Source organism: Peromyscus eremicus, chromosome 1 (assembly GCF_949786415.1).
Source record: "Peromyscus eremicus chromosome 1, PerEre_H2_v1, whole genome shotgun sequence".
Taxonomy (NCBI): Eukaryota; Metazoa; Chordata; class Mammalia; order Rodentia; family Cricetidae; genus Peromyscus; species Peromyscus eremicus.
Genome location: NC_081416.1, coordinates 154,741,162 through 154,803,458, shown reverse-complemented (window position 1 = coordinate 154,803,458; position 62,297 = coordinate 154,741,162). Strand labels below are relative to the sequence as shown.

General features: G+C 44.4%; 1 protein-coding gene across 2 annotated transcripts; it reads right to left on the bottom strand.

Annotated features, from left to right (window-relative positions):
• Nucleotides 1–1,669: 1,669 nt before the first annotated feature.
• Znf507 (zinc finger protein 507) lies at nt 1,670–40,741 on the bottom strand. Of its 2 annotated transcripts, none has more exons than XM_059274789.1 (7): nt 40,521–40,741; nt 39,117–39,209; nt 31,593–33,700; nt 30,710–30,824; nt 26,812–26,926; nt 13,814–13,948; nt 1,670–1,974 (listed from the first exon to the last, which is right to left on the bottom strand). In XM_059274789.1, exons 3-7 carry the CDS (start codon nt 33,696–33,698, stop codon nt 1,971–1,973), a joined length of 2,475 nt encoding a protein of 824 aa, XP_059130772.1. In that variant the 5' UTR covers nt 33,699–33,700; nt 39,117–39,209; nt 40,521–40,741; the 3' UTR covers nt 1,670–1,970. The 2 variants fall into 2 exon arrangements, with proteins under 2 accessions (XP_059130772.1, XP_059130767.1); XM_059274784.1 differs by lacking the exon at nt 1,670–1,974 and adding an exon at nt 13,286–13,704 and having other exon boundaries at nt 40,521–40,739.
• Between the last annotated feature and the right edge of the window lie 21,556 nt (nt 40,742–62,297).

The window sequence follows — 62,297 nt, the reverse complement described above, 5'->3', positions numbered from 1 at the left end:
ATTGGCCAGTAGCTAGCAGGAAGTATAGGCAGGACAAGGAGAGAGGAGAATTCTGGGAAGTGGAAGGCTGAGTCGGAGAGACGCTTCCAGCCTCCACCATGACAAGCGAGATGTAAGGTACCAGTAAGCCATGAGCCATGTGGCAACTTATAGACTAATAGAAATGGGTTAATTTAAGATATAGGAACAGTTAGCAAGAAGCCTGTCATGGCCATACAGTTTGTAAGCAATATAAGCATCTGTGTGTTTATTTTATAAGTGGGCTGCGGGACTGCCCGGGTTTGGCAGGAGCTGGAGAAAACTCCAGCTACAGTCTCACTATGGAGCCCTGCCTGGCCTAGAACTCTCTATGTAGAACAGGCTAGCCTCAAACTAACAGAATGTATTTATACACACTCTTTAATAACTTCATCTCTAAACCCAGATGTGCGGGAACCTTGCTCACTCTCAGTACAGCTTTTGGTGGATTGGACACATTTGTTTCCCCCACCCCATGCTTCAGATGCAACTCATAGCTGCTGTCCCATCAACACTATCCGTTCCTCCCTGGCGCCTGTCACAAAGAAAAAATTTCAGTTCTCAGATGGGACTTGAGATGGTTCAGTGCTTAAGAGCATGTCCTGTCTTCCAGAGATCCTGAGCTTAATTCCCAGGATCCACATCAGGTGGCCCACATCTGCCTGTTATTCTAGCTCCAGGGAATCCTACCGGCACCTGTGTGTGTGTGCCTCTTTGTTGGCCTCTGTGTGTACACCCATGAGTGTGTGCGCCTGTGCGTGTGTGTGTGTGTGTGTGTGTGTGTGTGTGTGTGTGTGTGTGCACACAAACAAAAGGTTCTCAGACAAAATGAAAGGACCAAGCAGATGCCATAACAGGTTGCTCAGTCTTCTCTCAGAGATCAGGCCTCAATTTCAGTTTCATGAGACTTGAGCAAGCAGTTTCTGGGAGGGTCATGAACAAAAGTCCTTGCAGTAGCTCCCTTTCTGCACGTACTCTGATTGCTCAAGGTTCAGTCGATTGTTTACTGTCTGGGACCCCCCACCAAACTTAGAGCTACACGCATGAGTCAAGGACAGAGCCTGGGCCACTGAGTCAGCCCCCACAGTCACTATGTGCTAGGCCAGCCAGCCTCCATGGCAGCTCAAGGGCAAAGCCTGGGACTTGCCCTAAAATGGGTAACTGTAACTCCCAACTAACCCTAGCCAATTAAAAGTTACTAACATGATTGCCACTGACATAAACCAATCCTGAGCCTGTTCCTATGTATTCTGTAGACCCCAAGCTCCCTTTGCTTTAAAAACCCTGCCCCATTGCTACTCAGGGTCTCTCCTGCTCTGCTGCTGCGTCAGACAGACGTAGAGTCTCGGTTAAGTAATAATAGTAAAAAGACTTTGCTTTTGCATCGGATTTGGTCTCTTGGTGGTCTTTGGGAAACTCTGGATGTTTAGCATTTGCAGACTGACCACTGGGTTGCCCCAGGTTGGCATAGATGTTGGTGTTCTTAGCTGTACAGTGCTACTGGAACTTTAACGCCTGGAATTCTCTGTGAACCAGGTTAGTCTCAAACTCTGCCTACTTCTGCCTCCTGAGTGCTAGAGTTAAAGGCATAATCTACCACATATGGCTTATTTTTGGATGAAAATGAAGGATTAATTTTATTTTGATGTGCCTCTTTGTGTGTGTGTGTGCAGTTGCCTGTAGAGAAGGCATCAGATCCCCTGGAGGTGGCGTAACAGGCAGGTGCTGGGATCCAAACTCAGGTCCACTGGAAGATCAGCAAAGGTCTTAACCACTGACCCATACCTTCAGCCCTAGTTTTTGGGATTTTGAGACAGGGTCTTGCTATGCAGCTCAGACTGGCCTTGAATTCTTGATCCTTTTGCTTCGTCTTCCCAAGTTGGGGGAATCACAATTGTGTGCCCCCAACTCCTGTCTCCATTGGCTTCTTCTGCATACCTTTTTGTAGAATCTTAGCTGCAGGGAGCAGAAATAAACCCAACTTAAGATTTCAATCACATTCCGCTATACTTTCTCTCACGAGCCTGAAATAAAAATTTCTAACACCTTTTGTGATTGGATACACTGAATTTAAATAGGACTGCAGCTATAAACAAAAAGAGCAAGCTGTGGATTGATGTGTCTATTTCAGTGAGCTGCAGCCATGTTATTTCTGAATGTGGAGACTAAAATTAATAAAATGACAAGGAGAAAAAGCCCAAAATTTGGAGACATGTCCTGTAGTGATAGGTCTTTAAATAACACCAGCAGGTGTTAATAAAAGATCTGAAAAAGTGAGTAACATGCTTTTTTTATTTGTATTTATTTAGAGACAAGTTTGCATTGTATCCCAGGCTAGCCCCCACTCACAATGCAGTGGAGACTGAGCTTGACCTCCTGATCCTCTTGCCTCTACCTCCCAAGCGTTGGAATAACAGCTGTGCACCACGATGCCCAGTATGTTTTATTTTGGCAAGGGTTTTTCCAGGTCACTGTGTACACACTTAATAGGTAAGAATTTTATTTAGTTTTTTTTGTGACTTGAGCTTTGAGCCTGGGGTTTTCCATATACCAGACAGGAGCTCTGCCATCTCAACAGCCCTAAGATAACATTTTTATTATTAATTTTCCTTATTTATTTTTATTCTGAGGCTGGAATGTAGGGCCTTATGCACACTGCATACATTGTCTACCACTGAGCCACACCCCATCTGTAGTACCAATTTAAAACTGTTTGGTACTGATGCCAATGGCAATGACATGGATATTTATAAGTACTTTGTTTTAATGAAGGGCAGAGCTGAAAAGTAATGCTCATATCAGAACTGAAATGAAGATGTTTAGTTCTGTTCAATGTCAGTGGGCTGTCACCTCAGATCAAACTGTTTTCCCTGGACTAGTTAGGCCTGAGCTCACAAGGATTCCACACTTTCTGATCTGTGCAAATAAAACTATCGACTATCGACTTAATCTGAAGAGTTCATGTCGCTGAATGTTACTGTAGAGGTACCCATCATATACTCAATTTTGCAAACTGTTATAGAATGGCACCTTGCTCTATGTAGTCAGCAACCCAACTAGTATAAATTTGGTTAAGTGGTACACAAAAAGACCACATCTGATGACTTCATTATAAAGCATGGCATTTCATTATATCGTTTTATAATAGATATCTAAAATCAGACTTTTTAATTTGAAGACCTACTGTAATCTTTAGCAAGGTAAATAGTTCAAAGTGATTGCCTGTTATTAAAAATAACACTCATTAAGCTGGTATAATTTTACCTATACTTTATGGATCAAGAGATAAACCTAGATACTAAATGTAGTAAGGTACTGCCAGGAAAATGGGCTTACAGCCTCTAAGACAGTATGCAAACTGGGGTCTGTTGCTCATGCTGGATCCTGGGATCTACACCCTTTTTACCTAAGCAAGCTGTTGCTTAGTGACGACCATGAACACACTGGTCAGGGCTGGAGAGCTGGTTCAGGGGTTAAGAATGTCCCCTGCCCTTCCAGGGCACCCACCTGTGCTGCTCACAACTGCCTGGAACTCCAGCTCTTGGAAACCTAATGCCCTCTTCTGGCCTCTGTGGGAACTGTATCCATGTGTCATAGATACACTCATAAATAAAAATAAATCCCTAAAAATAACAACAAGCCTGGAGACACAAGACTTGTCTGATGCTTTATTGAGCCAGCAGTGTTCTCACTTGACATTCTGGATGGTTGACCTGAAAGAAACCTCTGACTTGTCCTCAGCCCTTTTACAGCAACGACAAAGCCGAGGCCCTCAGCACCAATGGACCTGGCTAAAGATGGTTCCCTTTGCTGTAGCATAGCTCAGACTCCAGCTAGTGGTCAGCCTGCTCCAGTGACTTTACTAAGCTCATCCCACACCGTGGTGGCAGAGGCAGGCTCTGTGACCAAGTCACTACTGAAGGGCCCACAGCACTGAAGAGGAAGCCTGGAAAGTGACTCAGACAATGGTAAGGCTGACAGGAGGAACCCCAGAGCAAATTGTTTGGCTTTACATGCCTATCAACGGAAGTATTGACTATAGAGTTTTGAAAAGGTAGATAATGAAGATGACAGAGGGGCCAGTGAGATGGCTTAGTGGGTGAAGGCATGTGCTGTGGCAGCCTGGCGACCTGAGTGTGAGCCCAGGAAAGCACATAAGGATGGAAGGAGAGAACCCACTCTGTTTTCTTCTGACCTACACAGACATGCTGTGACACACACATGCCCCACTCACACAGGACAACTGAAAAGGAAGAAATACAATCCAGCTCTGAACACCTCTATGAACACAGCTTTCTTTACAATGTATTTCGATTTCTGGTAGCTGTAGAGCCCAGATTTCAGCACTGTTTCAGAGCCCTTTACATTGTGTGAATATATGTCACTGTGATTGGTTTAATAAAGAAGCTGGCTGGTCAACAGTTGGACAGGATAAGGCTAAGCAGGAGAACCAGACTAAGAACACTGGGAAGAAGGGCAGAGTCAGAAGAGTTGCCAGGAGATGCAGAGGGAGCAAGACATGCTGGAGGGCAGGTGAAGTCACGAACCACATGGCAATACATAGACTAATAGAAATGGGTTAATTAAAGTTGTAAGAGCTAGTTAGTAACAAGCCTGAGCTTTCAGCGAAGTATTTATAATTAATAGTAAGTCTCTGAATGGATATTTGGGAAATGGCTGGCAGAAGAGAGCCGATCGTGGTCCTGATGGAAAGTCTGACTACACAGTAGCTGTATCAGAGAGTAAAAATGTCAGCTTTGTGAGTCATACACTATATCACCCAAACACAGTAACACAGTTTCAGAAAATAGTTGATAAAAAAGTTCAAAACATTGAAATGAGGATGTGGCTGAGATCCAATAAAACTTTATTTATGGCTGGGCGGTGGTGGTGCACGCCTTTAATCCCAGCCCTCGGGAGGCAGAGCCAGGCGGATCTTTGTGAGTTCGAGGCCAGCCTGGACTACCAAGTGAGTTCCAGGAAAGGTGCAAAGCTACACAGAGAAACCCTGTCTCGGAAAAAACAAAACAAAACAAAACAAAACAACAACAACAAAAACAAAAAACAAAAAACAAAAAAAAAACCCAAAAAACTTTATTTATGGAATCAAGTGGTAAGCTGGACTTGAAATGGAGGCCACAGTTTGCTAACCTCTCATCTATACCAGCACTACCCAAGGGAAACCAAATGTAAACCATACATGTGATTTAAGATTTAGTAACCACATTAACATGTGTTGTGATTTGGATATAAGTGGCTGCAAAGGTGCATGTGCTAGGTTTGGCTATGAGCTTTTGGTAATTGATAGTAACCCAACTATGGATTCACCATTTGATGCTACTATCAGGAGGTGGGGAATGGCTGGAGGAAGCAACTCCTAGCTATGCCCTGGGTAAGTCTATCTTGTTGCCTGCCTGTCTCACCCCTCTGCTTTCTGGCTACCATGAGCTGTGAAGTCTGAGGTGACCACCATGATGTCCTGCCTTCCTGCAGTGTGACAGCAAGAGACAGATGATCTTAGACAGAAGCCTCAGGACCTGTGGGCCAAATCAACCTTTCTAAGGTTTTTTTTTTTTTTTTTTTTTTTTTAAGTTTTGTTCTGTTTTTGGTTTTCCAAGACAGGATTTCTCTGTGTAGTCTTGACTGTCCTGGGACTCTCTATAGACCAGGCTGGCCTTGAACTTATTAAGACCTACCTGTGCTGTGGGATGGCCCATTTGTACGCTGTGAATGTGTGTTGCTCTCATTAGTTGATAATAAAACTGTTTTGGCCTATGGCAAGGCAGCATAAGGTTAGGCGGAAAAACCAAACTAAGGAGGGGAAGAAGGGTGGAGTCAGGGCAGATGGGAGCCAGCTGCCCAAGAAGCAAGATGTCAGAGAACCAGTAAGCCACAGGCTATGTGGCAATGCATAGATTAATAGAAATGGGTGAATTTAAATCTAAGAGCTAGTTAGTAATAAGCCTGAGCCACCGGCTAAGCATTTATACTTAATATAAGTTTCTGTGTGTTTACTTGGGACCAGAAGGTTAAGACAGAGGAACTCTCTGCCAGGAATTTGGGTACATGTGGGACAAAAAGCTCTGCCTCTGACTACATATGGCGTCCAATGTGGGGCAGCTCCAGCCACATAAAATCTGAGAGGTTAAGTTTGTGTCTCTCATGTGGGCCTAGGTACAGAGATGTATACCCTGGCTGGTGGGGTGCATGCTTGAGCTACAACGTGGCAGATTCCTGCCATGGTACACAGAGGTGTTTCCCAGCTGTGCAGTGCACTGCAGGGCAGGTTTAGTTTTTGCTCATACAGACAAAAAGGGTTAAAGATACACAGTAAGAACAGATTCAGATGAAAAAAAAAAACTCTAAATGGGTTACAATGTGTTTAAAAATACACATAGGCTTGGGAAAGAGAGAATGAAAAGGGTAGAAACAATTATAGAGTTAAAAAAATTAAAAGTAAGAAGGAAATAGAGTAATAAAAATATAAGCCATGTAAAGATGAAAATACAGAGTCTGGATTCTAAATTTTAATATGTTGTCTTTATACTTTTTGACTGTTAATGAGCAAATAATAACTACTAAGAGAACTTGGATTATGGAAACTGTTATATTAAACCAACCTATATATTTTAAAAATACTTTGACTCCAAAATTTAAAAAGATATGTTCCTTTGAGGGGAGAAGTTGTGGTTTTATTTCCACAGGAAATGAGAGGCTATGGATTCATTCTGGGTTAAGGAAAATCAGACCCCCTGAAATCCTAACTATTAACATGGGGAAATAAATCTAAATTAAATACAAGATACGTAACATATATTTTACCTGCTCAAACATAAAACAAAAAATTATCTTTGGCTGGCTTGTGTACAATGCACAGTTTATACTTGTATTAATACAGATATGTATATTACCTTTAAAAGTTTATATATTTTCAGAATAAGGGGACCAGACACCAATAAAAACAGATGATTCAGGTGATCCAGCATCCAAAACAACTTCAAGGCTGCTGAGATGATCCAGCCCCAAGGAATTCTCCAGCCAAGACTTAACAATTATCCTAAATATCTCAGAATTCCCAAAAGGTTACCAGTGCCCCCAATCAGCAGGAAGTAGACTAGAGAACTATGTCCACATTCCCAAAAAAAAATAATTATAGATGTTTGTCCTTGTTTAAAGGGTTGGTTATAAATTGTTATTGGTCATAGTCAATCTCTTTCTAAAGAAGAAAGGGGAATATGATAAAAAATGATGGGGAAAAGGGTAGATTATTATGATAAAAAAAGTAGATTATCGAACCTACTTTAATCCAAAAAACAACAGTTAATCTGTAGCTACAGTTTTCCTGCCTGGCCCACAGTCAGGGCAAATCTCTCTCACCTGCCAGTCCTACAGCCGCTCAGACCCAACCAAGTAACACAGAGACTTATATTGCTTACAAACTGTATGGCTGTACCAGGCTTCTTGCTAACTGTTCTTACAGCTTAAATTAATCCATTTCTATAAATCTATACCTTGCCACGTGGCTCGTGGCTTACCGGCATCTTCACATGCTGCTTGTCCTGGTGGCGGCTGGCAGTGTCTCTCTGACTCAGCCTTCCACTTCCCAACTTTATTCTCCTCCTTGTCCTGCCTATACTTCCTGCCTGGCCACTGGCCAATCAGTGATTTATTTATTGACCAATCAGCAACACACTTGACATACAGACCATCCCACAGCATTAATCTCAAAATATTTTATACTGGTATGGATTTTAGTTTACTGATATTTAGAGTCATTTTTTATTATACTGTATATATATTTCTACTCTTGCTTAAGATATTATGTTTAAGCAGCTCATTTAAAAATGTAATGTATAATTAAAAAATACAGATTAATAGTTATTTATAATAGTCAAACTTACAGTCATGTTAGTTAGGTTTTCTAGGTATACAGAGATATATTTCAGATAGATAGGTAATCTTCAAACACTTCAAAGATCTACAGAATATATTTAAAATTTTTTAATAACTTAGACTTTTTCTTGACAGTGAGACCTGTCTGCTCCTGGCAGCATCAATTACTTCAAAGAAGATGATGGGCACTGAAGAAACTCTATATGGAATTTGTTTTGTTTATGGCTAAAGCTAGCCATGGGGGCAAAGAAACAGCCCTTGCCTCAATTACTGACAGTTACTGTCCAAACTGGACCAGAAGAGTGCAAGAAAGGCAACTGCCAAACTTTGCCAAGACAAGGTAGGACAGTCCTTCAACATTTCCTGCTTCTAAAAAAAGTCTATCAGATATGCTAGGCCTGTAGGCCAGAATGGAATGCCCCAACATTGCAGAGGAACACTGGGTGACTGTTCAGGCAGTGAGACATCTCTGTCATTAGGTAACAATGCATCCTTCTGGAGTCTTTGATGAAGTTGAAGACTACTAGATAGTTATAGTTATAATCATAGTTTTCCTTAGTTATGATAGAAGGTAAATTAAATATAAAACTTTAGATTCACCAAGATAGATAATTGAGTGTTTTCTCACACAAATAGACTAGATATTGTAACTATAATTCTTGCTGGATAACTGTTTTGTTACATGTAATTTTACTATGTTAAAGTTAAAACCTTCATTTTTTGATTAGACAGAAAGGGAGAAATGCTGTGGGATGGTCCTTCTGTAAGCTGTGAATGTGTGTTGCTCTCATTGGTTGATAATAAAGCTGTTTAGGCCTATGGCAAGGCAGGATAAGGATAGGCAGAAAACCAAACTAAGGAGGGGAAGAAGGGCAGACTCAGGGCAGATGGGAGCCAGCTGCCCAAGGAGCAAAATGCCAAAGAACTGTTAAGCCACAGGCCATGTAGCAATGCATAGATTAATAGAAATGGGTGAATATAAGAGCTAGTTAGTAATAAGTCTGAGCCACTGGTCAAGGATTTATACTTAATATAAGTTTCTGTGTGTTTATTTAGGACCGGGAGGTTGAGACAGAGAAACTCTTGTCAGGAATTTTGGTACAGGTGGGACTACTTGCCTGTCTCTGCCTCCTGCTGGGATTAAATGTGTGTGCTACCACTGCCCAAGTTGTTTTTTTAAAGGTATTCTGCCACAGCAATGAAAAGCTAACACAAAGTGAAAATGACTTTACCATGGCTTATTTAATTCAATATAGCCCAAATATTTTAACACAGTCAATATATAAAACCTTTGAGATACTGTCCATTTCTTTTCATATTAAATCTTTGCAACTGTTGTTTTTTTACACTTTGTGCACAAGTCCCAACTCTAGTGCTCAGTAGTGACATGACTATGGCTGTCATGTGGGACCCTGTGATCTGGACCTAGGTCCCCCATGCTGTGATCTCTACAACTAACTTGTCAATGCATTATTGAGACTTGGTCCTTGAAAAGTAGAAGACAGGACCACATCAACCTACAGAGCACAGGACAAGGGGGTATAGCTATCAAGGAGAGTGTTTTGGTTTTCATTGCCTCTAGCTGGGAAGGTCTGGTATTCTAGGGCACAAACTGTACTGTAGTTAGGTGAAGCACCCCTGGCCTCTGCAATGAATCTGATATCAAAAGATTATTTGGTGATAGACCACAAAAGGATCAAAGTATGAGCCCAACCTTGATGGGCCTTCACTGGCCTTTAGTAGAGTTCTAACTACAAAAGATCAGTACTGAAAGCATTTCTGTGTCTGACGCCAAAGATAAAGAACTGTTTAACAAGGAAGAAGGCCCAGAGCCTTTAAGTGATGCTTGTGAAATATAGCAACTACAAGCCAGTGATAGTTCAGGGAGTTGACAGAGCTGATTAGTAAACCCCAAGCACCTCTTGGGGAGCTGTCAATGATTCAAACACAAGTTTCTAAATCAATAAACCCGACACAAGAATGGATGTGTGCTGTTAATGAAACTTAGAAACAGGTGTTTTTAACAAAAAAATTTATTACCAAAATACAATATTTAAGTCAATACATGACAAACTCCTGTAAAGCAAAATAAATTATTCTAATTTTGCACAGTCCTTCTGAAGGTAAGGAAGTGCCTGGTGGCCGGCTGCACTCTTCTGCACAGGTGGCTTTAAGGCTTGCAGCTCCATGTGCAACATAACATGACCAAATGCCAATCGTCCAGTTTTAATGACAGTGTCAGAAATCAACTGTTGCTTTTTTACATCGTATTCCAGAAGTTTCTCTACTTTGGCTACAGAAGCAAAGCCATAGTGTTACACAATACTTATTTCTTTAAAAAAATACAGATCCTTATGCTCATGAACGTCAAACTCAAGTTTCTATTAAATATATTTATAGACTATTACTTTGAGCACCTTGCTGTACAATTAAAAAAAAGATTAAATAAGTGTTTATGAAACTAGAAACAGAGTCTGCTCATCTTTTGTCAAGCCAAGTACGCTGGGGAGGTGTGATGTAAACATGATGCTCACGTTTGCTTTGTGAGGAAAAAAGCAGAACATGTACAAAGCCATCAGTGGTTACCATAACAGGACTGAAAAGTCCAGGGCAAAAGCTTCAGGTGGTATTGCTGCTTGATGTGCTCTAGACACAGAAAATAGAGTAAGCATGTGGCTGACAGGTCAGTGGGGGCACCTGCCAGATTCCTATGGTCACAGCAAGACGATAAAGCCCTAAAATAATAGTTATAAAGATCACAACCGTCACCTTTCCATCTCATGTTTACTGAGTCCAGTAAATGTCTTTAAAGCAGAATTCCCTGTCCAATCATAGAACTGCAGGTGGTCAGCGCAGAAGATAGACAACAGGGTTCCCATGCCAAAGCGTACAGCAGTAGTCAGTATACTCCTGTGGCCAGTGACCCTGACTGTGTCTCCCCCAACAATGACAACCACACACGCATGCTTCTGTTATTATGAAACTTGCTTCTTGGTAGAGACTGGTTAAGGCTTGCTGCAAATGTTAGCAGGTGTGCAGTGTACCAGGCACTCTGTCCCTCATCCAGGCCAAAGAGCTCATAGGAACAGATGACAGTGTGGAGGCTTTGAACTTTTGGGTTAATTTTCCCCCATGGGGTGGAGGAAATTTTAAACTCATGATCACAATCATGTAAAGATTAGGAGGCATCATTTTAAGAGCCATACTGCTGGAATGGTGGGATGTTTTGGGTATTTACTATTTTTTAAACAAGTCTAGAAAATTAAAGCCACAGAAAATTCACTGAAGGCTAATACTGTTTAGACTAAAGCACAATGAAAAATAGATCTAGTGTGTGTAGCAGTGGGTGACAAAAATGGAAACATGGAAATTATTTGCATTTGGCATTAAATATAAATGTTTTAATTGTGAAAATATGAGAAAATTTATTTAAATCCACAGAGTGAATTTAGGGGAATCTAATTAGTATCAATAAATTAATTTTTTATTAAAATCCGTGTATCAGGAATGAATTAACTTTCACAAATAAATTAAGCCTACCTTGGCCAGGTGTGGTGGCACTTGTCTTTAATCCCAGCACTAGGGAAGCTGAGGCAAGTGGATCTCTTCAGTTCAAGGCCAGCCTGGTCTTCATAGTGAGTTCCAAGTCAGTCAAGGCTACACAGAAAGGCCCTGTTTAAAACAACGACAACAAAAAAGGCTACCTAAAATCAAATGGAAGAGTGACAAAGTTTTATCCAATTTTCTCTAGTGTCATCAAATGAGTGGGGGGAAAAGATAAAGCAAATCACAAAGTGTTTCCACATACTGGCCCCTGCAACAGTTCTCAGTGCCCTGGGAAAGCCAGGAACTCATTTCCTGGTCACTTGAACTTTGGGAACAAATGCTGTAAAAATCTTGTCAACACAAATGGACCCTTTCCTTCCAGGAGCTGTCTCTCACCTCTAAGTGTGTAAACAATACCAACATTAACAGCAATGCAGAATCTGCTTTAATGCAACAGTATGTAAGTGATCAGAAATACAAAAAATGGCAACACCCTGTTCGCCTCAGCCTCCGAAATAATGACATGAAACATGTGACTAATGAGGTCACATCTGCATGGTGTAAACTTTAGCACAAATGTGCTGCGAGTTTTCAGTATGTCTTGCATGCTAACAAATGGACTCCTTTAGAAATAGACTATAGTCACTTGCCAATGGTGTTTCTGACAAGAAATTGCTTTTGGTTTTCTTGTGGCAAGATGTACATTAGAGAAGAGTTCAGCTGCTGAGCCACATCCTCAAGTCTCCCAAACTCTGTTCCTTATAGACTTTATTTTTTATTAGTGTTTTGCCTGAATGTATGACTGTATACCACAGGTATACCTGGTACCTGAGGGTGGCCAGAGGGTACCAGATCCCCCAGAACTAGAATTACAGATGGTTGTGAGCTTACTGGGAATCAAACCTGGATCCTGTAGAAGAACAGCCAGTCTCTTAACTGCTGAGCCATCTTTCTAGTCCTTTTTGCAATTATTATTTGGTTTATTTTTTTGAGGCAGGATCTCACTTTGATGCCTTGGCTAGCCTGGAATTTGCTATTTGACCAGGTTAGCCTCAAACTCAGAACCCAGCTGTCTCAAGTTTTACTGTCCTTCAGTCATTCTGTATTGTTCTGTTACACCACTAAACTCTAAGAAGGAAAAGCTCAACAGCTGACTTTCAGCTCTTATTCTCCAAGTGATCTCTCTTTTAACCCCAGGTGTGGATTAGAGCCTGTCCACCACACCCGGCCGCCCCAAAGCATTTCTATGGCCCGGTGACGCAGACAATGTTGGTCCTCTGCTGCTTAAGGAGGCGGTCAGGTAACTGCTGCTGCTGGAGGAGGAGTGGGCTCACTGTGTTCACATCGCAGAGAACCTCTTTGAAGCCACCCATTTCTGTGAACCTGAGATTTGGTTGAGTCTTGTGGGGAGTCACTATAAATTTGAAACAATAATTTACTTCCCAAATGTGATTTGTGATCCCTCTTCCGTCTTTTTTAGGGAGTAAAGGGCCATCCCCTACACCAAGTCTGTGATAAACTCTTATTCACAAGGAAACGATGTATAAAGCCTATTCCACAGCCCGCTGCCCACTGGAGACAGTGGGAACCACCTTCTCCCATTTGCCACTTTCCCTAGCAGAGCCCTGGCCATTGTAGAGCTGGCAAGTGTGGCTCTGCAGGTCCTTCTCAATTCATTTGCTCGCACCTCATTGTGAGCCATGGTAAGCTTTTAATAATCAACACTTGACACTAAGAAGGGCTGACAGGCTCACACAGGGTCACAGCTCTATTTCCCCACTCAAGCACTCAAATACCAGTCACAACACCTGCTTCCCTGTGTCTAGTGATGGCACTAAGGTTGACCGGCAGTTCGGAGGGTCCCTCCCACATGCTCTCAGCTAGTTGGTGTTCAGGGCTGTGCTGTGGTCCTTGTTCAGGATGATGCTGACAATCTCCCCCTCATGTTCTTTCATGTGATCCAGGAGGCTTTCCTTGCTGGTCGACTCGAAGCCACAGATGCAGCAGCAGAAGAGCAGCACGCAGTACTCAGTGCCTGGTGCAGCCAAGCTGCAGCTCCTTCCTGAGATGTCAGAGTTGCTGCCTGTGGGGCTCAGTTTCTCAAGCTCGCTGGCATCTAGGACTTCACTGGGCAGCTGGGAAGTCAGCTCCGAGGATGACACCAAGTCTTCTGGACTGCCTGTGGTAGGGTCAGCTCTCTCTCCACTGCTGGTTAAGAATGTTTTCCCAGGGGATTTGCCCAGGACTCTTATAAAAACAGAACACAGCAAACTTTCAGTGGGTTGTGCTGTAGGATAGGAGATGACCCCTAGCCTTGCTCTGTAGCTAGCAATCAGTGAGGGCTGGGATGGCATACCTGCTGCTTTGTGAGATTGCATCATTGATGGCCTTGTTAACTTGCTCATAGTTGTAGTTCTGGTCACTCGCATGCTTCCACATGTGTGACTTCAAGGAAGGGGGGTGGCTGCACACATACCCACACAAGGAGCACCTGGAAGACAGGTTCCAGGGAAGTTACAACCATCTCACAACACTACTGAAAATTCACGATGGTTTTATGTGAGAGCCACCTTTCCTGGATAAGTGTCTCTCTTCACAGCAATTGGGGACCACCACAGAAAATCACAACTGGACACATTTACATCACAGCTCCTGCATCTATGGCTCAGGGAACATCACCGAAGAGAAGGAAAAAAGACTGTAAGAGCCAAAATCCCAGAAGTCTGCTGTAAAACAGTCTCTCTGAGAAATGGCTGCATAAACAAGACTGGAACAAAGGCAATATCAATGGTCTGGTTTACACTGAAGGGGAGAATTCCACAGGACCCCACGCCTAGACAAAGAACTACAGGCAACTAATGGCTGCCGAGAGGGAGAGTTAGCCTCTCCCAGCAATGAGCCTCCTTATACTGGTTGTCCAATGCAGGATGGTCAGGCCTGTAATCACACACACAAACAAAAACAGGTTCAGTAAGTTGTATCTATCTATGCTTGTGAATATATATACATGTAACAATGATTATCAAAGAAAACAGGCTATCAAGTTGAATGTTGGAGGACATCGGAGGTGTGAGGGAGGATGTTTGGGAGAGACTAAAGGGAAGAAAGGCAGGAGGGAAAGTGATGTTATGCTATTTAAATAAAAAACATTAAAAGCACATTTTAAAAACTCACAATGGTTTTAACTGTAACCCCCTAAGTGTTCTCAGTTGAACCACCATTCACAGAACTTGAATTTTCACTGGTCCTAAGGCACACACAGACTTCACAGGGTACTAGAAAGAAGTATAAACAACAAGAAAGAAAAACAAGGGAAAGAGATGTTAACACCAGCACCAGGGGACCCAATGCCCCTTTCTGACCTTCATGGGCACTGCATACATGTGGGTCACATAAAATAAATACATCTAGAGAAAAGCTGAGTTGGAGAGATGGTTCAGTCAGTAAAGTGCCTTCCACAAATAAGTGAGCTACCACATGGGTGCTGGGAATAGAACCCTGGTCCTCTGGAAGTGCAGCCAGTGCTTTTAAATGCTGACCCATCTTTCCAGCCCCAAATTCTGTTGTAAGTAAATCTGAGTATCTTGCATTAGTGTGATCTGTTACAACTCTGCAGTTTGAAGTTGTACTCATCGTTTGTCTAATTCTGCTTAGAATTAGAAACACACAGCTTTGTGCATCCTATTGCAGTGTCTTGCTGAGGAGCCCCACTGTCCTCACAGTCCTCTGTGCTCTGCCTATTCACCTTGACTCCTAGCAACCACCAACCCACCCTGTTTTCAGAGACAGGGTCTCTAACTGGTCTGGAACTCACCAAGCATGCTGGGCTACTGGCCAGCTACTAGCCCCAGGAAGCCAGCAGTCTCTGCGCCCGCCCAGCACTGGGATTAACAAGCACTACCATGTCTTTTCAGGTCTTCCTTCTGTGAGTTCTGGACCTGTCATGCAGATCACCATGCTTGCTCAGGAGCACTCTACTGATTGAGAAATCTCACTTGCTTGCTTCTAGCTTTTGCTACTATTAATAAAGCATCTGTATGCATGTTTTCTGGGGAATAAGAGCTTTTATTTTGTAGGAAAACACCTCAGTGTATAATTTCCAGCTTATATTGTACAAGTATGATCTTTTTGGACGATATAAATGTGCTCAATCACAAGCCTAACAAAGCAGATCTCTCAACTCTTCCCTATACCCATGAGAAAGGGCTGGCAAACAGTTAACTTTTATCCTAACTGATTCCAACTTACTTTTAAGATAGCAAGTGGCACTTTTTCATTACATATCCTAAGGACCACTGACCTTGAGAAACACTAGCCCACTTGCCAGCAATAAAAACCTAATATATTCTCCCTGTGTAGTCTGGGCTACCTTTGAAATTAGCCTCCTGCTTCAGCCTGAATTTAGGATCACAACATATGTCACCACACCTGACAAGGCTAAGGCAACTCTTTTCCCCAACAAAACTTTTATGTATATGGATGTTATGTCTGCATGTACATCTGTGCACTATATGCATGTAGTGTCCTCACAGGGAAGAAGGGGGTAATGGATCTCCTGGAACTGGAGTTACAGGTGGTTGTGAGCTGCCATGTGGTACTGGGAGCTGAACCTGGGTCCTCTGGAAGAGCAGCTAGTGCTCATAACCCCTGAGCCTTCTCTCCAGCCCCATGACTAGGCAACTCTTAACAGAACTTCCAAAAACTAGAAACCTGAAAGGACGCTGAAGCTCACTAATAATCCAAGAAATCCAGCAGAGTCATATGAGATAAAAGACAGTGTGCTTATGATGTAGTGTAGAAGAGTCTCCATGATGTGGAGAGATGGAAACGCACCAGTTGTATGTAAGGGTGAACACAATGAAGAGCATTTGCACACATCCTGGGCTTTTCCCTACAGGCTCTCCAGCACATGTTCACAGTGTTCACTATGGCTGTGAACAGCAAAAAGGATGTAGCTTACAACTACTGCTTTCCCACCAGAACACAGAAACAAACTGGTTTATTTTTACATACTGGAACATGATAGAGGAACACCACCAACCAACCAAAAACTATATTTATTCCTCACAAACCAATGTCAACATTGGTCCATAAAAAGGAAAACCAGCAAGAAAGGTTTTTAGTACATTTAAAAATATTCCTTGTAAAATGTATTTTATTTGTTTTATGTATGAGTGTGTGCTTGCTTGTGTGGAAGTCAGAAGACAACTTTTGGGAGTTAGCTCTTTCCTCCTTTAAGTGTATATATGTACAAATATATACACACATAGTAATGCAAGCCTATAAACCCAGCAACTCAGGAGGCTGAGGCAGGAGAACTGTAAGTTTAAGGTTACACAGTAAGAACCCATACCTCAAAAATGCAGAAAAACAAAACAAAACAAAAGCAAAAAAAAAAAAAAAACCCAAAGAAAGAAAAAGAAAAGATTCTCCTAATTATACATACGAAGATAAGTTTAAAACATGACTTATGTGCAGAGTGTGACTTGAACCAACGGAAAAGCCCATCTTGTAAAACTGTTAATATTTTCTAAATCAATTTAGAAGTTTAACATGATCTTAATGTAACAGAGTAATTGAAGAGAAAACCAGAAAGGCTAATTACAAAACTCATGTGTATCTATATATTATTCATTCAAAATGGTAAGAAATAGCTACTAAACAGAAACATTTAATTCTTCTTTTTGTTTTAAATTGCACTCTCTTATTGTGTGATGTGTGTTCAAGACTGGAGGCCAGACAGAGCTTCCAGGAGTCAGTCCTCTCCCCTTCCCTGTGGGTTCCAGGAACTGAACTCAGGTCATCAGGCTTGGCTGCAAGTGCCTTTACTCACTGAGTCGTCTCGCTGGCCCCGAACTCTACTTCTTAACTACCCATCCTCCTGCAAAATTTGTTTAATTTTCACATTCAGCTAAAGAAATGTTTTATTTTGAAACTCATCATGGGAAAGTGGTATGAATGCAATTCACAAAATGATAAACATAGCAGGTAGTCCCTGCTGAAGAATAATACCACCACACCCTGGGAGGGAGCCTCGTCTCCCAGATCTCAAGCCTGTCTTCCCCAAAGGGGACATCAATTTTCTGATGTTTTTATTATATCACTTGCTTTACTTCTTGGTTTTATACCCATGCACCCCTCCATCCTATCTGATGTATCACTCTGTGGCCCACTCCTTGGGCTTTTGCTCCCTCTGAGATTCATCCACATGGATGGTGTATAGCTTATTTAGCTTACGAGGTGCCTGCTTCTACTCTTGATTTTTACTCTTGCAGTTTGGAATTTCTTTGAAAGAAACTGCAGGTGTAAAACTTCTAAGGTGGACGTTAACCTGTACCCAGAGCTACAATAATCTGTTCTGAGTGTTTTCTCACTAAAATCATGTATTTCAATGGGTGTGACATTCGACCCTAGGGAAGTTACTCCAGCAGCACTGTCGAGCCGTTTTGTTCTGTTATGTCAAGTGCCATAATAGATACCTAAATAAAAAATTCATAAAAAAATCAAACATGTCCCCCATCATTCTTTTGGGGAGTCTATTTCCTCCTGTAATTCATAAGAAGAAAAAGGGAAAACTCCACCTCTACACCTAAGACACAGGACTCCTGAGACTGTGTGTGGGCCCCATCTTCTTGGCATCCCTCACCTTTCCTGAAGTGTGGAGCACAGCACTTAAAATAAAAATTTTTAAATGATTTACTTATTTTATATGTATGGGTGTTTTGCCTGTATATATGTCTGTGTGTCATGTGTGTACTTGATGCCTGTGGAGGTCAGAAGAGAGCCTCACACTTTCTGGAACTGGCGTTACAGACAATTCTGTGGTGATGGGAATCAACTTGGGTCCTCTGGGAGAGCAGTCAGTGCTCTTACCCACTGAGGTATCACTCAAGCCTGGGGCATAGCACTCTGAAGGCACTTTCAGCATTTATAGTGTCAGGGATAAACCAGGAATGATGACATAGATGCTTTTTAAATTAATAGATACTTATGTAGGGAGGGAATCACGTTATTTTAGATATAAATGTCCAAATAACTTTTGGAGGTCTGTGAAGGACAAACACATTCAAAGAGTTTTGGGGGAAGAGGGGCATGGTGGTGCATGCCTTTAATCCCAGCACTCGAGAGGGAGAGGCAGGTGTATCTCTGTGAGTTGGAGGCTAGCCTGGTCTACAGAGTGAATTCCAGGACATCCAGGGCTACACAGAGAAACCCTGTCTTGAAGAAACAAAACAAACAAACAGAACAACAACAAATAAAGATTAAAAAAAAAAACTTTCTGTGAAATCTCATAAGCAGAAACGCTCTTTAGTGACTCACACAGAGCACTCCACTTGCTCAGCTGAGAGCACCCCCTGTGTTCTCAATCTCTTTACAAAGTTCTCCACCCTTCTCTACTGAGCAGACACATCTGTAAGCTGTTCTGCTTCCTAATGAAGCCAGGATTCCAGGAACCCTTTCCTGACCTACAACAAGGACACTAACAACAGTGGATACTATGACGGGAGTCCCTGTGAAGACAATGGGGACACACTGAGGAGGTTCAACAGGAAACAATGCCCACTTGATCAGAGGGGACCTCAGCTTCAGGAAGGAGATCTGAATGCCATTCACACATCCTTCTTAGAATGTGTTTCCTTAGCTGAATCTCTACATTTCCCATAGCTTAAAAAGTGAGCTGGCAAGATGGCTCAGTGGGTCAAGGTGCTTGCTGCACAAGCCTGGTAACCTGGTTTCAAACCCCTGGGACCCACATAAAGTTGGAAGGAAAAAGTCAGCTTCACAAAATTGTCCTTGCCGACATTCTTGTTCCCATATACATACTTCACACTCACACTCATAATAAATTGTAAACTGAGAATGAATCACTGTTATGCTTTATTCTTTACATTTACTTACTTGTTTGTTTATTGAGAGAGAGACAGACAGAGAGGGGGAGGGATGGGGGAGAGAATATGAATATGCAAGCAGGGATGTGCATCTCATGGCACAGGTGCAAAGAACAACCTGTGGAGTTGGTTCTCTTCTTCCACTATGTGGTTCTGGGGCTCACACTTAGGTCATCAGGCTTTGCCCACTGCATGTCTGAAGTATGAGCTGCCCCTACTGACAGCACTGCTGTATACAGCAGGAGTAGGGCCACAGGGGTGGGGCTCAAGGGTTCCAACCTGGCCCAAGTTCTGGCAAGCTCTCTGCTTCCTGGTCCAGAGGTATGAGCAAGCCAACTCCTGTGCCTGCCTTTGAGGTCAGAAGCTGCTCCTATCACCATGGATTCTACCATGCCACCCCACCACCAAATGACAGCCAGACAGAGCCTCTCCCTAAGTTGGTTCTACCAGGTGTTTCAATTCAGCAACTAAGAAAGTAGTGACTACAATCATGGCACAGCACTACCCTGACTACTTCACTGTGCTCACCTTCTTCACCAACAAGTACCTTCCACGGTCACATGCTCTGCTGAGTCAGACTGAAGAGCTGACCCTATTTCAATCTGATCCAAATCCATCAAGTTCCCAGAGAAGGGAGAAAGGACAATGTGTGTTTTAAAACAGACTAATAGAGCACATCTACTCACCATACTAAGAGGGCAGCAACAGCCTACCTCCATCTAGGAGAACATCCCCTGGGAGCACAGGGTGGAAGCACCCAGACAGTAGCAGCCTGGGCACACCTGCCCTGACTTCAGCTGCCACCAATCTACTGTTTCTTTAGTGGAGCTGCCTGTTGACACTGTGACAGAGCCATGAGCACTTCCACTATGCATATCTGTCAAGGCAAAACCATCCCTGTGACATGAGAAGACAAGCAAACAGTCTAATAGTCAACTGCTGGCCAGTCTTGACAACCCGTGAGTAAGCCACTGCTGCCTCAAAGCTCTGGAATGACAGAACTAACACTTTCTATGATGATCAGAACACCCCGTCCATAACTGCACAGAACACCAACGTTGTCATCAAAAGAAAGCCAATGAGGAGACTTAGGGCTTCTCATGTCTTGACTAACAATAGGTCAGAATTACTCTACAGGCTCTGCATCACGACTTTATCATTATAAGGCAGTTAACACAGCTGCAGGCAGGTGCTGCTTGAAACAACTACTTCCCTGGCCTGGGCCTTTCTTTGGTTAGCCTCCAAAGTTAACTGCTGTGAGAGAGCCAGATGGAAGCTAGGAGAAGCTGAATATCTTATGATATATTAGGGAGGCTGAATATGTTTTTAACATGCTAAACATCTCAATAGAAATATTGCAACCAAGTTTGCATTACTACATACAATTCATTTTCTATGCATTTGCTGTTGTTACTTTTTAGGTAGTGTCTTTCTGTGTAGCTCTGGTTGTTGTGGAATTCATTATATAGACTAGACTGTTTTTGAACTCACAGAGATTGGCCTGCTTCTGTCTCCTGAGTGCTGGATTAAAGGAACGCACCCCCAAGCTTGGCTTGCTTTCTTTTTCTTAGATTTATTTATTTTATTGTTTTATGTGCATGGGTGCAGCAGTGCACGCTTGATGTCCACAAAAGTCAGAAGAAAGCACATGATCCCCTAACAGCAGTGAGCCACCAAGTATGTGCTGGGGATGAACCTAGGTCCTCTCTAAGAGCAGCCAATGCTCTTAACTGCTGATCCAACTCTCCAGCCCTCATTTTCTATGCTTTAAGAAGTAAGACCTAGCAGGGAGGTGGTGGTGCAGGCCTTTAATCCCAGCACCCAGGAGGTAGAGGCAGGTGGATCTCTGTTGAGTTCTAGGATAGCCAAGAAAGGCTGTACAGATAAACCCTGTCTCAAAAAACAAAACAAAAGAAAACAAAAAAGAAGAAAAAGACCTAGAAAAGTGGTGATTTAAATTACGCAATAAGCCTGAGATGCTTTTAAAGGCTCCCGTCACTATGGGAACAATTTCTTTCAGCTTGTCCTTTCAAAGCCCCATCACCCACACCACTGTTCAGATTAAATTATTGGGTAAACAGTGCTCTTTAAAACCAACCCATGCCTCTAAAACGTAAGCTCTCCCCTAGGTTAACAGCACTGATTTATGAGTCAACATCTACAGATTAAAGCACACACAATTTTTTTTTTTTTTGGTTTTTTGAGACAGGGTTTCTCTGTGTAGCTTTGCGCCTTTCCTGGAACTCACTTGGTAGCCCAGGCTGGCCTCGAACTCACAGAGATCCGCCTGGCTCTGCCTCCCGAGAAGCACACACAATTTTAACTGTGGTGGTGGTGATGGAATGTGGCTTTCAAGTCATAAAAAAACAATGTGGTCAGCCCTCCACAACAACTCCACCTGCACTAAATCTGCACATGTTCTACCTCTGTTGTCCCCTCAACAATACAGAAACCCTACTGCCATGTATCAAGTGACCAGAAATGGGCTTGTTTCCTACGTGCACCCCAAACAAGTGAAGGAATGTTTAAGAATTATTCATAACAAGGAAGGAAATCTAGTGGCAATCCAAATGTCTATCAATAACAGAACGAGTAAATAATTGTTTCTGGTAGCTCCAGGTATCAATTTAGGGTTTTGTGCACATAGGCAAGCACCCTGCCTCTGAGCTACACCCCCAACTATATATTATGGTCTTATAACAGAACATAATATAGAAATGAAATTTATTAGCACTCACACACACAATAATGAGTAAAAGGCATAAACGTCCACGCACCATATGGTTCTATTTCTATTAAGTTCAAAACACACAAAACTAATTTCTGATGCTACCAGTCAAGATGGTGCCTGTGAGAAAGGGGTGAGGTACTTAATGACAGGAAGGCCAAGAAGGCTGTGCTGTCAAAAGCTGGAGACGATTTGTGATTATTTATCAAGTGTGAATTTGGGATGTAATTTTCAGGGTGTATGCTAACCTTAATCAGCAAGATGATTTAAGACATTTAGAAGAAGAGTGGAGGAGAGAAGGGTAGAGAGGAAGAAGGGAGGGAAGAGAGAGAGAAAGGGTGGGGACAGAGATAAAAAACTTAACCAAAGGGGCTAGAGAGATGGATCACAGTTAAAAGCACTGGCTGCTCTCCCGCTGGGCCTGAACTCAATTCCCAACACCCAGGTGGCAGCTCAAACCTTCTCTAATTCCAGCCCCAGGGGATCTGACTAACTATTCTGGCCTCCATGGGCAGTGAATGCATATGGTACACAGACATACATGTAGGCAAAACACCCATACACATCACAAAGAAAGACAGATAGAAAGGAGGGAGGGAGGGAGAGAGGAAGGGAACCTAACAATCAAACTTAGTGTTTTGACCTTGTAAGGTTCTTGATTCGATCAAACTAATGTTTATAGGAAACTCTACCAATATTTTTGGACAGGGCAGTATACAGTTTAGCATATATATATATATTTGGCCAGTTCTTTAAAAAGGCATAGTAATACTAACATGCATTTATTTTTCAATGAAAATTGTAGCAAACCAGAACCATTTTATAAGTGAGCAAAACTGAGGCATATCAGAAACTATGAGTGAGCCTTTACTGAGCATCTACTATATGTTAGGCAGGGGGATCAGATTTTAGCCCAAACCCTGTTAAGTTGGAAGGGTCAGACTGAAGACCAGGACAAATGCTGGCACAGGCAGAGAGCTCACACATGACAGAGTATCTGCCAAATCACACAGACAGGCTGGGCTGACTGGAACCACAAGAGAGATAACCAAAAGCTTTAACACCAGAGGTGCTCAAAAACACAAAGAACCTCCTGTGCATTTGGACAAAGACCAGCTATCTGTACAAAAAGGCATTCTTGCTCTATGAGAATTTTCCACATTTTTCTTAAGAGAGAAAACAAAGTGATAATCAGAAACGCATGTAAGGTGGACTGTGAGGATAAGCCCAAACACTGACCGTTAGGTTTACCAGGCAATAAAAAGGAATCAGATTGGTTATGAAGTAATTAGAAAGGACTGCTGTGGTCTTCGGGTGAAACCAGATACCAAGAAGGTTGTGCTTCCCAGCTCAGTGAGTCGCAGTCCTATACCAATAGAGATGAAGTCTTGGCAGAGTATCTGAGTACATAAACCCATGCAGCAGGACAGGGCATGCCAACAGCAGGTATCTTGAGCCTAATCTACTCAGCTGAAACCTCCTCTACAGAGTCAGAGAAGTGGCTCAGACTGCATTTTGGAGTATTAATGTATGTATAATGAGATTCAAATCTAAGCAAACCCACCTATGTTTCATATACACCTTATATGCACACCGAGGGTACTTTTGTACAGTCTTTTTTGAGTGTTCCCATTTTGGCTGAGATGTGTAGTATACAAATAATTCTTGTTTCATCATGCTGTTACTCAGGGAGTTTTAGGTCCTGCCTAGTCCTGTGGATCAGGGCCTGGAACCTTCGTCTCAGACAGAGACATTAAGTTTATCTACAAACTCTGTGATGTTAAAGATGCCTCTTCTGTTACCTGGGACACAACATTTGCAACAGATTTCCCAATGAGTGAATGTATGATTTAATTCTAGACCTGAGACATAGCCTGCCCGAATCATGTGTATTTGGTATACCTCCTATTACATTCAAGAATAAAGGTACTGAGATTTAAAGGGAAAGCTTTCTGGTATCAGAAAAGCCCTGTCTCTACCAGGCTCTTCTAGGTGTTCCCATATGTTTAATCCTGTAGACCCCTCACTGAGAATGCACAGCAGTTAAGTGACTAGCAATAATGAATGGCCGTCATGTTTTGGTAAAAATCCTTCTTTGCCTTGAAAATAGAGGTAGGTATTAAGGCAAAGCTGAGTGTCTCCCAGAGCTCCCACACCAGCAGATGCCTGTAGGCCTGAGACTAGTAACACACACATGCACACCTGCACACTCATGCACACTTGTGCACTCACACACACACATACATACACACACTCGCGCGCATGCAGCACACTGTCAAGTGCGCGCCCACACACACAGAGTGCATGAGAGCACAAGCACATTACATTTTAGAACCACATTAAAAATTCTTTGGTAGTGCACGCCTTTAATCCCAGCACTTGGGAGGCAAAGCCAGGCGGATCTCTGTGAGTTCGAGGCCAGCCTGGTCTACAGAGCGAGATCCAGGACAGGCACCAAAACTACACAGAGAAACCCTGTCTTGAAACCCCTCCCCCCCAAAAAAAATCTTTATTTAATGTGTATGGGTGTTATGTCTGTTCACCAAGTGTGTGCGTGCTGCTCAAAGAGGGCTTTGGATCTCTCAGAACTGGAGTCACTGATGGCTGTGAGCTGCCCTATGGGTGTGGGGAGCTGAACTTAGGTCCTCTGGAAGAGGAGCCAGTGTCAATCACTGAGCCAACTCCCCAGCCCAAGAACCACGTTGTGTGAGGTAACTGTGTCAGTTCCTTTTGCTCTCAGTCTCTTAAGCTGGGTCATGAACAGCACGGCAGCAGTAAAGGGTTTCTGAATACTCATCAATCAAACATTAGTTCAAACGTGTAAGGACTCGGAGCTGTTTCTGGCAGCACTCACCAGTGCTCTGTCATGTAGCTTCACTGCAGTCTTTGCTCTGAACACACTACCTGCACACCCTGCCCTGAGTAGCCTGTCAAGTCAAGAAGTGCCGATGGATGTGGCCTGATGCACCTCAGCTGAGATATGAGACTATGTGATGTTCTGAATTGCAGTGCTTTTTACTTTAGCTGAGAAGCTTCTGCCCTTATAGACATACACAGTTTAAATACAGAAACAAAGACTTTTTTTTTTTTTTTTTTTTTGGTTTTTCGAGACAGGGTTTCTCTGTGTAGCTTTGCGCCTTTCCTGGAACTCACTTGGTAGCCCAGGCTGGCCTCGAACTCACAGAGATCCGCCTGGCTCTGCCTCCCGAGTGCTGGGATTAAAGGCGTGCGCCACCACCGCCCGGCTTGTTTTTTTTTTTAGACATGGTTTCATATAGCACACGCTGGCTCCAAACTCCACATGGAGCTGAAGATGACCTTGAACTTCCGATCCACTTGCCTCTAACTCCCAAGTGCCATCGCTCTGTCCATGCCACCACACCCAGTTTATGGGACACTAGGACTGATGACAGGACTTCATGCTTGCAAGGCAAGCACACTCTACAAACCGACTACACTCTCAGCTCCAGTATAATTATCAAAGCCATCTATCTTTAGATTGTGCTTCATTACAAAGTTTGCTTTTAAAAATCACTGCCTGAAATACTGACTTGAGTTACATTAAAAAAAAAAAATCTTCAATGAATTTTGGCTTGGGAGCAAGACAGAATTTCTGGAAGTTCCTGAAATGGCCCCAAACATACTTCTGCTACTTTGTACCAGGTATTTATGGGGAATGGTGTTCTCAGCTTTGATAACTATAAAATCAAAATACTGATCAACTCTGAAAAATGCTGAAGATGACCTATGTCCTTCAGTTTCAATTGCTCAACCAAGGTATAATTCTTTATGTAAAATATATAAGTACACACATCTCCTTAACATTGCTTCTCTCTTTAATAAATGGTAAAATATACAAATACCGAGTAACATTTAACATAAATTTTCTTGTGATTATCAGAAAATATCTGACTTGTATACCTATTTTAGAAACCCACATACCTGGAGCTGTGTAAAAGTTTCTCAGGTGAAAAGGGGTCATGAGTAGAAAAAGTTAAAACCATGATTTAGATTAATTAATGCAGCAACCTGCTCAGACTCATCAGTATCACACCTAAAATCCAGAAACAGTTAAACTGGGGAAAAGCTGTTTTGCCAAGGGGCTAGGCATTCATGTTCCTGGCCGTGCGGACAGCGCCTGCTGTGGCTCTGGGATGGGTGGACACCTTTACTCTTAGTAGCCTTTTATCTTCAGGAGGTAAACTTTATTGAACAGTGGTCACTGCTTAGCAGCTGATTCTGTCTAGCCAAGAATATGTTATTTTCTCTAAATGCACACACGACAAAACTTCTCAAATGGCACTGCTCAAACCACAGTAGCTTAATTTTCAGAAACCAATCTTTTCCCAGGCCCTTTACCTCCTTCATGCTTTTTGACTTTTTGCTGGGATAGACAAGTATCTGACCTTACATCATGGTAACAGGCTCTAAAGTAATGGAAACTGCTAAGATAATTCATACTCAAGTGAAATGAGAGCATTAAAAAATGGTGGACATGGATATCTTCCAGTATTCCAACTGCCCCAGAATATCTGCTGTACTAAGACTCACGATAAACGTTTCCTAATGAACTAAAATGAGATTTAAGAAACCAGTATGTAATCGTTTCTAAGTTTTTAACATGTTTTAACAAGTCCCACACATTCCAAACTATTTCTAAAATATTTATCATCATCATCATTATAATACAATTATATTTTAATACAAGCATTAGAATTCTAGAGTCATTACACTTACCTATATGGTTTATCTGAGTTATGGATTCGTCTGTGGTTTCTGACACCAACATATGTTGTACTTGTGTAATCACACACATCGCACCTATACTGCTTCTGGGTTGAAGACTTGTTCCCTTCAAGAGAGGTTTAGAGGCATGACTTGGTAAGACTCACATAGCAGCACATACATCATGAACAAGTAATTAATACATGTGCCAACATTTTAATCACGGCTCTCCTACAGTATAATTAACATGTGTTAGGCAGCTCCCTAGACTCCTGCACCCAGACCATCAGTAGGCATGAGATGAACATCATCTGACCTGTAAACATGGGCAGGTTGGGCTGGTTCTGTGTAACCATGTTCCAAGTTCTACAGCAGAATGAACTTGCTCCCAGCTGCTAAGCTGACTGTCTAGCAGCTAAATTAACCAAGATACACTGTGAATTTGCAATGGGCACTGTGTCTTAAAGAAACATCTATTTGCCAACAGCCTAAGATAGTACAATTATAAAGTATGGCCACACACTGGAGAGATGGCTCAGTGGTTAAAAGCACTAGCTGGTTTTGCAGGGGACCCAGGCTTAGTTCCAAACACCCACATGGTGGCTCACAACTGTCTCTAACTCACCTATGACCTGAGTTCTAGGGGATTTTTTTTTTCTTGGTCTCTATGGGCACTGTATTCATGTAGTACCCATACATACATGCAGCAAAATAGTGAGCCACATAAGTAAAACTAAAGTGTGGCCAAAGTCATACATAGTGAGCTACTTACAAAAAGTCTCAAGTTTTTACCCTGTGGGTTTGTTCGGTTTACTGCTAAATGTCAGCCTTCAATTAAACTGACGAGGAAAAGCGGTTGCCAACTCTGAAGTGCTCCACAATTCAGTACAGGCACACCTAGCAGGCTGACGGGTTTTGGGGACAAAGGCTGTAAATACTCAGCTCCCTCACGTGTAGCAAACCTGGATCCAGTAGAGACAGGCCCTATTACTAGCTCATTCTGCAAATGAGTAGTTCACACATGACAACATAAGCTGTAGGACTCCATCATAAGCACTGTTTCCTGAAGACGGCCTGTGCTTTGTTTACAGGTGCCCAGGGCATCTTCATTATAACTGTGTTATTTTCAGACAGCAGGTAAGCATGGACGCTCAGGGATCAGGCAGAGTGGGAAGAGCTGTGTGCTCTTGGCAGGAAGCAAGCCATGAAGCAAGCCTAGGTGGGAAGGAGTGCACACAGTATCAAAGCGAAATCACAGAAGAAAAGAAAACCCACGCTGCAATTTCAACACAGAAAATTCTTAAGTTAAATTCAAGCTTTCTAAAATTGAAATTTTCTTTAGCTAATAACTACTGCCAGGCAGAACAAAATGTCCCAATTTCCTGGTATAAATCTATAACATTAATACACTAATCATAATTACAATCTAAGTATTGCTCTTAATTGGTAGGTTAAAAACTTGGACTTGATTATAAATGGCATTGTTCCAAATATAGTTTTTTTTTTTTTAAAAGACCTAAAAAAAATGAAGTGTGAAACATTGGATAATGGTTTTTTGTAAGAAATATTACAGATCAATGACAACTAATAAAACTGACAGATGGAAAAGCCTAATATAGCACAGAATGAGAGTCCATGCTACTTCAGGCAAATGTTTCCAATAGAATCCAGACTGGATTTAAAGTTTAACAACTTGGGCCTAATTTCTGCTCTGCCACTGGTCTGAGAATGACACCTCTTGAGGCCTCATTTATCTTTTCTACAGAATGGGAGGGAAGCAGTGGGCCTCACCAAATGGTTTGAATAAGCCTTGCACTCTTTCTGCACATGTCTAGGCACAGTCTCTGCAGTGTTGGCATTAAAACACAGGGCTGCACAAATGACAGGTCTCTAAGAAAGGACAATTTAAACTTCACAAAGAAACACTGTCTGGAAGGCTAGAAGTGCCATGCCAGGGGGTTTGCTGACGTTATATCCACTAGTTCAGTCCTGACTTCCTCCAGGGCACTGATGCCCTTCACTGCACTGCCAGCGCCTGGCAGGAGACCCTGCTCAAGATAGGCATGCCATGCCTTCTGCCTGATCAAGCATCTGCAGCACTGTTCTATCAGGTCTCTTTACGGGAAGCAGGCTGAATGGAGTCTGCGATATACAACAGCAAAGCCTGGGGGTGACAGTCACGCACCTTCCTCCCACCTTGTTTAATAAGCTTACAGAATAAGTAAGAGAACTCTAACAAAGCATGACTCATAACAATACTGAATTAATCACGTACCCATCGAGGAGAATATGCAGGAAGAGATCAGCTATGCCCGCTACACTACTATGACAGAACCGCAAATGCAGCTAAGTGGGGGTTAAAACTAAAAAACATGGTAAGGCCTGGGGTGAAGCTCGGTTGAAGAGTGCTTGCTCAGCACCACAAAAATAAATAAGTAACAAATGAAAAACAAAACCCTCAAACCAAACCAAACCAACAAGATGATCATGGCATACAATCTTAAATCCCAGGAGCAAGCGTGTAAGTCACAGATAAAAACTGCAGAGCAGGGTAAGGTGCGAACAATGATTTGAGTGGTCATGCTGAAGTCTTCACTGAATCTGCTAAAAACACTGGGTAGTTTTAAGCCCTTGTTTTTTTCTGATGCTGCTGGAAACAGTCCCAGCACTGGAGTCAACTGCAGGTGGCGCTACTGAGTCAAATATACTTTATTCCCTCATTAGGATTTACGTGCCAATCATGTCTAACGCTTAATGTCTCCTTTAGAAGGGATATGGAAACATAATGAATTAAAATAAAAAGAGGCATTTAGGGCTATTCTGTAGAAAGGAAACAAAACTCTTTTCGCTCAGCCATCCACCTCGGAAGCAGATGCCACGTCATAAACTCCTTTTGTTCGGGATGGTTTTACGGGGATGGCATCTGTTTGACAAGGGGATTCTGGTGCTACGGTGGTGTCAAAATCAGTTCCTTCAGAAACATTCTGGAATCAGTTATGCTTTCTGGGGTATAATTTAATGAGACATTATGGTAAAACATTTTACTCTGCAGTTGTTTCTAACTTTAATTCTTAGGAAATCTAGAAAGGAAAGTCACCCCAATATGTTTTATTTCCCATAAACACTATGTACCACACTGAAGACATTTAAAGCATATCAATTTACGTGAACCAATGCCAGGAAGCACAGCTTATTACACTCTATCCCTCATTCTCTGGATGTGGCATCGCCTTTTCATGGAACTCTAATTAAATCTTTTGATTCTAATATTCCTATTACCAGATACTTGGCCGACTAGCACCTAACTAGTACATAAAAGGTTTCTGTGTGTGTTTAAATAATGCAGATGAAGTCTGGCAGTCATACTTGGAGAAGAGTAAGATCACAGCAGGAACCCTCAGTTAAAGTTTGAGGTGGGGGCTGCCATCTGCAAAAGCTTTGCCTCGGCAGGTCATTTGGTGCTGGAGAAGGGGCGGAGGCTTGCTTTCTGTGTTCCAGCTTCTCTGGCTTGCTGATCCATTACCTTCTAAGGGTCTCTGCTGTAGCCTGGCTCTTACAGACCCCTGCAAATTTTAACCATAACATCTACTTGCCCAGCTGCAGTCCTTGCAAATTTAGTACTTCTGACCCAGAACTAGATGTAATTTACTTTAGTCAGTTCTCAGAAATTCCGCAGGAACAAAGGAAAGATTCATTCCCACCCACAGCATAGAACCAGAGGAGAATATACACACTCTTCCATTTTCACCTCATAAGCTTTTCAGTGCAGCCCGCATTTAACAAGGCACACGTGAGGACGATGGGGTATGTGTGAATGTGACCAAAGCACATTACATGCATTTACAAAAATGCCCTAATGAAAACCATCATCCTGTACAGTTAAGAGACGCTAATGAAAATGCACAGATACCTTCCTGAATACATTTTCCATCAGCGGCATCACGGGAAATTCTTGGCTCATTTGAAGCTACTGACAAGGTGTTGGGCAGACAGTGCTGTTCTCTCTCATGGTTTCTCAGTTGGCTCTAAAAGAAAAGTAAGAAACCTTTACAGTTACCAGGAAGCTATGTAAAAATACCTCCACACTGAAGGAGATCTAAGTCAATAATGACCCAGGACCCACTCAGGTACCCTTTAGGGAAGGTAAATAACGTTTTACACTGGCTGCTGGCTCAGTACAAGATAAACACCTGCCTTGAACACCCACGAAAGTCCGGTCAATGGTCATGCGTGGGGGGATAGCCCTGTAATCTCAGCACACAGGAGGGAGCCTGAAAAAGACTGCAAATTCAAGTGCTGCCTGGGACATTCAGCAGGACTCTCACAAACCCAAGGGCTGGGGATGTTCTGCAGCCAAGCACCTGCCTAGCAGCTGAGGTTCTGGGCTGATCCCCAGCCAAGTTCCTCAACTGTCCATCAAATATGGCTTTATCTCTATGATGCTGCTCCCAGTAGGTCTCACTGCCTGCTTCCCTTCTGCAATGACACACATGACTTTTTGCTGGTTGTGTGGCAGCTGATCTAGCCTGTTATGTCAAACCGTGTGCCTGTCAGCCTACTCTACATTCCTTTATAAGTGACAATCCAGCGCCTAAAATACGCACATGGGAAAACACGAAAGCAACAGGTGCTGAGGCTACAGACTAACCACAAGTTCTGGACAGCAGCTGTGGAGACTCAGCTTTTAGACCCATCTTACCAAACCTCCCTGGAACTCATTTTCCTGATATACAAAATGAAGTGGCTGGACTACATCTACTAAGTTCCTGCCCACCCTCACGACTGCTGCTCACCTTGTAATGGAAAGACTCTTTGCACTGCTTACACTGGTGGATTCTGGTTTTACAGTGGTTGATCATGTGGCTTTCCAAGTCTTTGCTGTCCTCAGCTATGTGCTCACAGATAGGACACTGGTAAGGCTGCCTCTGCCGATGGACACGTAGGTGCTGCTTGATGTAGCCCCTGTTGCCACTTGAGTAGTGGCACAGGCGGCAGCGGTAGGGCCGCTCAGCATCCGGGATGTATTCCACCACGTTGGACCCTAACAAACTCCCATCACTGTTGGGCTGACACTGGGCATTGTCCTGCAACTCTTTCAAAATGTCGTCATCTGATGCATTCTGGTCTGTCCTTTCTCTCAGTTTTTCTATTACAGTAAGAAGGGACATGCTGATGCCTGTCTTAACTTGCCCATCTGACAATTCCTGCCTTCCCTCTGGGAGTGCTACCACAGTGGAACTGCTTTGGTTAAAATTTGCCACTCCATCTGAAGAGTTCTTAAGAGGAGACATGATTTTTTTTGAGTATGCTGCCAATGGACCACTGACCTGCCTTTGTCCAGTGTCCGGATCTAAAAGGTTTATGTCCCCATAGTGCCCAAGGCTGGCTCTCGTTAGTTCAGCAGCTCTTATCGGCATGGTGACAAGGGCTTCTGCAGCTAAGGAGTGCAGCCTGAGAGACTCAGAATTGGTCCTTCTCCGTCCTGGCGGGGCATTCTCATCAGCAGCCAGGCCCTTACTTAGCTCACTGTCTTTCTTCTCTGCACTGCTCCAGCCAATGATCAACCCCCCAATATCAACAGTACATTTGTCAGCATGGTAGATGTCTCCTGCTCCTCCACACCCAGTCTGAGCATTGGCAGGACTAAGGCTCTTCCCCTCTTCCATCTCAGCATTCATGAGGAAATGTTTTGGCGGGAGGGTTTCTTCTGCACTTGGCAAACGTTCCACAATGACATTCACATGACCTTTTTTGTTTGGGCTGCTGCTAATGATTTTCTGTGCTGATGAGAGCAAACTATCAGCAAACAGATTCTCCTCGGAGTCAGACATCACCTCTAGCATTTCCTCCTCGTTAGAGTCCAGGGTGACTGACTGGCTTAGGTGTACTCCCTCCTCTGTGCTCTCTTCTAAAGGAGATGAAGAGGACAGTGGCTCAGAGCTGCAAATCTGTACTTGTACAGATGGCCCATTGTGGATGCTCAGTTCACTGTCCCCAATAGCAATGACGACTGCATCAACCCCACCAGGTGCAGCAGACACTGAAGAAGCAAGAAGGCCCAGGGGCTCATTTTCATTCTCAAAGATTGGGTAGGAGCAGTTAACTTCCCCTGCATGTTTCCAAGCGTGTGTCTTCAGCATCCGCTGCTGGCCACAGGTGTAGCTACAGAACAAGCACCGGTACATGCCATACTGCTCGTACGCATACCACTTCCTCCTGCCCACCTCTGCCACGGCTGCACTTTGGACAGCGTGGGTCTGTGGACTGCCCATGCTCACTGGGATGTCCACCATGGTCTCATTCTTTCTTTCTGTGGCTCCCTGGCAGGAGGAGCTGAGCTGGGCGTGGCTACTGGCACTGTTTTCGTGTTCATTTACCACATGGGCTTCGAGCTCCTCCTGGCTTCTGGAGGTGACGTGGCACTCTGAGCACATTAGCATTACATCGTTCTGCTGCCCGTGCTGCTTGATGTGCTCTTTCAACACCGAGAAGGACGACGACAGAAACTTACAAAGGCTACACTGGTAGGACATAGCCTTCCCATCATTTGAGGCAGGACAGTCTGGAGTGGGATTTGCTTGTGACATCTCGGATTTCCTAATCTCAGTGGCAGGGGACTCAGCTGCTTTAGCTGGAATCTCACAGTGCTCTAGGGTTTCAAGAGAATGTGGCATCACACTTGCACGTGGGCGCTTTTTCCCAATCAGAAGACATTTTTGTGACTTTTCATGCCCTACTATCTTGCTTAACTTCTGGATGACATGGACCAATGGATCCGCTTTGGCTTTTCTTTGTTCGTCAACTTCCGAGGCAGGACTGAGGACTCCTTCAGCAGTTAACACAGCCTCCTGTTCTCCAATCTCTGGCACCAACATGGCAATGCTGTTTCTTTCTTCCATATCTAGGGACAGTGCACAGCAGAGAGCATGGGTTATGGGATAATCACATGCATGTAATGCAGAAAAACAAAGTCAACTCTGGTGGTTGAAATGTTTAACTATCCCTAAGTTGGGAGGTCCCCGTCAATGCACCTGATTGTCCCTGATACAGACTTCAATAGTTCAGAATTCCACTTTGAAATGCACTCTCCTAGAGCAGAAGTTCTTAACTTTCCCAATGCTGTGACTGTTTACTATAGTTCCATCCTCATGGCATGGTGATCCCCAACCATAAAATGGTTTTTGTTGCTACTTCTTAACTGTTAGGAATCCTTTTGTAAATATTTTTGGAGACAGAAGTTTGCCAAAGGGGTCACAACCCACAGGCTAAGAACCACTGTCCTAGAGACAGATGAAGGAGACCTTGCGTTCCTTGGGAATGACTTTAATACCTTTATCCTGCATCTCCACCCTGTCCTGTCTCTCCCCTGAAATTCTAGAACCAAAGAGACCTGGATTCCTTGTTTCAAGAACCACAGCTATCCTCAAGGCCTTTGGAATCACCTCAAGCTCCTGGGAAGCATCAGTCTGTGAAGCCAACATGGTGTGATACAACTCTGGATAAATGATTTCTTATGCCAAATTTTAACTGTAGATAACAAAAATCACACTTTTCTGCTCAAATCTTTGAAATTCTGAAAATATATTCATTTTAATCTACTATACAGGACACTGAATTTTGGGAAGTACTATGCAAATGAAACAAAATAAGAGCAATGATTCACTTCCTCCTTTTCTTTCCTTTGATTTATGGTCCACCAGATAAACCACAAACTATGCTGTGGCTTTCTAGAGGTCACATCAGTGGTCAACTGTTCCTCATTCCCAGACATGTTTCTCCTTCCTCAATAGGGAAGGGGGTCAGAGAAGGAAAATGCGGCCACTCCAGTTCTGGTTCAGCTCCAGAAAGAAGGTCAGTGAGGGGTTGTGATAGGCCTGGATAATGCGGCAAGGCACGGAACTTTCTGAGCACAACATACCCTGAAATCACCCTCCCTCTAGGCCTCTGAATAGTCTTCATACTTCCTGGCAGCCCTCTCACTTCTGACATTTCCTTTGACTTAAAGTGAGATTATTTTGTTGACTTGGATAACATTTTTAAGTTTAGGCTCTTTTCCAGCAATAAGTTTTGTTTTTCCACATTTTAGGTACATTCTGGAACCTTATTCACAACATTCAATAAATGCCAACAAGATTTTCAGCGCCACAAGCTATAGACCAAAAACTAGGCACCATTCTTAAACTCCAGTAACAGGCTTTGCACTCTTCTCCCCACATGGCTGAATCCTGCATGAGGGCCCTTTAGCTCTCAGCCAAGATCACACCTAACCCATCAGGCAGGCTCCACCTCCAACCAGGATCACACCTAAACCATCAGGCAGACTCTCACAGCGCTCCCCACCTGCACTTTGGGCCTGCCCCTCTCAGTTTCTGGTCACCCGGTGTGGCCTTTCCTTTCTTAAGTCCCACTCTTTGCAGCCCGAGTTTTCTTTATCTAGGTTCATGTCAGACAAAAATGCAAGTGTTTTATCTTAAAAGCTAACACCAGCTTTCTTGTTCTAGGACCAGCCTGTAACAGCCGCCTAATGGAGCGCATATTCCAGAGCCATAACACAACCATCCCAGGCTCTGAAAACACCTCTCAGAACATTTGTGTCCTTTTGTTATCCTCAGCAAAAACAAGTCTTAAAAAAATCTAAAAGATTTCTATACCAAACTTCCAGCTGCTACAGAAGAGATTGAGAGAGGACAATGTGGTTCTTCAGGAAAAAACAAAAACCCCTTTCTGCGGCTTCTTAAAAACAGCTCACTGTCTTAAGATTCCAGTTTTAGGGGCTGGAAAGAGATGGCTCAGTGGATAAAGTGCTTGCTGCATGCATGAGGGCCTGAGTTTGGATGCCCAACACCCATGTCAAAGCTGGGCACTGGGCATGGTGGCACATCCCTATAACCCCAGAGCTGTTACATGAAGAAACCTTGTTTGGGGTTGGCAGTGGGGAGGAGAAAAGAATGGAAATCAAGAGAGAAAGACACTGACACTGACTTCTGAACCTCATTTAGGCAAGTGTTAACACATAGACTACCCCAAAAAACAAGAATCCAGTGTTTTTTTGCCAAACGGCGCTGCGGCTCTTCACGTGCACGATGATTTCCCTATGAGGCCATAACTGAAGGATTTTTATTGTCATTCAATTCAACTGTTAAAGTATATTAGTTACATAATAAAAGTAACAAATTCTACACACGTTTCCAGTTTGTTGGCCTGATACAGCTCTACACCACTGTAAAGCCAAGGTCCCCTTCCCATGCGTGTAACAGCCATACAGGCTAACTGATAACCTAGAGAACCGTTAATATTTGCTCAACAGACCTCACACCCAGTGTTACAAAGGTGACTCCTGATTTCTCTCTTCTACTTAATGATCCAATAGGAGGAAGACAGAGCAGTGCAAATTGCTCCCAATGGATAGTTCAGTGTGTTCCTTAGAAAGTAAAATCAGGAGGAGGAGGAGTTCATCTAAGCTCAAGAAAGACTAATACAAAAGAATTTGACACAACACTCACTTTCAAAGCTGTGTGTGCTCAGGCATTAAGAGCTAATGGCAACTTGCGGCAGATGCTCCAATTTCCCTGGAACGTTTATGTAAGTATCTCATTTTAGAGGCTGCATACATTTGGGGATAAGTACAGTAAAGCAGCTATCAAACCGATATGACAACATAAAACGCATCAAGAAACACCTGAAAAAAACAGTTTAGGTCTGCAGGCAAAACCAACAAGCAAGCACAAACTCATTAAAAGAAACGTCTGTTAAATAAAAGGTCACAAACATCCCCTAGTAGAAGTACACAGGAGAGGAGGTCACCAAAACCAACTCTTCACTTTTCACAGTATTTTTCTTAGCTCATTCACGCAGTCCATATGTATTATATACACGGTACATGTAGATAGGTAGATATCTATTTGTACATTATGTCAAGTGAACTCAACCTCATTAGACTGAGAGATGAAAAGAAAAAGAGTCAGCATATAACCCCATTGACTCCTATCACAGCAGGGAACACGAGGGATCTGAAGACCACCCTTGGACCTAAGAGAGAGAGAGAGAGAGCAATGTAAACAGCTCAAAGAAATGCTCATGGGGATGGAAGTATGGTGGGGCTGGGGAGATGAGATAGGGTAAGAACAACCGACTCTGTCAGTGAAGGTGGGGACGGGATGATTGCCTATTCATTATACTCTTCTTTCTACTTGTGCAAGTGCCTACTAAAGTTTTTCATAACAAAAACAACCAAAAGATAAAAACACCACCCCACCCTGAAAAAAGCAAAATCATAATCAGGTGCAATGCACAAAGCAACCAGGCAGGACAGGAGCATTTTACACTCACTTAGCTACTCACAGATGGATAAAGCCAAGCACATTGAGAAACTAGGGAAGACCAAGTGCCAGCTTTCCAATACTATGGTAATGTAATATCAAGGCTAAGTACACAATGGCCAAGTCCTGAGAGACTGAAAGGCAGAGAGCAGGCACAAGGCTTTTTGAAGAGGCAGGATATCCACAAGACCCCAGTACCTAGGGGCTAGGCAGATGTCATTCCCTGTGCCCTCCTCTCTATGGGATTTTATCACTATGCTCCCTGGTCTTCTGGCTGGGTACTGCCAATGGAGAGCCATGAGGACCAGAGGGACAGTCAACGTCCTGGTTCCCTACTTCTAGGTCACCCTGGATTGCTTGCTTCTTGACAGAAGGTTCCCAGACAGCTGCTCTCTACAAATCTGGTTCTGGCTTTAGTACTGCCCTGTTCTTGATGCTGCTACTCCCACTAACTCCACCATCCCTGTGGCCTGCCTATAGGAACCTAATACCTGGATTAATACTATCTTTGTAAATACAACCTCCCAAGGTATTTTGATTTGAGTTTGTTGCTGGTTGCTTCCCTACTGTTAATAATAGGGCAAGAGTGACAAGAAAGGTTGGGATGAGGAAGCCTGCTCTAACACGACCATCTTCTTACAAGAAGGAAAGAGCATGCTCCCTGAAGTAGGGACCCAGGGAAGGCTCACTAAGACCCAAGTCAAGTGGGAGTTTTCTTGTTTGGAATCACTAGCTACACCATTAGATCAGAAGATCAAGTCAGCTCCAGTAAACAAACTACTCTCCCAAACCAGAAATGCTCTACAGTCTTTCCCACCAAGTCTATCAGATCTGTCCTTGACAATAGTAATCCACAGGAAAAAGCTTATAATTAGTGTCTTTCCCAAGAAAAGTGAACGAATTCAGTTGTCTTTATTTTCTTATAATTTGCTATTTGGTGTATTTGTGTATCTAATTAGTTTCTTTTAGTTATAGCAGTATGATTATAATTCATGTGGGCTTGGAGAAAGGGCTGTAATCTTCTGGGTATATGTGAAGACAGAACAAGATGATATAAGAACATTCTCTTTCAGACTAAGGATTTCTTTTTTTCCAACTAGGCAAATACACAAACAAAACTCCAAGCCCAAAACAAGAGAAATGATGGCCAATGAATTTCATACTCTTTCAGATTCTCAAGAATTTTAATATCTCTTTGACATTTGTTTCAACCAAAGAAGGTAGGGTCCTCCCTCCTCTGACGTGCTCTAAGCTGTGTGACCCTCAGCAAGTTACTGCTTTAGAGTCTTCTCGTGTTGAGTGTGAGGGTACAGCTGGATAGATAGACTGTTAGAGCATGGAGTTACAAACTGTCTACTAAAAGTAACCTAAAAGCTACTTATACTTTTACCTTCCTAATGTCAGCTATAATCTATTTAAAATCTTCTCGGCTCAATGTAATAATAGCTACTAAAAGAAAACCAAAGTATAAATACATAAGTAATGGGTCTCACAGTGTAGAGTTTCTTAGCTGGCACCTAGCCTGAGACAATATTCTGACTTGGTGGCCACGATTAAGACACAGGCCTAACTAACATCAAGCAGTATTGAGCTTCAGTGTAATTTATGAAACACCCAAGCCAAGCATACTGCTGGGGACAACTGTCCTAGAGATGCAAACTCAGAGTAGGGCCGTTCTCCATTTCCTGTAACATTCCTGTAACTCCTGGTACCCAGCCCCTTCTCTGGATACGAGGTATAAAGTATCACACCTGAGGCTTGTAGATGTGAGGTAGTATCTGAAGAACTGGAATCCATGCCAATGGTATTCTAAAACCATGCTTTCTCCAGTATTTCCATCCCCAAGGTGAACAAAGCGTCCACATGGAGGAGAGAAACAGTCCATATGGTAGGCAGCAGCAAACATCTCCCTGTACTAGAGCCCCAGAATTCTTTGGGTTGTTACAACGGTGTCACAGTTTATAAATAAGGTAACTCAGTGAGGTGTAAGTGACTTACCGAAGGTTACATGGCTGTTAGTGGCAGAGACAGTGTCTCTCCAATCAATTCCTGAAATTAATGCAGTCTTCTGGATCAATCGTCACAATCCAGCTGTGGCCGAGAAGGAAATCAAACAGAATCAAATATTTCTCTTTCTTGGTGAAACATAATGACTTACTTTGGTGGTGAAGAAACTTCCAATACTTAACATTAAAAAGAAATTTCAGAAGGCTGTTCACGCAATGTAATTATGTGAGGCAAATTTACATAATTTACTTAACAAGTAGAGGATTTTGCGGAAGCTAAAACGAGTCTAGGAACATCTAACAATTGTATATTTTAAGTCCCCCCCCCCACCTTGTAAGTAATTTACTCAGCAAACTACTGGTTTTACTGACATAATTTTCTAACCAATATGGAATAATAAATGACATATTGGTATTTTAACTTTAACCAAAATTACAGCCTAAGGGGTGATTATGTAAATTAGTCAAACACAGTGGGCAGAATGGTAGCATGAAAAGATATGACAGCGTGGCTTGACCTATATATTTTCCAATGCAGTTTCCTGCCCTGGTCCTCCATTTCTTTGCTACCGTTTCCTATGGCTGCTTAAAAGTATGCTTATTCGGTTCGTGTAGAAAGTAACTTAGCGACTAGAGTTAAGTAAAATTAGTACACTGCTAGGGCGTCCTCCGAAGTTAATTTCCAACAAGTTACCGTGGTAAAGAAACGAAGGGCCAGGCTTTCTCTTTTTAATCAATAAAGCAATCCATACACTGAATCAGATTTCAGTACAGTGGAAACTACAAACTCAGAAAAGGTGATAAATCCAGTAATTGCCTTGGGCGATGTTGACCGATAGCAAATTCCAGTCCACTGCGGGAACCTAAAAAGGCCGCCCTGGGGTTGGGGGGCTGCCTGGGCCTAATTAATCACCCAGGCCTTGCACTCCAAACCAACGCTCGGGATGTCCCAGGTCTGGAAAGGTGAGCGCTTTCCCCAAGGGTCTCAGCGATCTCTGGAAACAACAGTCATCCCAGAGGATGTGTAAGTGTGGGAGGCCAGGATTGCTATTTTTCTTTTGCATTGGTTTTTTTCCTACACCACGCAGTGGTCAAAGGGCCGGGGATTAAAGAAACTTAAGCTCCATCCAGGCCGGCCTAAGCGATTCCACGTCTCCAGAAGCAAAAGCCGCCACAGCGGACCCTGAGGAGCAGCGGGCCTCCCACCCCCAGCCGAGCCGCGCGGCGGGCCCCGGGTCTCCGCAGGCCCGCCAGAGGGACTCCAGTGCACACAGGCCTGGAGCTCCGATGCGTGGCAGCGCCGCGGGCGTCACCGGCGAGGAGGAAGCGGGCGTCACCGGCGAGGCCGCACATGGCCCGCGGCGCTCAAGCGGAGGGGCGGCCCGGGGCTCGGTACCTGCGGTCGGGCGGCGGGCTGCTGCGTCTGCGAGCCTCCTTTGGCCGGCCGGGACCCCGCCGTGCCCTCGCCCTCGTCCTCGCCCGCCTCGCTCCTGACTCTTTTCCCTCTCTTTTCCCCCGCTTTGCCCCTCCTCAGCCGTGGCTCCAAGATGGCGGCGCCGAGACGGATCACGTGAGCGACGGGCGGGTCAGGTGAGCCGGGAGGCGCGCGGCGGGGGCGGGGCCCACGACGGGGCGGGGCCACCACAGGCCACGCCCCTCCAGCGAACAGTGCCTTTGGCTCTGGGCAGATTCTATGGTATCCATGCCCTGTCAGTGCTGGTGTAGATTCAAAACTCAATGAATATGCACTATGGCCTCAACCTGCTGGGGCATTCTTCATCCCCTCATCTACCCCATCTTTCTTTTCACCCTTCTGCATGTGAATCTGGTTGGACTACTCTTTTAAAAAGGTTTATTGGGGGCTGGAGAGATTCTTGCAAAGGACCTGGGTTTGGTTCCTAGCACCCATATAGTGGCTCACAACTATGAACAACTCCAGTTCCAGGGAATCTGAATCCCTTACCCTCTTCTGACCTCCATAGACACCAGGCACACACATGGTGCAGATATACATGTAGGTAAACCGTTCACACACACAAAGTAAACCTAAATATTTTAAAATTAGTATTTACCTATTTATTTATGGTGTTTGTGGAGGCTTTTGCTGGCTAGAGGACAGCTTTTAGGAGTCTGGTTTTTCTTTCCATGAAATGGGTCCTGATACCGAACTCAGGCCTTCAGGCTTGGTAGCAAGCACCTTTACCCACTGAACTATATATCCTGCCCTGAGGTACTGGGGATTGAACCCAGGGCCTTGCACGTACTAGGTAAGGGCTCTTCCTCTGAGCTACGTCTCCCAGCCCTGGTCTTCTTTGAGTTTTTTGAGACAGATGGCTCAGTCTGGCTTCTTACTCCTCATGTAGCCCAGGCAGATCTTGAAGTTGTGATCCTCCTACCTCAGTCCTCCAGAGCAGCCAGGAGTGTAGATGTGCCCCCACCATCCCAGGCTCTGCTTGGACTGTTGTTTCAGAGGCACTGTACGTGGAAATAAAGAGGTCCTACCCCTGTGGGACTCAGGTGTCTGATAAGAGACTGTGCTGCCTTTGAGGAATATCTTTGCTCGAAAATAGTTTCTCTTAAGAGAAAAAATTTAAAATTAAAAATTGCATTTATTTATTTGCGTGTGAGTGTGCCACAGCCTGTGTGTAGAGGTCAGAGGACAATTTTTGGGAGTTGGCTCTCTCCTTCTACCATGTAGGTCCCAAGGATTGAACTCAGGTTGTCAAGCTTGGCTGAAAGTTCCTTTTCTTGCTGAGCCATCTCGAGATTCTTGAAAGATTTTCAGGGGTTGTAGGGTCTGACTTGGTGAGCTTGGCCTAGTAACTCTGAGTAAGCCATTCTGTTTGTGGTTTGGATCTGTTTCATGAAGTATACACTCTGCTGTAGCAAGCCCTGTTGGGTCCTGTGCTGGTACCATGAAATAAATGCAAAGTGAGCAGAGCAATGTCACCCAACTTTCAAGCCGGATATAAGCAGGCAGTTAGGGAGTAGCAGGAATGACATCCAGGCCGGGAATAAGCAGGCACTTAGGGGTAGCAGGAACCACATAGCCAGGAGCTCGGGTCCGCACTCAGTGGTCGGGTGTGCAGAGGAGGAAGGAAGTTAAAGAGGATTCTGATCTTGGCATCAGCTGGGACATGATAGGTGAGGTATCTTTTGAATGTTTCTTTGTATATTTAGAAACCATTTCAAAGAGTTTGGCTTTTGAGTCATCAGTTACCAAATGAGAGGAAGACCCAAAATACAAGCAAAAAATATGTGTTAGTGTTTAGGTATGGCTACCATCTTATTTACTGCGTCTCTGGATAGCAGTTCACCAGCTGGGGGTTACAGAGAGGCTTGAGTGGTGAAGAGTGCATTCTACTCTTGCAGAAGACCTGTTGCTTCTCAGCACCCGTGGCAGGCAGCTCACAGTCACCTGTATCTCCAGCTCCAGGGGGATCTGGAACCTCTAGAGCTCATGGGCAACCTGCACTCACTTGTACACACTCTCCCCAAATGTAATTAAAAATAATAAAAGTAAATATTGGAAGATAGGTCACTAGCCTTTGGGTGCTGGAAAACCAAAGAAGTAAGAATTCCATCTGTTGGTTCACAGACTCCGCCACCATTTGGGCCAAGTGGTGAAGAAATGAAAATAAAGGGCTGAGTGATTTGTTTTCCGGAACAAGTTGGAGGTGGAGCAGGGGGGCAGGGGGATTAGCCTGGAAGGGTAGAAAGAGAAGAAAATTTGGGTCAGCCCCAGGTAGGAAAGCCTGAAAGGAGGGACAAGAGACAAAATGGAAATGTCATCCCTTCCCTTCCTTACCCCATGTTGCCATCTCTTCCCCTCCCCTCCCTGCCTCTCCCTTCCCTTCCTCTTCCCCTTCTCCATCTCCTCCTTGTTCATTTCCCTTCCCCTCATTTGCCCTCCCCGTTTCCTTTCCCTGGTGTTACTGAAAAGCAAAGAGACAACAACCAAAAACCAAAACAACAACAACAACAAAATGCCTCAAGCTTGTAAGTGCCAATGAGTGATGTCTACTGTAGTATCCATGAATCTGAAAGTCAATGCAAGAGAAATTAGAAATTTCTTGGGTCAAGCAACAGAGCAAAAACATATTAGAGAAAGGGCTGTGGCTGCAGCTCAGAGGTGGACCCTGCCTAGTGCACACAAGGCCCTGGGTTCCAAATCCAGTGCCAGGCCCACGGGCATTCCCATCCCAAACAGAGAAAGGACCACCCAGAGAAAATAGAAGGCTTCTGAGCAAGGCAAAACGAGCAGATGCAGCTTTGTCTGACTTCCCAGCTGTCATTCCTGGCATCCACGATGTGCCATTTTCTGTCTTTGGCACAGTTAGATCAAACTTCCTGGCCAAGCGGGTGTGGCCAGTGACTGATGAGGGCTAATGAGTTGTGTGCAGAGTGAATCAGCCCTGGAGCTTCCAGTTGCCAGTGCAATACCCTCTAGGGTCCTCTTTTCCATTTGGTTTAATGATTGGCAGTTTTTAAATGGTGGCCACCCCATCAGTCTGTATCACAGAGTGACAGTGGGCCTAGCTGATTTACTACATACAGACATGAGGGTAGCCAGTCCCTGAGATCTGGAAGCTGTTTGTTACTGCAGCATGCCTAGCAACTACCAATGCACTCTCTGCTACATGGAAGCAACTGGAAGGGGCAGAGAAACAAACCATTCCAGGTAGAAAAGGATGCTAATAAAATAATTAGGAAATAACACTAAGAATCCTAGCTCAGTCGGTAGAGCATGAGACTCTTAATCTCAGGGTTGTGGATTCAAGCCCCATGTTGGTTGCCATTTGTAGCTGTGTCCTGCCTGGTCCACAGCCACTCAGACCCAAGTAAACACACAGAGGCTTATATTAATTAAAACTTCTCGGTCATTAGCTCAGGCCTACCACTGACTAGCTCTTACACTTAAACTCAGCCCATTTTCGTTAATCTATATGTCACCACATTTTCTGTGGCTTTACCTGTGTGCCATTACATGCTGCTCTCTGGATGGCAGGCTGGCGTCTCCTGACTCAGCCTTCCTCTTCCCAGAATTCTCCTTGTTTGCTTATCCCGCCTATACTTCCTGCCTAGCTACTGGCCAATCAGTGTTTTATTAAACCAGTGTACAAAAGCATTATCCCACAGCATTTCCCTTTTTCTGTTTAATTAAAAAGGGAAGTTTTAACTTTAACATAGTAAAATTATATATAACAGAACAGTTTTCAAGCAAGAATTATAGTTACAATATCTAGTCTATTTATATTTGGCAAATTTAAAGAAAATATTTTATTTATTCTATATTTGTGAGCCCAGGGTTTCATATCTACTTTATATCTTATCATAACCAAGGAAAACCATAATTATAACTATCTAGTCTTCAACTACATCAAAGACCCCAGAAGGATATAATATTACCTAAGTAAACAGGAAATGCATTGTAAGCAACTTCCAAAATTCTGGGTACCTTCCTGGGGGTGTAGGAGGTGGAATTAGGAGAGAAGGTTCTGCTGGGTTTCTGTTTGTTTGTTCTGTTTTGTTTTTGACCACTTGACACACCTGGAGTCATCTGGGAGGAGAAAATAACAATGGAGAAAATGTCTCCTTTAGATTGGCCTGTAGATGAGCATTTTCTTGATTGATGATTAGTGGAGGAGGGCCCAGCTCACTGTGGGCAGTGCCATCCTGGGCTGGTGGTCCTGGGTTCTATAAGAAAGCCTGCTGAGCAGTCCATGGGGAGCAAGCCAATGAGCAGAGTTCCTCTGTGGCCTCTGATTCAGTTCCTTCCCTTGCTTCCTGATGATATACTGTAATAGATAAACCAAATAAACCTTTTCTCCCCAAGTTGGCTTTGGTCAGTGTTTTATCATAAAAATAGAAACCAACTAGTACAAAGGAATGAAATTCAGGATCTGATTGAAATATGCAGACAACTTCATAAAGTCTGTGATACAAAACTTCAGCAATTGCATATGTGTGTATATGTGCATCCATATATACATATATACACACAATGTACCCATGTAAATATCTGCGCGTGCGCATGCACACACACACACACACACACACACACACACACACACACTCACTCACACTTTTGTAGTGCTGGGGCTGGAATCCAGGGATGTATGCCAGCTAGCCAAGTGTTTTGCTACTTAACTACATCCCCAGGTCTTCTTTCACTTTTTATTCAGCCCAGGCTGAACTGGAATCTTCCATTCTCCCATCTCTATTTCTGAGTAGCTGATATCAAAGGCTTGCATTGCCAGTTCTGCTTAATATGACTTTTTCTTAAAAAAAAAAAAAAAAAGGAAAGAAAAGAAAGAAAAACAAACGAAAAACCACCCCCCACAAAATCCCAAAAACCTCTATAGAAAGATTGTAGTAAAGGTTTCTTAAAAGTCGAAGGAGTGCAAAGATCCAGGCGTCATTCCACTGAGCTTGTGGACGTCTCAATAAACTCTCAGCACCTTGTACCTGCCACAGAATGTTTTTTATCATGATTTAATTAACCAGCCGTAGCAAGATTTCATGTTCCAGATAGGAAACCTGCTCACTCAATTATCTAGTACTTGTTCAATGGGATCTGATTCTGTTCTCAGATGAGCGATGACCCCGATAACCAAGTCCCTGTCTCCACACACCTCATTATTCTACTTTAGGGTCCTTAATTAGTTGATAAGGTTAAATGTTTCACTTCTGCAAGTATCAAGTCACTTCTAAAGTGACCCCAAAGTCTGATGCAACTTAAGCCAGCCCACTATTAAAATTTGGGGAATACAAAAGATAGTGTAGTACATGGCAAGTTGGTAACTGGCCAGAAACTGAATGAGACACCCGAGCAGCTGGACCCTGAGGAAATCTTGTTTCTGGATGGGTGAGATGGCCCAAAGGTGATTGTTGCCAAGCCTGATGACCTGAACATGGTGGGAGGGGATAGAGCCTGTACCTGAATGTTGTTCTTTGACCTCTACATGTGTGCCATGACGAGTGTGTGTGTGTGTGTGTGTGTGTGTGTGTGTGTGTGTGTGTGTACACAGGAACAAGCACACACACATGAATAAATAAACTGAAGTCTTTCAAGTTATGATACTTCTGAAGGACACTTTGTCTTTGGTAAAATGAGATTAGATTAGCTTTCTTATAGAGAGATTCATCATGTAAGCCTTTTGAACAGCACGGGGAATTGAAGGAGGCAAGAGGCCTGTATAAGAAATACAGTAATTAAGAATCTTTTTTTTTTTTTTCTTTTTGAGTCAGTGTCTGGCCTGGAACTGCAGATCTTTCCACTTCAGCTTCTCAGCTGCTGAGATCAGAGACATTTGCCACTACATCTGGCTGATAGTAATATATATATATATATATATATATATATATATATATATATATGTTGTATTGTGATCTTAAAAAAATATATTGTCTCAAAAAATGAAATGTTGGGTCTGAAGAGATGTCTCATGTTTAAGAGCACTTGCTGCTTTTCTAGAGGACCCAGGTTTGGTTCCCAGCACCAACATGGTGGCTCACAACTGCCTATGACTGCAGTTCCAGGGGAGCTGGGACTCTCTTTGGCCTCTGGGAGCACCTGAAATATATGAGGTACTCCTACATACCTACAGGTAAAATTCATACATATAGGCCAGGCGGTGGTGGCGTACACCTTTAATCCCAGAACTTGGGAGGCAGAGCCAGGCGAATCTCTGTGAGTTCGAGGCCAGCCTGGTCTACAGAGTGAGATGCAGGACAGGCAACAAAACTACACAGAGAAACTCTGTCTTGAAAAAAACCAAAAACCAAACAAACAAACAAACAAACAAACAAAACCAAAAAAAAACAAAAAACAAAAAAACCCATACATATAAAATAAAAAAATTAATCTTTAAAAATTATTTTTAAAAAGAAAAGATTGTTGTAATCTCAGCTAGTCAGGAGGCAGAGGCAGGAGGATCACGATGAGTCAAAGTCAGCCTGTCTCAAAAAGTCAAAGGAAGGCTGGGATTGTAACTCGGGGTATAGCCCTTGCCTGCCATGTGTAATCCGCATACCAGAAACAGAAAGGGCAGAGGGAGAGGGAGAGGCGGCAGAGGGCCAGGAGGGAGACGGACACAGTCTGGTGCCAGCAGTCACCTCTGACTTTGCTTTCTCGTTTAGGGCACTGAGCAGGTGGGCTCCATCTTTCTGACATTTTTCACCTCTCTTGTAAAACCAGAAGTTCAATTCATCCTTTTTCTAAGCTTCAGATGTCTAGTCTGTGGAGGTACAGAGTTTAATTACAGGAGGTCCTCTGGGTTCAAAAGGGAACTTCATCATGAAGAATAATGTCGAGTCTTGACTTTATTAATGAATGAAAAGTTTGCTCGATGTAAGTCAGAAGGAATGTACGATTAAAAGACATGATATATTATCATATATCTAGCTGTCAGTAATAAATTAACATTAGCTCTGGATTCTGTACACTTTGCATCCTGAATATATACCTAGAAATACTTCATAATTATAGTTCGGGTCTCAAGAACCATCGTAAATTACCCACCTGTCATTCATTCTCCGTAAGAGCCGCCGACCCTGTTACTAATGCGGTGTACTGGCATCTGAAATCCCTAATGCTGGAGTCAGGAAGCTGGCTCAGTGGGCTGAAAGTGTTTTCTGTGCAAGTGCAAGGACCTGAGTTTGAACCCCTGGAACCCGCAAAAAGCTGGGCACCTAGTGTGAGTGTTTGCAATTCCCAGCACTCCTAGGAGAGGATGGGAGGCAGAAACAAGAGAACCCCCAAAATCTCAATGGTCAATGAGAGACACTGTGTCAGATGAGGTGAAAGGCACCAGCCAACACGTGAGATTGTCCTCTGACATCTGTGTGCCATTGCACGTGTGTGTCCACATTGATGTTTATACACACAAGACATGTACACATGGTACACATACACAAATGTACAAAATACAAGTAAATAGAAGTCATAAAATCTCTAGTGTTGTGAGGCCTTTCTGTTCCTCCTTTTTTTGAGATGGGATCTCCAGATTGCCCAAGCTGACCTTGAACTCTTGATCCTCTTGCCTCACTCTCCTGAGTTGTGATGGGATGACAGGTGTAAGCCAGCCTGCCTGGCTTTAATCTCTCCTTAAAAGAATTACTTATTTTTATTTTATGTGTGGGAGTGCTTTGCCTGCTAGTATGTCTATGTACCATATACATGCCTGGTGCCTGCAAAGGCCAGAAGAGGGTGTCAGATCCCCTGGAACTGGAGTTACAGATGGTTGTGAGCCACTGGGCAGGTGCTGGGAACTGAACCCGGGTCCTCTGCAAGAGCAGCCAGTGTTCTTAACCACTAAACCATCTCTCCAGCCCCTCAACTTGTTTCCTATGAGGTTCTAAATAAAGCAGAAAAATGTGCAGCAGTCATCCACGGCCAGAAAGAAGAGGAGAAAGGGCAGAGAGGCCTATTGTGACAATGGATGCTTGATCTAGCTCATGTGGGTCTGGCCTAAGTTTCAGCCCAGTTATTTCCATGCTAATTCATTTAGAAAAACTTCCCTGGGAGCCCCATCATAATCAGCAGAGAGGCTGTGCCATCGAGGCTGAGATGGAACTTATAGCGTGCTTCTTGCCTAGAGGTTCTGTTTCAAGGATCTGAGCGGAATGATACAAATTTGGGTTAGGAGTGGCCTCACTGAACCAGCTTTTTGCGGGTTCCTGGGGTTCAAACTCAGATCCTTGCACTTGCACAGAAAACACTTTCAGCCCACTGAGCCAGCTTCCTGACTCCAGCATTAGGGATTTCAGATGCCAGTACACCGCATTAGTAACAGGGTCGGCGGCTCTTACGGAGAATGAATGACAGGTGGGTAATTTATGATGGTTCTTGAGACCCGAACTATTATTATGAAGTATTTCTAGGTATATATTCAGGATGCAAAGTGTACAGAATCCAGAGCTAATGTTAATTTATATATCATGTCTTTTAATCGTACATTCCTTCTGACTTACATCGAGCAAACTTTTCATTCATTAATAAAGTTTGAGGCCAAAAAAAAAAAAAAAGAAAAAAAAAAAAGGAAAAGGAAAAGGAACCCCCCCCCAAAAAACTATGATAGTGACATCTAGTGGCCTAACGTGGATGTGCAGTTATGCCACCAGGCACTCCAGCGGGAAGTGAGCCATTTCCCTTGTCCAGCTAGCACAGGCGTGACCTTGGGTCCTTGAATCAGTCTAAGTGTTTGGTTTCTGGCAGCGATTCCCCGAATGCACGATGGTGTGTGGTGGGGATCCAGGAAACCTCAGCAGCAGGCTGGGAGTGGAGGAGGAGGGGGCACCTTTGAGGATGACAAGAGGCTCCTTGCAGACGAGTCTGCATATGCCATAGACTTGGGCTGCAGTAAAGGGAGGCACAGCAGGGCCGCCCGCTGGAGCAGGGAGCAAGCCTCAGCCAGACTGTCTCTCTGCCTCAATGCAGACTGGTTATTGGCAATTTTTAAGCAATTTTCAGTCGTCTCTGTCAATAAAGCCACTCTCCTCTCTGCAAGGGGAATGAAAATGAGATTTTGAGGTCTCCAAAAGACTGTCTCCTTTTGCCACTTATCTGACTAGGAGCCAGGTAGGAGCCCAGCTGAGGGGGAGGGGTTGGGAGCTACTTGCTATGCCCCCAACCCTGCTGACAGGTAATAGCACCTGCTTCTGAGGAGGGTTGTAATAGGATACTGCTAGACTCTTCCCGGAGAAGGAGCATTTCCCTTAGAGCGGAGACCTTTATTGATGAGAGCGGCAGAGGAAGAAAATGAAAAGCGGGAGATGAAGAAAGACACTAACTGGGAGAGGTAACTGCCTATCATACCAAGGAAGTCTAGCTGAGGGGTAATCCTGGACTTCAAAATATGTCATTTGTTATTTTGACAGCTCCTCTTGACGTGATAGACTAGGAGGAGCCAGCCGCCGCCACAGCCGCCGCCGCTGCCAGCATGGAGTTCTTGCTTCTTTCGGTGACTAGGAAAGCTGGTGTGGTGGTGGATGCCAGTATTCCTGGCTCTCAGAGGGAGCTGAAGCGGAGGATTGGAAGTTTTGAGGCCGGCCTGGGTTACATAATGACCCTGTCTTAAAATCAAGAAGACATCATCAAATGGCTGATCGAGCCAGGTGGTGCAGGCCTGTAATCCCAGGTTACTCAGGAGGCGGTGGCAGGAGGATTGCAAGTTCAAGGCCTGTAGTGACATTTGCTCTGCCCATGACCTTGGGCTATATGGCCCAATGGAGGTGCTTTCTGCCGTTGTACATGACCTCTTATAAGAGGTTGGAGAAGGGTCACATGGGTCCTTTTTTTTTAAATCCTGGCATGATCAGACACCAGACAGCCTGGGAATTGAACCTGGGTCCTCTGGAACAGACAGTGCTCTTAACTGCAGCAGGGAGCAGGGAGGACATGTGACCCTTCTCCAACCCCTTATAAGAAGTCACATAATGGCAGGAAGCCTCCTTTGGGCCACACAGCCCAAGGTCATGGGTGGAGCAAATACCACTACAAAGGTCAACTGGAAAACTTAGTGAGACTTTTGTCTCAAAAATTAAAAACAAAAACAAAATAGTGGGAGGAAGGGGGTGGGGTGGGAATATTGTTCAGCAGTGGAATGCTTGCTTAGCCTTTGGGAGGCTCCAGGTTCAATCTCCAGTACTGAAACCAAACCAAACTGAAGAGCCCAACCACAACACACACACACACACACACACACACACACACACACACACACACACAAATAAATAAATAACAGAGATAGCAAGTAACTTTTAGGACCCCAGCTTCATATACCGTGAAAAAGCAAGCATGGGGAACCTTGGGAACGGGAGGAGAAAGGCTCGAGGTGCCCATTAAAGTCCAGGGCACGGTTTTCATGCCCCTTCTGGCCTTATCAGAAGTGATGACGCAGGTAGGAGGGGTCTGCGGCAATGCATCCTGAGCTGATGTGGCGTGTTCCGTACCAGGCTTGCGGATGGCTTCAGGCTTCTGTGAGGAGGTGACCAGGTTCCTGTGATATTCATTTTGCTGATCTGCCTTTCTCCTTCAGCTCCTGTCTCAGAGTCACCTTTAGGGATGACCTTGTGACCAGCTCTTGGTAGCAAGAAGCCTCAGAAATAGGTCATCATCTCAGGGCCTGGAGAGATGGCTCAGCTGTTAAGAGCACTTGCTGCTCTTCCAGAGGACCTGGGTTAGATTCTCAGCACCCACCTGGTGGCTCACAACCATCTGTGACTCCAGCCCCAGGGGGTCCCATGCCTTCTTCTGGCCTCCACAGACACCGCACGCACACGGTGCACAAAAACATATGCTGGCAAAACACCCATACACATAAAATAAAACTAAAAATGTGGGTCACTTGGTGTACATGAAGACAACAGACCAGCATGACTGCAGTGTGATAGGGTGCAGAACAAGTGCCTGCATGCTGTAGAGTCTTCCGACTGGTGTGGAGGGCTCGGTGCAGGGACAGCGAGGTGGCTGAACGGCATCTTGGAGTGGTGGCTGAGCCAGGTGGAAAGCATCTCAGGAGGAGGCTCTGTGCCCGGGACTCTGCCTTGCTTCTTCACACATTTGTGTGTGAGCTGTTCTGTCATTAGTCACAGGTGCTGTTGCTGCCTCAGCATCTGTCTGCCCTGGTGGGACTGAGCTCCCACTAGGCTCTAGGAGTCTGCCAGTCTTGTTCATTGATAGTTCCTCTGGCTGAGGACAGTCAGCGATCGAATGAAACAGTGATTTCACTTAGCACACCTGCTCTAAGGCATGGGCTTAGCTAGAGGAGGCACTCAATAGCTGCCGTTTGGAGCTGGGCCTGGTGGGGCATGCCTGTGATACTACCAGTTGGGGGAGTGAGGCAGAAGGATTGCAGAGTTTGAGGCCAGCCTAGGCTACTTAGTGAGATCCTGTCTCAATGAACTAACACCCACCTCCAAGGAAGTATTCGGGGAGAGGGTTGGCTTAGGAGAGGACAAAGTTGTCATCCAGTTAGGGACCTAGGTGTCAGTCTTAGTGATGGCTTGAGAGCTCTAAGAGTCCACCTGTGTACTGGGTTTTGCTCTTAGTTTCAGAATCTTCTAGCACCTGCTAGCTGTGTGACCCAGTGTATTCCTTAACCCATCTGTGCTGTATTTTATCATAATGTGGGGATTATGATATTCAAAGTGTTGTTAAAACGTTTAAAGGGGGACTGGAGAAATGGCTCAGCAATTAAGAGCACTGGTTGTTTTTCCAGAGGAATGAGGTTCAATTCCTAGTGCCTACATGGTAGCTCACAACTATCTATAATTCCGGTTCCATGGGATCCAACATCCTCTCCTGGCCTCCTTGGGTGCTATAAGCACACGGTGTGCATCCATATACACAGGCAAAAGCCATACACCCTAAAAAAGTTTAAAGGACATAATATATACGAGGTACTGATGTGACTGATTGATGGAAAGTGATCAATAAATAGTGTATTTGTAAAAGATTCAGAGAAATGTGACCTGAAATGAAAGGCCACCATGAGGGAGACTCTGAGCTGTTTTTTGATGGCTGATTGGAAACAGGGAGTGGAGCTGAGAGATGGTCAGCCCGTCTGCTCCTTTGGCATGTCCTGGGCAGGAAGCATTAGTGTATAGTGCACACCAGTGACAGACAGACGCAGACATCAGTGGACACACATAAGAGGAGAAGTAGGTGGGGTCACCCAGCCACTGTCCTCAGCTTAGATTTGTGCTGTGAGCTTTAGAGCCAAGTCACATATGACCATGTGGGGCTCGGCCTATTTTTCCTACGTATGGATTTTGTTGGCAACTGAGCACACCATAACACCCTGCGACTTAGATACATTTGGTTAAGAAGTCCGGGAGCCTTTGGACTTGACACTGACGTGTTGAAAGCGAATAGAATTTACATGACTTAAGTGGCTTACCCAGATCCGCACGACTCTCTCTTCAGATTTAAATGTTCGAAGGCTCCAGATTTGATATTTCATCAGCAACAATGACATCTAGGGGTTGGTTTCTCCAGGTTTCACCCAAGATGTCTGTTCTCTGTTTGGAAAAGTGAGTGTGTTAACATGTCTACGATGCATAGTATGTCAGCTCAGAGCACATGAACTTGGGCGGTAGCCACAGTGACACTCAGGGATCAATGAAAGGAAAGTGGCAGTGGCCTCGGCTGTCCCCTAAGCACACTACTCCCTTTCTACAGTGACAACGCGCCTCACATTGCTTGCTCTTCTTATTTCCCTTTGACCTGTTAGTCAGCCACATGGCACACTCTGTATTCTGTTTGAGCCAAGTCCACTCTGCCAGATGGAAGGACCCATCTTCCCTGTGTGGGAAGGGGCCAAGCCTTGGCTTCTAGAGCCTTCTTTGTGTGTGTGTGTGTGTGTGTGTGTGTGTGTGTGTGTGTGTGTGTGTGTGTATTCATTCTTTGAGGAGCCTGTGGAACATGTTTTGGAAGTTCATATAGTCTCTCTCCTTTTGTTGTTGTTTGCAGTGCTGGGCCTTGAACCCAGGGCCTTGTGCATGCTGGGCAAGCACGCCATCACTGAGCTGCACTTCTGGCCTATTGCTTTTTAAGAACCAGATTCTTCTAAATGGAAGCAAGGTCAATCTCTCCATTGAGTGACATTGACCATCAGATTCATTATCAGCCTTTGATTTATTGTCAGTAAGCCACTCAGCTAATAGCATCTATTGAGCACCTTCTGGGTACACTGTGTGTGTGCACGCACGTGTGTGCGTGTGTGTGTGTGTGTGTGTGTGCGTGTGTGCGTGTGTGTGTGTGTGTGTGTGTGTGTGTGTCTATCCTACTGTTTAGGTGTGAGTAAGAGAGGCTTGAAAGGACACACACAAAAGCCCAGTCTATGAAAAAACATAGAGTTTACTTAAATTGTTCCAACCACGGGCTAGGGAGATGGCTCAGGGGTGAAGAGCACTGGCTGCTCTTGCAGAGGATCTGGGTTCAATTCCCAGCATCCACGTGGTGGCTCACAACTGTCTGCAACTCCAATTCTAGAGGATCTTACTCCCTCTTCTGGCATCCATGTATACTGTGTGGTACACAAGTAGGCAAAACACTCATACACATAAAAGAAAAATAAGTAAAATTGCAAAAAATTAAAATGTGTTTCAAACATGCATATTAATAAGAAATAAAGTATTCATGAAAGCATCTGCAAGTGTGCTTGGAAAATGCACAAATATTCAGATGCTGTTTAAGTTTCCTCTCAGCAGGAAAATTTTGTGATCTTTGTGCAGATTAAAATTAGCACTCTGCTATATCAATGCCTAGTAATATTGGCATCAGCACAAGAAACACAGCTACCTTATTGTCTTTCTGTGTGTTAGTTGAAGGGGAAATGTAAAGTGGAGTCCATCTCCCTGGGTGACTGAATTGACTCTTGGTGATAACATGCTTGGAGGTTCATTTCCCACTCGTTTGCAGAGACCTGCAGTTAGAGGTAGGTGGTTAAGTCTGGCTAACATGTCTCTGAATGCCATCTCTTCTGATTTCCATTGATTTTATTTTTCTATTATCTGTATATGTGTATGTCTGTGTGTGGGTATGTGCATATGTGAGTGCAGGTGCCTATGGAGGCCAGAAGGGGGCGAAAGATACTCATCTGGAGTTGGAGTTGCAGGCAGCTGTGACCTGCCTGATGTGGATGCTGGGAAATGAACTGAGGTCCTCTGGAAGAGCTGTAAGTGCTCTTAACTTATGAGCCATCTCCATCCCTCTTTTTTGATTACTTTAAGAGGACTATGGAATGCTTTTTACTTTACCTCTTGCTGTTGGCCTTTCTTTGTGATCTCTTAGTCTAGTTTCCAGTTTCCTGCTATGGCAAATAGAATGTACAGATCGGACACCCAGCAAGCTGTTGATTTAACTATGGGATATGTGTGTTAGCCTATGTTAAGCTTTCTATTACTGTCACAAATACCTGAGATCAACTCAAGGTTTACTTACTTGGTTCATGGTCACCTGACCCTGTTGCTTTGGGCCTGGAGCCGAACAGGACACTGTGGCGGGAGCATGTGACAGGGGCAGAGCTGTTTGCCTTGTGGTGACTGAGAAGTAGAGGGAAACAAGAAATGGGGGCTTAGTGGCTTAATATCTGTCTTGAGGACATGCTGTTACCCCATTTCTTCCCATTGCATCCTATGTCAGCTACTAATGTCTCCAGTCCCTCCTCATATGTGGGCCTTTGGAGGACAGAATATCCAAATTATAGCAATAGTCCTTCAATCTTTTCCTTTCTGAAGGGGCCTGAGAATCTCCAAATGGCATCTTTTGAAGTTCAGCCTGATGTCTCTGATGCTGCCCCAGCCTCAGCTCCATCATGTCTGCCTGTGGTGGTTTGAAAGAAAATGGCCCCTAACAGGGAGTGGTACTATCAGGAGGTATGGCTTTGTTGGAGGAGGTGTGGTCTTGTTGGGGGAAGTGTGCCACTGTGGGGTTCAGCTTTGAGTTCTCCTATGCTTAAGCTACTACACTCAGTGTGGCACACAGTTGCTTCTGCTGCCTTCGGATCAAGATGTAGAGCTCTCAGCTCCTTCTCCAGCACCACGTCTGCCTGCCTGCTGCCATGTCCCACCATGATGATGATGGACTAAACTTCTGAAACTGTAAGCGAGCCCAATTAAATGTTTTCCTTTATAAGAGTTGCCGTGGTCCAGGAGAACAGGTGCAGCACCAGGAGAACAGGGGCAGCACAACAGAGTTGACCCTATTGGTGGGGGTACAGGTGAGCAAGGTCTGTGGGTGTGAGAGCAGGAGAGCTGCCCCGCCCCTTCATATGCCATGGGATGGCAAGGGTAAGGGAAATATGCCATCCCTCCCAACCCCTTGCCACCTGTGACAGGTGGGAGAACTGGCCTTGGGGACATGAGAGTGGAAGAGCTGGCTCTGTCCCTCACCAAGTGCAGCAATACGGAGAGTGGGACCTTCACCTCTCGTGGGCAGAACAGTAGAGCTGGTCCTGGTGATAGGAGTACGGATGAGCAGGACCTGAGGGCATGAGAGCAGGAGAGCTGCCCCCCCCCCCCCATCTGCTGCACTGGGTGAGCTGCAGGGGCAGTGCTGGAGAGCTCCCCCTGGTGGTAAAGATGAGGGAAAGCTGGCAGTCTCACTAACCCAGCTACCACCCAGGCCCAGAACCAGGACTGTGAGATACCCTACCCCAACATCCACCTCATCTGTGAAATGCTGGAGCATGTGAAGGGGCCAGACCTGCAGATCCAAAGCTCCAGGATCTCCATGACACAAGACAACAACAGGATATCCAAGAGGAGTCCCAGTGAGGGCCCAGTATCCATAGTGCAGCAGAAGCCAGCGGCCTCGAACCAGACCAATGACTCACTGCAAAGAACACTCACAAGTAAAGATGTATGGACTAAAGGGTAAACTGTGTGGCTCACTGGGCCACACTACAGCTTCCACGCTGAGATTTTTTATTTTATTTCATTTGCTTTTCTACTTTTTATGATAGTTTGGTTGTACTTTTAAGTTTTGTGTTTTTTTGGGGGGAGGTTGCAAGGCAGGGGGTGGAAGCAGGGGGACAGGGAGATGAGTGGGATTGCGATGCATGATATGAAACCCACAAAGGATCAAAAAAAAAAGTTAAAAAAAATTGCCGTGGCCATGGAGTCTCTTCACAGCAAAGGAAACTCTAACTGCCCATCCTCATGAAGTATGTTTCTGCTTTCTAGATGCTTCACCCCCCATCCTCCAGAGTGCTTCTCTCAGTCTTTGGGTCTTAACAAAACAACTGTTTTTTAGAGGAGCCTTCCTTGACCTTTCTGATCAGGTCCATCTCTTACCTGCTCTTCATGTCTTACGCCCCTTGTTGACACTAAAAAACAAACCCATAGCTATAGTTCATGTGTGTCTTATTAGGTCGGTGTCAGCTCCTTTCCATCCTGCTGATCTGGGGACTAGGTTATGATGTTTCATCATAGCAATAGGAACCCTAACTAAGAAAGTGGGCCTTAGTGTTGTGTGTGGGAAGTTCTAGTTTCCCGAGTCACCTCACTCGACAAAGATCCTCTTGCCTGTTATTGGCAAGATGAAGGCTGAAGGGGTACTGATACAGCCCTTTTGCATCTGTGAGACGTTCGTGGATGTTAGGAATCTTGTAGTCCAGACCCTTGGCAGATAGTCCAAGGAGTGGGGTTTGCCTTCCCACAGCTTTGGGTGAAGAGCCACATTCAGCTTTCCTTTGAAAGACTCCTAAACCATTGTCTGCCACACCAACTTCACTCCAAGTGCAGCCTTGATGTTTCGCCTGTAAAGGAGAAATTATCAAGTGATAGCCTTATGTGGTGTGTAGTTGTGTGTCTCTCTGTATATGTCACGTGAGTGAAGTGTCTGAGGCGGCCGGAAGAGGGTGTCAGATCCACAGTTTCTGGAGTTACAGGTGATGACGATCCACTTGGCATGGGGGCTGGGAAGCAAACTCAGGAAGTGCAGTTTATGCTCTTAATCACTGTCTCTTCAGTCCCCCAAATAGTATCTTTTTAAAAAATGTTTTATTTCATTTTTTAATTAGATCTCTTCATTTCATTTTATGTGAGTGGACATATGTATATATGTGCACCGTAGCCTTGCACTCATAATTCTTCTGCCTCAGGACTGCTTGAGTGCTGAGATGACAGGTGTGTGCCACTCTACGTGGCTTTCAACAATTATTCACTTATTCATGTGTGTGTGTGTGTGTGTGTGTGTGTGTGTGTGTGTGTGTGTGTAGGCCAGAGGACAACTTTCTGAAGTTGGTTCACTTCTTCCACCTTGTGAGATGTGGGGATTGAACTCAGGCCATCAGGCATGCTAACACTTCTACCCACTGAGCCACCTCATTGGCCCTTAGGAAATATTTCTTGAGTGTGGACTGTGTGGTGGGTGTTGTGTCTGGCACTCACAGGTCAGCATTGGAAAGAACAGTGATCGTCTGCTCTCACGGACCTGGGAGTCTTACCAGGGATGTAGGATGAGGCCAGTGAACAGACAGACCAATGTACAGTACAACGTCAGTGCTAAAAGGAAATAGGAGGCGTAGGAGGGCTGGCTGTGCTGGCACACACCTTTAAGCACTTGGGAGGCAGAGGCAGGCAGATTCTGTGAATTTGAGGCCAGTCTGGTCTACAGAATGAGTTCCAGTACAGCCAGGGTACGTAGAAAGACCCTGTAAAGCTGCAGGAGGGAATGTTCAGGGGAGACTACCTTGAGGTAGACCAGAAGTACAAAATCCACTGATGGGTTTTCCAGGCTTGGGATGCTTGGGATGAACAGTAGGTAGAGCTTGAGCTGAGTATGTTGGAGGAAATGGCCATTTTCTGGACTAGAAAGCAAAGTTGGAAGGTGTTTTATTTATGACTGCTGGTGGGACCAGCCAATAGGACATGGGTGGACTACTTTTGCCTTGTCTTTGTGAGGGGTCATGCAGGGACTGCATGCAAATCTTAAGCTCCTGCCTCAGCACCGAGCTCTTGCTGTCTTCTTCAGGTGGCATCTCAAGTGATGCCCCTTTCTCTCCTCTCCCCCTACCCATCTCTGCCCCGTAGCCCCCAGGACTGGGAATCTGGAGCAAACTGTGAGACCAGCAGAGAGCCTAGGAGCAAATGGGATTTTAAAGTTGTTAGGGCATTTTGGCATTCAGTCCCCCAAGATGAGCAAAGTGTCTTGTCTGGTAATTGCAATTAATGGCCCTGCTATTCAAGCATATCCGTCAATAAATCTCCTCTAATAACCGATTGGGCACAGCCGTTGCCATAGTTATGTCTCTAAATTGAGCCCAGGGTAGTTGGCCACAGCACTGACCTTATTGGGGTCAGGGCTGCTTCCTGACTGTGTGACTCCATATCCCAGGAATTAAAACCTCCCTCCAAGTGGCTGGCTACCAGCCAGATGAAAGGCAGTCTGAGCTCCCCAGCTTAACTGCCATGTGGAATAAAAATCTTTGAAACCCTGGCACACCAGTGATGTTGTAGAAGGACCATCCGGCTCACTTTGCCACGGTTCTGGGATGGAGTGGTCAGGGAGATGTCACATCAGGTTGGTGATAGCCAATGATCATCATTGCAGATGTCAGGTCAGAGACTTGGTTCACCAGGCCAGCCTCTCATCATAGAGTTTCCTTAGTTCTTCTGGAGAATTCCTCCCCACGCCACTGTCTCAAGGCGTCCTTTTACCTCAGTTCCCCCTTTCTGCTCCCCTATGAGACATCATTCTGTGATCGCCATGCTTGCTTGCTGTGCTCAGGGGTCAGTTCTCTGAGGCGCCAGCCATGGCTTTAGAGACTGACTCTACTTCTTCTCCACCTCTGTTGACATACCTTGTGTCCTCAGCGGGCCTCAGATTTCTAGAATGGCCTTTCAGAACCAAGTCTGGACCACCTGCTCAGAAGGGAGTATTTTTAGATGTGTTCACTTGTATGTTGGTGATGACAGACAGTTATGAAGGAAGAGAAGGGTGGATGTGGGGGCAAAAATGCTTTTGAAATAGTCTCTTAGTTCATGTGCATGTGAAAACCTTGAAAAGACAAGAAGGGAAGTGAATGGGGGGAGGGAAGAGAAGGAAGGAAATAAAGGAGAGGAAGGGCATTTATTTCTATCTTTGCCTGGGCTCTGGCTTCATTTAAACCTTGGAAATGTTCCTCATTGCTCTGTTCTCCTGTTCTTTCATTATCTACCTCAGAATTTATGTCGTAGGGTGAGAGCTGGCTGTCTGAGAGACAGGGCAGCCAGGTGGTGTGTCCAGGGCCTCTGAGCACGTAGACTCCACCTGGATTCAGCAGGCCCATCTTGGCCCAGTTCCTGCACTGCCTTCTGGGGGTCTCCTTTCCGTTGCTCTCCCAGAGCACTCTGGACAAGAGCAGGTTGGCTGAAGGAGAGGGTTATTTCAGCTTACAGGTTCCAGTTCATCACTGAGTGAAGTCAGAACGGCAATGCAAACAGGAATTTGAAGGCAGACAATTTTGCTATTCTATACAGCATTGCCTCCTGCCAAATAACTCATTTGACCAGGAGATGCACTAGGGACCTCAGAGGAGGCTGTTTGCAGACTTGCACAGGTTCGTGCTTAGCTAGCTTTCTTATATACCCCAGAACCACCTGGCTAGGGCATGATGCTGCCCACAGTGGGCTGGGCTCACTACATTAATTAAAAAGCAAGACACACTCCCAAGAGACACTCCCACAGGCTGATCTAGTCTGGTTGATGCTTCAGTTGAGACTCTCTTCTCAGGTGGCCCTAGGCCATATCAAGTTGACAGTTAAAGCTAACTGGGACACAGGGTGTGGCAGGGTTTACCTTGTTCACCTTCTCTGGAGAGTGTAAAAAAAGTAACAGATTTCCAAAAGGGAGAAAAATCTGCCACAGTGCTGCTCTAACAAAGAAAACATTTTATTAGTTTACGTCTAACTTTAAAAATTATTTGTTAACTATTTTATGCGCATATGTGTGTTTGTCTGAGTCTATATATGTGTATCATATGCACGCAGGTGCCCATGCAGGTCAGAAGAGGGCATCAGATCCTCTGAGCTGAAGTTATAGGGGATTGTTAATTGCCTAGTGTGGGTGCTGGAAACCAAACTCGGGTCAGTAGTGCTCTTAACTGCTGGCCATCTCTCCAGCCACTAGTTTGCTTCTAACTTTTTAAAGATTTAGCTTCATATTTATTTTTAATGTGTGTGTGTGTGTGTGTGTGTGAGAGAGAGAGAGAGAGAGAGAGAGAGTGTGTGTGTGTGTGTGTGTGTGTGTGTGTGTGTGTGTGTGTGTTTGTACATATGTGTGCAGTACCCTTATAGTCCAGAAGGGGGCATCAGATCTCCCCTGGAGCTGGAGTTACAGGCAGTGGTGAGTCACCTCATATAGGTGCTGGGAACCAAATTTGGGTCCTTTGCAAGAGCAAAACATGCTCTTAACCACTGAGCTATCTCTGCAGCCTCTGTTTCTAGCTTTTCAAATAACCTCCAAATGTAGTGAAAATGACATGGCTGTTTTTAAAGTGGGTGAGAGTTGTAAAAACACACTGGGTTGGTACAGGGATAGCTCTGAGTTGTAGCATTTTAAATTAGTAACAAAAGAGAGTCAATCAGCGTGTGGGAGAGTTGGGTAGCAGAAGTATATGTGCTTATGAAATGCTGTATCCCGTGACTTACAAAAGTGTTCAGATGGGTGTTTGGTGGACTTCAAGTTAGTACAAAATACCAAATAGAATTTTGGCTTCACTGTTAGTGACATGTCATTGAAAGGAGTTATAGAAGGATCAAGAGATGTTTTAATAAAAGAGGAAAGGCATGAAGCCAGGAGCTTCACCTCTCTCCTCCCTCTTCGCTTCCTTGCTGCTGGGCCTTGGCACCTCTGCAGAGATCTCCAACACAGACATTTAATTAGTCTGCTGCGACCCTGGTCCATTTGTGTGAGTGCATGTATTTGTTCCCTTGGTATCATTATGATCAAAAATGCCTGACAGGAACCAGGAACCAAAGACTCATTTTGGCTCACGGTTTCGGAGTGTTCTGTTCATGGTTGCCTGGTTTCTTGCACCTGAGCAGAGCATTATGGCTGGGGGATCTTGTGGCAGAGGATACCTGTTTGAATCAGGGCAAATAGGAAGAGGAGAGAGAGAGGGAGAGAGGAAGGGAGGGAGGAAGGGAGGGAGGGAGAGGGAGAGGTAGGGAAGAGGAAGGGTGAAAGGGATGGGGATAAGTATACCTTTGAAAGGCCTGCTCTCCTCCAGCCAGGCTCCACCTCCTAAAGTTTCCAGAACCTCCCAAAATAGCACTGCCAGCTAGGGACCAAAACTTAAAAAATGTGGGAGACATTTCAGAATTCGTGCATAACACTGCGAGTCCCAAGTTTGTGGCATTTCATTTCTCTAGATTTCTCAACCTCCCCGGTACGTCCTCCTGCATGCTGGCCGCCGTTCCATCAATGGGAGGATAAGTTCAGGGCTGTGGCGTCTTAAGGAAGCGAAGCACAGACAACTCCGCAGACTACTTTGAGTTCCACAGACAACTCCGCAGACTACTTTGAGTTCCAGTAGAGGGCGGATGGCAGATGGGGCTGTTAATCTTCATGCCGCTTCTTCACACTCTTTGTACGTCCAGGGTGCACGAAGTGTGTACCTGGCAAGCACGGCCATGTACTGGCACCAGGAGCAGGAGGGCTGGCTCCGAGCCTCCTGGTGGA

Coding starts and splice junctions, on each gene's coding strand:
- Znf507 (XM_059274784.1), bottom strand. CDS start 33,698: ATGGAAGAAAGAAACAGCATTGCCATGTTGGTGCCAGAGATTGGAGAA. Junction 30,825..31,592: donor AAGAGTCTTTCCATTACAAG/GTGAGCAGCAGT, acceptor CTTTTCTTTTAG/AGCCAACTGAGAAACCATGA. Junction 26,927..30,709: donor TGGAAAATGTATTCAGGAAG/GTATCTGTGCAT, acceptor CCTCTCTTGAAG/GGAACAAGTCTTCAACCCAG.